This window comes from Coffea arabica, chromosome 10c, assembly GCF_036785885.1.
Source record: "Coffea arabica cultivar ET-39 chromosome 10c, Coffea Arabica ET-39 HiFi, whole genome shotgun sequence".
NCBI lineage: Eukaryota > Viridiplantae > Streptophyta > Magnoliopsida > Gentianales > Rubiaceae > Coffea > Coffea arabica.
This window is the reverse complement of record NC_092329.1, coordinates 7,119,214-7,187,607: the sequence shown is the minus strand read 5'-3', so window position 1 is coordinate 7,187,607 and position 68,394 is coordinate 7,119,214. Positions and strand designations below refer to the sequence as shown.

The window sequence follows — 68,394 nt, the reverse complement described above, 5'->3', positions numbered from 1 at the left end:
TTTTCCTAGTACCAAAATCCAAAATCCTTTTTATTTGGTTGGGTGCGGATGCACTTCCCTATCAAGCAAGCTTGTGGTGGAAATTGGAATTGCACATCTATCCTCTCGACTTCTTGGCAGGTCTTCTTTTTTTTTTTCTCCTCCTTGACAGGTCTATTTGAAACTGTATTCATTCAAGAAATCCATGTCTTTTTTTTTTTTTTTTGAAAAGTGTGGACAGAGTACTTAAATCCAACGAATTTACATTAAACTTGGGTTGTTAAATCTACTTGCCCAAGTGCAACTCGGGGTCGACTATCTTGGCGGCATAACATCCTGCCTCCTGGCAAGAAAGGGGAAGGAAATTGAGGCTGGGACCATTCATGTGGCTTGCCAAAAAAATCTCATCAAAAGGGTCGCGTTTTTAATTTTGGAATGTCTCAAAATATTTAGGAAAGTTAGAACTTCTTTTAATCTCTTTTTTCAATATAATCCTTTCATTTAATCACACATATATTTTTATTCAAATCAAAATTTGAATTTGTGAAGGTAAGTATGAAAAGATAAACACAAATATTACAATCAAATCACTATTTTAAAAAAGTTGAATTTCCGAAATACGACAAATAAATTGGGACGGAGGGAGTGCAAAGCAAAGGAAGAAGCAGCTTCCATCAAGCTCTAGAATGATAATAGAACGTGGTCATTTTTATTTTTTTTTTGGTTTTTTAGGCTAACATGATGGTCAAATTTGTTCTTCCAAAGAATTGAAATTGGTCTGCCTTGTTCCCACGTTGTTTTTCGTTTAATTTGTCCTTAGCTAAAACAACTCCTATCATAAAATCACCCATAGTCAACAACCAAGTCTAAAACACGGACAATCTTTGGAAATCATATGGAGTAAATGTTTATAAAGTAAGAACCTTGTTGCAACTCAAATTATCTATGCCTACAGTCAAATCATATAATGCTTTTTTTTTTTTAATCCCAGATTCAATCATTGAATTGTTGGTTGCACCATAATCCAAAAATTGAGGGATATTTTACTATCCTAATCATCATCAATGAAATATGACAAGTGAGCTGTGAGGTGCACGTAGCAATTTAAGAAAAAGAAAGGCTTTTTTTTTTTCGTCTAATTTGTACTACTATTTATCCGGATTGATTCGAATGCCGGTCTTCTTTTTCTTTTTTTTTTTTTTATCAATTGTCATCCTTACTTCTATTCCTACTCCTACTCTAACTAGGGGAAGCTCAACTGAACCTACGGGGACCGATGAGAACAGAACCATCACCGGACTGGACGGGTATACTACGCGCCCGCCTGGATTCGAATGCCAGTCGAGATGCAGGTTTTATAAATATCTTCCCAAGTAATGAGACTGACGCGGGTCTTCTGAAATGATTGCTCCTCAAATGCTATTTAAAACTGACTTGTCTCAATCTTGTCGTCCAAATTGTTTAAATAAATGGTTGTTGGGCATTTTCTAATTTGTGAACTTTTCACACATCTATTTTTTGGTACCATTTAAAAAAAAGAAGAAGAAGAAACCTTTATTTTTTAAATTAAGAAATTGGCAGATCTATCTGAACTTTTTTTTTTTTAATTGCACGTTGTACTCCGATCATCTAAATCATATAGAGAGATCTTCGCCTTTTATATGCATTATTAGCCTCTTACGAGTTTTTTTGGTTAATTTATGGGCTGATATTTGAAATAAAATGAACTCAAGCTTCTGAACTTCAAGAATTAATAAGTAACAATTGCAGTGGATAAATATAAAGTACTCGTAATTATCCATTATAATTTTGGAGAATCGAAGCCCAATCAACTCTTTTATTTCATATACTTCACATTGTCATAGTTCATTTTCTATAAAAGTTTCAAAAAAAAAAAAAAGTGCATTTCAAATGGTATCTTATCAGTTTACTTGAGAAGTGTGTTTGGATAGAGTATTATTTGAAATAATTACTGTAGCACTTTTTGTGATGTGATATGTATGAGATAAAAAATAGTTAAAAATATAAAAAGATGGATTGAAAAATGTGTTTTTGATACAAGCGAAATATTATTTGAGATAAATTTGCAATCCAAACACACTTAGATCTCATTTAAAAAAACGATGAACATGTGCAGTTTAGTGTGTGGTGTGCAGTTGTTTGACTCCATTACATTCCAAATTTAGTCCACGCGGTACATACGTAATTAATACAAGTACAACGTTCAATTTAGGAAGTATCCTTGAAGATAAAATAAAATCGCTTTTTGTTCCCAATCACAGATTACAACTTGACACTAAGGTACGAGATTAATTTAGCAGAGTTTAAAACCCAGATCTATTTAATAAGAATTAACCTTTTATGCACTGACAGGAAAAGTGTAGTATTTTTATTTACACTAACAGCTATAGATGTATGCCAAATATGTATGATTTAAATTTCAAATTTAAATTTATATTATGCGATATAATCTAAATCTGTTAATATAAAAAAAAATTATACACTAATAATGTATAAAAAAAACTTACTCGTTTAATAAATAAGTGTCAAACATATGGTTAAGTCACTATATAATATGGGTGCGTTTGGATATCTCATTTTTTTAAATAATATTTTGCTTGTATCATAAATACATTTTCGAACCCATATTTTTATCTCACATACATCGCATCATAAAAAATACTACAGTAATTATTTCAAATAATACTCCAGGATAGTTAAAACGTTTAACACAGACCAGAAAACAAATTTAAAATATTTGTTTTGTGGTGAAACTGAGATTCAAATCTCACTATATGTCAGTTTCTTCTTGCTCATCAATTTGTAGTGCGATTGAGTTGCTGTTTCCATCATCTGTAAGTTAGTTTGCTCAGTGCAAGGTATTTATGTATTATTTTCCCTACCCTATGGTTGGTTTCTTGCAATCTTATCAGAAAATAGCGTATTTATTTTGAGAAGAGGAACTACCCGGAAAGAGGCTAAAAAGAATGTGCTATTTATGAGCGACTCATGTTTAACGTTTTCGGATACGAGTGTCGTGCCATGCAATCGAGTCAAACGACAACGTCATGCTGCTGCCGCATCAAATGTGCGCGCCTTTCATTTCGAAAGCAGCCAGCATACTATAAATAGAGACCAAATGCAGCGGCTTTGAGTCAGATTGCAGACCACGAGATCAGTCATACAAGCCAGCCTAGTAGGACTTCCATTATTCAATATTCAACAATTCTTTTGCTTAGGTGCTTCGAGCATCAATCTGCAATATTATTTGCCAGTTCCTTCTTTGTATAAAGTTAGCCTAAACTCCCAAATCTTGCTTTATCCTCTTCTTTTTCTTTTTTTTTTTTTTGTGACATTTTGATAATATCGTGCTACAAAGAAACCAACAAACAGAGAACTCTTGCATTTAATTTGTAGATACTGCTAGTTTGCTACTTGCTCACTACTGGGCTGTGGCCAGACAAATTTATCAGAAGCATGGACATGGAGGCTGCAATTCAAGGTGGAAAGCACAACATGCTTAATAAGTTCAAGATTTGCATATCCATGAAGACTCTGATGGTTCTCTTCAACTGCATCTTATTGACCATTGGCCAAGTTGGTGGTCCATTGCTTGTGAGAATTTACTTCTTGCATGGAGGGAAAAGAAAATGGCTCACTGCTTGGTTACTCACTGCTGGTTTTCCCTTACTTATCCTCCCAATTAGCATCTCATATTTTAAAAATCGATCCAACGCTTCGTCTCCAAAGTTTTTGGTCCCTCCTAGACTTGTCGCCGCTAGTGCCTTCTTGGGATTTCTTCTGGGCATAGATAGCTACTTGTACACCTTTGGCATGTCTTACCTCCCCGTTTCGGTTTCTTCCCTTCTGGGCTCGAGCCAACTTGCCTTCACGGCAATTTTCGCCTACTTTGTAGTTAAGCACAAATTCACTCACTATTCAATCAATGCTGTGGTTCTAATGACCTTTGGATCGGCTATTTTGGGACTGCACATGAACGGGGATCGTCCCAGTGGCGAATCACATGCCAATTACACGCTGGGATTTTTCATGACCCTTGGTGCTGCTGCTCTTCATGGATTTATAATGCCAGCATTCGAATACGCACAGAAGAAGGCTGAAGTTACCGTCACGTTCGACCTCTTCTTGCAAGTTCAGTTCCTTGTGTCGATGTTTGCCACCCTGTTCTGTACCATCCCCATGATAATCAACAAGGATTTTCAGGTACTACTCAGACAGAAAAATTAATACGTTTCTTTTTTGAGTGATTTGACTGGCTATAATTAACTCTTTCAGCATCTTAAACTGATCTCATTCTACTGATGATGCAGGCAATTCCACAAGAGGCTGCAGAATTTGAACTTGGACCAATGAAGTACTACATGATACTGGTAATGGCTGGGATTGCATTGCAGTGTATGATGATAGGGAGCACTGGGGTTATTTTCAGCTCTTCATCCCTCTTTGGGGGAATTGTGACTTCTCTTTTAGTACCAGTCCAACAGATATTTGCTGTTTTTTGCTTAACGGAAAGCTTCAGTGGTGAAAAAGGGATGGCCTTGGCGATGTGCCTTTGGGGTTTTGCCTCCTACTTTTATGGAGAATACAAAGTAAACCAGAAGCAGCCGGACAGTAAACCTGAGCCAGAGCATGAGGAAGTTTGAATTCTTCATGAAACTTTTTTGGCTCAAAAGATAATTAAAAAACAGAAGAAACTCAAGTTTCTCACACTAGAATCGGCAGCCAATGTGGATAGATGCAAAGGTTCTGCCACTTGAATTTTGTACCTATCTTTAGAATTTAGAAGTGTTAGTGCCACCATTACGACAAACTGAAGTGGAAATTTTTTTTATTTGATTGTGGTACAACCAAATGGCTTGGTTTAGCCAATAGGCACCATCTTCTATTCTCAAGAATCTCCAACGAATGCTCTCTTAAGATATGCAAGTACCATTTCGTGTCTTGTCTGCAACTCTGCATAAGCATCTCATCCGGCTTCCCTGCCCCTCGAAGAAGGATTCTTGACATGTTGTCTTCACGAAAGACTATATCAAATTTTAGGTCAATGCAAAAGCTAACAATATGTCAACTCAATTTGGGAGTATTACTTTCTTTTGCCGCAGATTCGTAAGAATACAGTACACCAGAGAAATTCTTAAAAACTATATATTGAAGATGTTGGTTTTTTGGGGCATAAACTAAGAAACAACACCTTAGTGTTGCAAAAAAAGCTTATAAGAGACTTGTATTGAAAGTGAAAAATGAGCTTATATTCTACATTCATCAACTCACTATTTATAGTGATTACATGAAACAAACTAGCAAAATATCCAACTAACAATTATCCTAGAAATCTCAACAAAATATAATCTCCTTCTACTAGCAAATCTTATCTAAAATATCTGTTAACAAACCAACATGATCTTTTGTTAACAAATATCCTTATTTTTCTAATAACTAAATTATTTTGATATCAAACATAATCTAGCAAAATATGTAGGAAAAGTTGCATATCTCAACACTCCTCCTTGCCACTTTTGCTGCAGATTTTGAATTGTCTTCTCAAATCTTTGAATCTTGTTTTGGACGAGACTTTTGTAAGAAATTCTGCAATTGATGATTAGCCTTGCAATGAACTTCTTCTTTTGTCTTCTCATGCCAAACTCCACATAAAAGATGATTTTTTTTTAATGTTTCCAAATAACCTTCTCATAGGTTTAAAATGGAACATCTTTTGACGATGTTTGAACCTATATAGAAAATATGAAATTTTGCATGATTCTTCATTTTGCCATCACCATCAAAATCTGTAGACCCAAAAACAGAAATGTTATAATCTTGATAAATATCAGGAATCAATCTGATATCTCCTGACTTATCAATGATCTCCTCCTGAATTTTTTCAGGATCTGGATTCTTGATTTCATCATCATGTTCCACTTTAGAATTGTCAAAATCTGACCAATTCATAGTGAAACTTCTCCTTTCTATTTTAATTGAGAATAATTTATTCTCAATCAAATCATCAGCCATTTTCTTTGTGAAAACGGCATCAAAAACTGATATGTGAATGCTGGCCTTGGATCTCTGTCTAACTGCAACTCTGTGGTCTCTAATTTGTGTATCCATCAGCTCTTCAAATGCTGATGAAACAAAATTCGTCTCCACCATATCCCGTAGATCATTGACTACCAAATAAGTCCAAAATTTTATGGCCCAAATTTGGTAAGTTTCACCACTAAAAGTTGAAATATTTGACAAAAAGTTCTTTCCTGTCATGGCTTTGAACTTATAAAGGATCCTCACCAATGCACTCACTCTAAAAAAAAGACTCAGGCCCTTAAGATAGAGGCTCTGATACCACTTTGTTGGTTTTTTGGGGCATAAACTAAGAAACAACACCTTAGTGTTGCAAAAAAAGCTTATAAGAGACTTGTATTGAAAGTGAAAAATGAGCTTATATTCTACATTCATCAACTCACTATTTATAGTGATTACATGAAACAAACTAGCAAAATATCCAACTAACAATTATCCTAGAAATCTCAACAAAATATAATCTCCTTCTACTAGCAAATCTTATCTAAAATATCTGTTAACAAACCAACATGATCTCTTGTTAACAAATATCCTTATTTTTCTAATAACTAAATTATTTTGATATCAAACATAATCTAGCAAAATATGTAGGAAAAGTTGCATATCTCAACAGAAGACCTGCACTTTCAGAGTGCACCACATGCAAATTAGGCGTGATTAGCAAATTACATGTGAAAACTTTATTTGTCATATGCATCACCTTCGTATCGTTTGCTCAAATTAGGCGTGATTAGCAAATTACATGTGAAAACTTTATTTGTCATATGCATCACCTTCGTATCGTTTGCTCAGAAACCACTCAACTCTAAAGTCAAATAGAATTGAATCATGTAATGAATGTAAAGAGATGGAATTATTCTGCATGTGTGATCCATTGTTTCTATCTTTAGAACTCAGAAGTAGTGCGACCCAAATATCCAATAGCTTAGTTCATCAACAGGCTAAGGATTATATCATTGGTTTGTCAAGAATCTCACGGTAAAAGCTCTTATAACAAAATGGGCGCACACAACATAGTGCTATCTGAATGGTCTTTGGTGCATGATTTTCTCACATATATGTTCTTGGTGGAACATGATGATTTTCTCACATACATGTTATTGGTTTCCACCAAGTTTAACTATCAGTTTTTGGGATACTGGAGCAGACTATCACATCAAATCTTCAGCAAGCCTTATCTGCTATGGAATATACTTAGGTTTTACACAAAAATAGCTTTTGGGTTAATGGAGCAGACCATCACATGATTGGCAAACCAGGTTTAGGACGAAAAAGTGATGTTGAAATTAATAAAAATCCAAAAACCAGTTAGTCTTGAAACTATTCCTATGAAATTTCCTTCCACATTGCATAATTTGACAATGATGATTTCAGGAAGCAGAGAACTCAAAAATTATCAAGGACTAGAATATTAAGTTCAAGAAAACTGAAGGCGTGGTTCTTCAGTGGGTCACGCCTTTATCCTTTTTTCTTCCCTCCCAGTCCCAGCATTAAGTTCAGTTTTAGTCATCAGTCCTCCCTCATCACCCATCTTCAAATCACAGAAAGCTCGAGGCTTCAAGCCTTTAGCTGCAAAAATTGCATGTCAGAATTCAAGGAAATTTTTGTTGGAACAAATAACCTTTATCCTGAGCTTCAAAATTTGGTAACTTGTTAGGTCTTTCAGTTTGTAGTTTAATCTTCTTGAAGTACTTGTATAGAAAGCCATATATATATGAGAATCTTCTAGTATCAGTGTAAACTTAAGGCTGAATTGCCTATCAGTCCAAGTTTACAACTTTTGTGATTTTCTTTTGGGCAGACGTAGAGCTTCAGCTGTTGTTTATTGAACTAGAAATTTGGTCTGACACTTGAATCAAGGAGCAGCCTTGATTTGATTGGCCGCATTAACTATACGATTTTAATTGAATTTCATCAGCTGCCAATTCTACTAAGACTGCCATAATGCAAATAATACAAGTTTGCTTCTCTTCGTATTTAAAGAGAAGAGGGGCACAAACGGTTGCCCAACACAGCCATTCATTCAGAGCATAATATTTTTTTAAACAACTTATAATTCTTCACAAACTATTTTTATAACTTTGTAACAATCATGTTACTTTAAAATAGTGTATCTGTGCACGTTAATTACTTTAATGGCGTGTTTTATATTATACAGTTTGAAAATTTACACTGTTGGCTAAATACTGACCATAAATCATTTGAATGATTGTATTTGACAACCATCCGACTCTTTCCGGCAAGAGTAGTAGTGTTATTTAACCCCTCCCTCCCAATATATACATATATATATGTATGTATGTATGTATATGTGTGTGTATCATCCACGCTTTCATGTTCTCCCAGTCTTAAAGGAGCAATCTGGACTTATTGACTGTGTGTGTGTGTGTCTATATATATATATATATATATATATATATATAATAGCATCCTTTCTGAGTGAGAAGTTAATGCGTGGTTTCCGGAGTTACCAACGCCTTCAGCAGTGCATTTGGATGTTGATGTTTCCCACGGATTCATTACAGGTCGAAAAGGTTATATGAATTGGTATGTCGTACAATATACTTTCATTAGTGAGAGCTACGCCAGAAAATCACTCAAGGCAGGTATGTCAGAGATGAAACAAGACATGCAACAATAGGTAAAGCGGATCCCCGCCAAACAGGTACAACGACAGGTTCTGCATGTAAACTCATCATTTCATGGCAACTGAAAACCAAGCAAAATGCTAATCGGGTTCCACAGTTTATGTAACAAAGTGTTGCAATATTTTCCAAAAGTTCTCTCAAGCCCTGCTTGATTTTGCTTGTATGGTTTCACACCATCTCTGCTATTGTCCACAAAAAGCTTCTATTCATCCAGCACTACATTTTTAAGGGCTAAGCAGCTCCAGCTGCCAAACCCTACTCCATCCCAATAGAAAATTTTGAGATTAATGCACTTTACTTTTGGAGCTTATCTTAGTCCTCCGATTTCGGGAAAAACTAATACTACTATAGGAGGAATACTGTATGTGTGACAAATATTCAAGCGAGCGAGTCCCGTTTACTGGATGATATTTTTCAGAAAAGAATTGAGGGAAATGAAAGCATTATTACTCATGCTCTTGTCTGACTAAGATGGTTATGAGAAAAGAAAAAAAAAATTCAATCTAAGATGGTTGATACTTGTAATGGATAACAAGAGAAGGATATTGGGGCCTGTAACTTAGTCAACTGCAACAACTTGATTTCGTGACCAGTTAATAATAATGACCCTTATATATGTTCCAACCGAAAGCTTATAACACTTTGTTCAATCGGGTTCCAGCCTTTAAAGCACAGATAAAACGATCACAGCTTCAGTAAAGCATAGCGGAGCAGTCTCGTTGCATTTCTTTGGATACAATGCCCAACAAACACAGAGTAACAACAGGAGGATTTTACATCTAATTACAGTACATGCTTTTTCACACCGCCTCAGATTGAGCAGACAAAGTCACCGCTTGCTTCTGTGTCTTCTTCAAGGTCAGCATCATCCAAGTCATCAAGGTCCATGCTGCCAAGAGATAGCAGGCCAGCCTTGGCTACCTCAAGTTTTCTTGCCTCTTGTGTTATTGCCAACACTTCTTCAATGCTTTGCGCTGGGGTATTTATATCATTGCTTTGCAAGCTTCCAGCTTCCATTACTTCTACAGGCAAGTTTTGCAAGAACCAAGGGTGTCTCTTTATTTCTGCAATGTTTATTCTCTGCAACAGATGCATGAATTTACATTTAAGAGTTTTGTTATAGACTATCCAGAATCATACTGAACCAAGACAATGAAAAGGAAAATAAATCCAAGAATATCCTCTAGAAGAAACATTAATTGCATGATCCATCTATAGTTGTCACTTATTCCTGACATAACTTTTCAAAGGAAACTATTATCAGATAGAAATATCTATGTCCAATCATGGACCCTGTCTCGTCACTCAATTTTGCACCACAGGACAATACTTAGTGGACAGGAGACCCAATACTTAACGTTGTCAGCATCCTTAGATGCCTTGTTCTTCAGTTGGTTATCAAAATTTTAAAGCATTTATCATCAATGAGTCGTTATTTTGATAAAAGGAAGGTATGTTACCTTTTCAGGGTTTGCCACAAAAATCCGAGATAAAAGATGTCGACACTCAACAGAAATACGGACATAGTCAGGAATTGAGTAATGGACAGTGAGTATCCTCTGCTCGCAAATCACGAATCCATCAGAATACTGAAACTAATGTGCAATTGTATACATAACTGGATTAATTTTCTCTCAGGGAAGGGCTGATTTAATGCAGTTACTCACCATTATAGTCTTCCTAAAATTTTTTGGATCAGTGGGATCTTCAAAAGGATAAGCTCCAACAAGCATCACATATAACGTGACTCCACATGACCAAACATCTGCGAGCTACAGTGCCCCTTAATTAGCTGAAGGAGGAGAGCATAAAGCAAAACAACAAAATAATGCAATGGTAATGGAGACAAAAAGTGATTTAGCATAGCACCTTCCCATCATATTCTTTTTTAGAGAGCACCTCAGGTGCAATGTAAGCTGGTGTTCCTACAGTTGACTTTGGCTGAGAATGAAACACTGCTGACTGCAAACAAGCCAATGAAATAGAAACAAAAATACATCAATACTTTCCATTGGAAAAAACTTATCAATTCCATAGATTCTTACTTACCTTGGAGTACCCAAAGTCACATATCTTCACCCGTGGGGCTAAACTTCCATCAAGTAGTGTATTTTCCAGCTTAAGATCTCTATGACATATTTGCTTCAAGACAAGCACAAGATTTTCTCATATTAGAGAGTCACACAGTTCTGGTTGCAGTACAACAAACAAGAAACGACAGTAGTTGATACCATTGAATGACAGTAGCTAACACCTGATATCAGTTGTTGAAAGAAAAACCTTGCCTGGAATAAATGAAAGAAACAACCAAAGAATCAGTGATTCAGTTAGAGGATGTGCAACAATGAAACTGGGCACTCGGTACCATTAGACATTAAGATGCATCAGAAAAGGATATTCACAATGTAGAAGTTAAAACTTTTCCAGTAAAATTTATAACTTCCACTCCACTAGTTGTCTCAGATGGAAGCTAAAAATTCTGATAGTCGTAGCCAGAGTGTTTGGGCATAATTGCTTTGTCATAGTAATGCTATGATAGATAGGCTTCAGACCGCAAACAATTTTGATAAACTTTTTGGCTTTACTGTTGGATAAGGAACACTACTAGACCAAATACTGGTGGTGACTACTTTTTATTATTTGTTTATTTATTTTTTTTTTAAGGCAAGTGATGGCTACTCTATCACATACAGATTTGCTTTAGAGTTTCACTTCTCACAAAGAGCATTTTTTGCAATTTTCATGAAATGACCACAAAAATAACAGAAATTGATCGTATGGAAACACAGAGACACTTTCAGAAAAGAATCTTGGAGACTGATGCAAACTTTAGATTCACCACATTTGTAAAGCTGTGTCAAACAGATTGACAAATTATGCTTCAGCCCATGCCAAAATAAGATCAACTTTGATCCACTATTTTAGTCCATGTGATAAAGATCCTATGAACCAAGTATCACTAAATTAGGGCTCTGAAGAGCAAGTTCCCTGTCTACCATGAATAAGGGCATTTACAAAAGCAATAGGAGACACCAAGAAAACAATAAGTAGATTTGCCAAACTAGGAAAGGTAGTTTAAATTAAAAGGAGTGGTTACCAAGTGGGAACCTAACTGTGCCTATAAGACCATGACAGACACTCTGTTACATGCAACTTATTGGCAATAAACCTTGACTGTGGCAAGAAAAACAACAAAATGTTCTAGATACGCATCTCATCTCCTAAAAGACATAATGCAGGAAGTTGTGGTGAAACTCAAATTCCCTAAAACCAGGCAGGCTATCTTTAACAATCAAGCATGGAACATCACAAGAATGCCTGGAGGTCAAGCAGGCTTCAGCAACAAAGCTGCAGATTATATGATTTCCATCCCTCTTCTATCCTCCAAGGTCAAATTCATAAAGGTTACACCCAGAACTGAGAAATCATGCAACATATTTCTATATCACATGTAATTGGAGAACCCTCTGTAGTAGAGCTTCAACTGCTCTAACGCACAAGTTGTCAGGAAAACAATCTTGAAAGAAAGTCTGAGAGAGACTGGTACTCACTACTCACTGTATATTAATTTGTTGTTTAAGGACAACCTACAGGAAAGGGCCACAAAACACAAGATTTATGATAATCGGTAACATCTTTTAATTTTCCAGCAAATTCGCAAGGATGGAAACAGTGAGAAATTCAGTGAGCTAGTTTTATTCACAAGATCTATGCATAAGAACAAATTAAAGATTCCAGTACCACATTACCACTCCAACCAGTCTGTGCACTAACACCACTACATAATCCAACATAGCACATCTAAAATTTGTGAGGACCCCTCATGAAGGGATGCTAATACTGAACCAACTTCAGCAGATATGCCTACTCCGGTTGCCATGCTAAAGTTCAAGGCGACATTTTGTCTCCCATTTTCACTACTTCATACAAACGAAAACACCCAAATGCACAACCATTAGTAATTACTAATTAGAAGGCCAACACAAACTCCTCTGATAGTTGTGCACAAAATATATATAGATATTTCCACCAATATGTGTGGTTACCTCATCTTCATTGAACCTTCCAGCATTGCATATCCTCGCAAAGAGTTCTCCTCCTGCCGCATACTCCATTACTATAGCTAGATGGGTAGGAGTCAGCAAGACCTGCAAGATTGTAGGACCAATTTCACAATCAAATCGAAGGACATAAATCAGGGAAATGAATTGGAAATGAAAGCTACTAGTGACATCGAAACAAACAAAAAACTGATATAATTTCAATATAATAGTTGGCAATCCCATTGATCAGACTGCTTAATGAACTTCAGGACTCATTTAACAGCTTTCATTTATGATCTTTTAACTTATCAAATATTGTTGATCTGTTGCAAATTGTATATCATGAGGGACTACCATAAAGGCTGACTATTCAAATCTCAGATGATTTACCGGAGAACTGCTTATTCACTAGGTAATGAGCTCAAGTTCACAACTGAATGGCCAGATTTTGCCATTCATTGCACGCTAAAGAGTCCAGGAGTAAAGAACAAAAGCTCCACTTAAATTAGATTGCCATCCTTCAAGTCATCAAAAAATCACTCTGAATTCATTCTACCACTACCTCTAACTACAAACACGGTACAACCAATGAAGTGACCATTTAAAGAAACTTGATTAAAGATTCCTTTGCAAACTAACAGAACTAGAAAATATTGCCTACAAACAAAAGAGAAAAAAAAAGAACCTCTTTGAAGCGGATTATATTGGGATGCTTCAATGATCTATGGTTCATAATCTCCCGCTGCACATGTTCATCAATCTGCCACCAAAGTCAGAAGATCGAAGACTCATTTTTTTTTTGTCGAACCGAACCAAGAAAAATCCCAAGTGAAAAAAGAACCAGCAGAATTCACCCAAAGCACAAACCTTTTGGCCTCTTTCAATAAACTTAACAGCAAAGAGCTCTTTAGTCCACCTCTCTCTCACAAGCTTAGCTACACCAAAGTTACCCGATCCAATGTCCTTAACAATCTCATACTTTTCCATAATTCCACAAAATCCCAAGAACCCACTTTTACTTTTCTCTCAATGCAATAGTACCCCTATCAACCTCCTGACTTCACTAACAAAAAGCGGGCAGGTTTCAGGATCTGAGGTGATGAAATTTTTGAGAATATCTTTTCATTAGTCGGACAAGACTCTTGAGTTGCTTTGTACTCCAGTTAAACTGAAGTACACAAGAAACGACAAGCAAGCGTGTTGGCGAGGTTCTTGACTGCGGTTAAAAAATAAAAACGAGGGTACGTGGAAGATGATGAGTAGCATTAGAGGAAGACTGTCAAAATCGAGTGGTCAAAAAAAAGTGTCAGGGAAAGACTAAAGAGCGGTAAGGAACTAAGGATAAATGGGCAGAGGGGCCAAGGAAGGATAGATATGCTAAAGTATTCGACAGCTTACTACTCAAGGACAGGGAATGATTGTTCACATGAAGGTTTCCATGTGAATTCTCCTCAATCTTTCTTTTTCAACGGTAGAATTCTCCTCAATCGTTGACGTACCAATTTGCAGACTCTCTCCATTGGGCCGTCATTTTTCTGTGGTCCTTGATTTTCTTTGCTTTTCCTTTTTTGGACATGGACACATGTATTTTCAAGTTCCAATTTATTAGGCTTCATGGATGACGACATGACTCTTCATGAATATATACCTCGAGTTGCATTCTTACCTTAAAATGCCCAAGCACATTTGGGAACAAAATTCTTCTTGTACACTTGTACAGTAGTGACAAGGAAAATTCTTGATTGTTTAAATTTTACTTGTCCTGATTTCTTGGAATATGTTCAAAAATTAAAAAAGTTCAAAAAATATAGTTGAAAAAAAAATGTGTTTCTTTATCTATGCCATCTTATTAGTTGATTTTTGCCAAAAAAAAAAAAGGAATGCGTTGTATTTGCAAAAGAAAAAAAAAATGTGTCTCGGATATTTTTTTATTAAAAAAGAGCATTTTCTAATAGAAGTATGGGGGACAAGTAAACTTTTTTGGCCACTAAGGAAAGTGATTGTAGTGATTTTGGGTGGGGATTGGGCTCTTGGCTTATTTCAAAGGGGACCAGTTGGCAGTGCCTTACGTCATTTAACTCCAATTGCTAGAAGAGAACATCATTAACGTAAAACTCCATATCTTGATAATTAAATGATTTAAAAAAATAAAAAGGAAATAATTTGGAAGATTGGGAGGAATTAATTGTAGGGTTAATCACATTTTATCCTCTTAAAGAATACCCCATTTCTCAGTTTACCTCATAACCTTTAATTTTGCTCACTTAACCCCCTTTAGGACACAATTATCCTTGCATTGTTTTGACTTTTCATTTACCTTGTTTTCCTTTCTTTTATTTCTTTTTCTCTTTCTTCTTTATTTAATTCTTCTTCTTTCCCACAAAAATCATCACCTTAATGATTGAAATTAAAAAAGAGGAATTGCAGAGATCTATCTTCTCCTTAAATGATTAAAAAAAATATTCAAATCACTTTCCTAAAATACAATTTTTTTAGCCTATCAATTCTTTTAATTTTAAGTTTTCCTCTTTCCTTTCTAGTTTCTCATTTTATTCCCAATAAAATATCTTAAGATGAAATTGTGACCTGATTCATCAATTGAAATTTGTGACACGTGGCATCATAAAAAAAATCAAAATTAAATTTTTATACCTTTTAAACCTTCACCCAAAAATATGCAATTACAAACTCAAAACAAAAATTTTCGTTGAAATGGAATTTCTATTGGGAAGGATGAAAGAGAGAAGAAAGAGAAAAAGAAATAAAAGAAAGGAAAACAATTTCATCTTATGATATTTTCTTGAGAATAAAATGAGAAATTAGAAAGGAAAGAGGAAAACCCAAAATTAAAAGAATTGAAAGGCTAAAAAATTGTATTTTAGGAAAGTGATTTAAATATTTTTTTAATCATTTAAGGAGAAGATAGATCTCTACAATTCCTCTTTTTTAATTTCAATCATTAAGGTGAAAATTTTTGTGGGAAAGAGGAAGAATTAAAAGAAGAAAGAGAAAAAGAAATAAAAGAAAGGAAAACAAGGTAAATGAAAAGTTAAACTAATGCAAGGGCAATTTTGTCCTAACGGGGATTAAGTGAGCAAAATTAAATGTTAGGGGGTAAACTGAGAAATAGAATCTTCTTTAAGGGGATAAAATGTGATTAACCCTTAATTGTATACCCCTAAAAAAAATGAAGTCGAGGCTGAGTTGCTTGGGCATGGGAATTAAGAACACATGTTCGGCCCTGTAGAACCTTGTTCTCAAAGTGGCCCAGTTATCATTGGGCAAAATGGATATACAGATAGATCCATTAACATTGACGGAGCAGGACACTTCCAGATTGTGGGCCTTTGCACATAAAATCTACGGTACATGTTCCTCATCCAGTTAATACCAAATTTGGCCTGCTAGTGTTGTGGCCACCCACGGACCCACAAGACAGCCTTTTAGTCCACTGTCCAGCTAGATTCCCAACTGTCAAAGAAAAACTAGAATGATGAATCGAGCGGGCCACCTCCACGACTGATCACCTTTGACCGCCTCTCAGTCCAATCCTGCCCCACAAATCTGACCGAGGCCTCACGCTTTTACAGTTATCGTTTTCATTGCAATTTTCACCGTAGAATATTTTCTCAATCCGACGAATCTGAGGCTTAATGCTTTTAACACAAACAGGCATAAAAGTTCAAAACAGCACAAATAGACCTAAATAAAAAATATATATAGTTGAAAAAATAACCATTTGGATTAGCTATTTTTAGGGGTATTTTTAAAAAATTTTACGATAGCAGAGTTTTTAGAGTATATTTTGAGATATTTTTAAAATATATTTTGAAATATTTAAGAATAGTAAAATTTATAAAATATATTTTCGAATATTTTTTAAATATTAAAAAAATTTAGACTACTTTTTAGAATACTTTTTAAAATTTTTTATAGTATTTAAAAAACTAATTTTTGACAAACTAATAGATTCAAACAAAGGGTTTGAAGTGACTGAAAAAAAGTATTTGCGTGATGTAACTAAATTTTTTTTAACAAATAAAGCTTTATCCAAACAAACTCTATTATATTATCAAAAAACAAAAGTAAACTCTTTCTATCACTTATTAATTTGATTCGTCTAAGGTCAAATTAGGCAAATACGAGCAATGAATTGCACCCTGCAAATCTTGGTATGACAATTGCGTAGTATCTTAATCCCTACCAATAATTGAACCAATTGCATGTCAAGTTGGACTCTGGGACAACATTTTCCAAGGTTAAATTCAGTTCAATCCTACCATCAAAATTTGAAAAAATAAAACAAAATAATTTCCTTAAAGAGTAGTGTAATTTTTTTTCAGATCTGTAAAACAATGGGACATCAAAAGGCCCACCTACCATACCTACACTCTTGTGCCCTTTGACCAAACCAAACCTTACCCACGCTTCCATACCTGTACCTGCTGCATCCTGAGTTGTACATGAGGAAAAACAGTGAGGAAAAACCGAAAAAGAGGAATAAAAGAACTTCCTTGAACCACTCCCCTCCTCTCGTTCCTCCATTCAAATACACAGAAACCAGACCCCCAGTCCTCAATCCTCCATCCCATCTGAAACTGAAGAAAGGAACCCAAATCTCAAATCTCCCCGTTTCCACAAACCCACAAAAGGGAGAAGGAGGAAAAAAAAAAAAGGTACCATGGCAGCAATAACGGCGCGTGAGGAGAACGTATACATGGCAAAACTGGCCGAGCAAGCCGAGCGGTACGAGGAAATGGTGGAATTCATGGAAAAGGTCTCCAAATCCTTGGGAGAAAACGAGGAGTTAACGGTGGAGGAAAGGAACCTGCTCTCAGTTGCCTACAAGAACGTTATTGGGGCCCGTAGGGCTTCATGGAGGATAATTTCATCAATTGAGCAGAAGGAAGAATCAAGAGGGAATGAGGATCATGTGAACACTATCAAGGAGTACAGATCCAAGATTGAGGCCGAGTTGTCATCAATCTGTGATGGGATCTTGAAGCTTCTTGATTCTAAGCTGATCCCATCAGCATCTGCTGGAGATTCTAAGGTTTTCTATTTGAAGATGAAGGGGGATTATCATAGGTATCTTGCTGAGTTCAAGACTGGTGCTGAAAGGAAAGAGGCTGCTGAAAGCACCCTTACTGCCTATAAGGCTGCTCAGGTTTGCTTTGACATTTATGGGTTTTTGGTTGTTGTTCAAAAGTTTTTATTTGTTGCATTCTTCGTGATTTAGATGCGAACTGGATTGGTTCAATTTGGATGCAATTGTTACCTTTTTTTTTTTGGTTCATAGATTTCCAAATCTGGGTAAGGAAATGTGGTTTTGGGTTAAAAAAGAGTTTTTTTTTTTTTGCATTTCCAATGTTAAAATAGGAGAAAATGGTTGTTTGAGCTTTCTGGCATCATTCAATGCGGTTTGATGTGATGGAACGAAGTTCCATCTTTTTATCCATGTATAAGGTTGTACGCATTACGCTATTTTTCCCTCCATCAAAGAAAAGAAAAGAGAGTCTGCATTGGTTTTGTTAAGAAGCAGAGCTTATTCCACTGCTATAAAATAGTTTCCTGCGTCTTGTATAACCATATGCTATAGAAAGGTTTATAGGAAATTGGCAAGAATTGGAAGCTAACATCTAATATCCCTTCTTGTCATAACATGAATGGTTACATGTTTGATTCCCTTTTGTTTTTTTGGGTTGGGTTGGCTGTGTTCTTTCATTGATGCTCAACAGAAGCTTACACGAGGGAAGGGGCATACCCCTTAAAACATTACAAAAGATAGACTAGTAAAACAGCAGAACAAACTCGACATACAGACCTATACATCAAATTGATAAGGAAATGCCAGCTCTAAGCATGCATTGAAGCATTGATTCAACTGTTGTTTCACTGAAAAAATGTAATGGGGCATAGATTTGATTGTTCTAACCATTTTGATAGTTCATCAGTATTTTACGTATGACTGAGAGAATTGTAGTCCTTGAATAATGATGATTGAGCATACAACTTCTTCGAGAGATTTGGCTCAAAAATGGCGTAGGTTACTGAATTTGTATCTTTTTGTCACACTTTCATTCTAATTGTTGTTCTGAACCGCAGGATATTGCAAACACAGAACTTGCCCCGACTCATCCTATCCGGCTTGGACTGGCTCTAAACTTCTCCGTCTTCTACTATGAGATTTTGAACTCTCCAGATCGTGCTTGTAATCTAGCAAAGCAGGTGAAAAATCTGGATGCAAAAATTTCCCTTATTGGCTTTGGCTAGGCAAGAATCTGGCTCATATTTTCTTTTTATATTTCCCTCTATAGGCCTTTGATGAAGCAATGGCTGAGTTGGATACCCTAGGGGAGGAGTCATACAAGGACAGCACCCTGATTATGCAACTCTTGCGGGATAACCTTACCCTGTGGACATCTGACATGCAGGTACTGCATTTTCTTTGCACACAAATTCTCCTCTTTTTGTAATATGGACCTCCTTGCTCGTCTTGCCATGGCACTTGTATGGATTTTGAATTTTTAACAATCGCCTTTTTTTGTGCAGGATGATGGAGCTGATGAGATCAAGGAAGCTCCCAAGGCTGATAATGAACAACAGTGAGGATGTTTGCTCTCTGATTGGGGTTTCACTTCTCGTCTGGTGGTTTTTATTCGGAGAAGTTACCTATTCTGATCGTCGTGCCTTTCTTTTTCCCCACCCCTTTTACCAGTCTGGCTTTATTTTAGGTGTTCGCAATTGTGTTATTGAACCTCCTTTAATGTATCCATTTCGTCTTCAGTTTAGCGTTCTCCGGATCTTATTGGCTTTTAGCTATGTCATGGAAAGGTGGAAAGGAAAAGGCTTTTTTATATGTTTTACATCTCTTTGTACTTAATTAAGTTGTGAATGACCAAGATTGAATAAGGGCCTAAAATCCTGGAATTATCGGAAGGGGCCAATAACCAAAACTGTTTTCATCCCCTGTTTGGAACCCAAAATTCAAGGGATATGTCTTGATTGATGCTGAAATGATTAGAATATGTATCCACTGTTAGCTAGAAAAATTGGCGTCATGAGTTGGTTCTTTGAAAGTCCACAATTAGTCTTTGATTCGTCCGACAGTGGGAGGGAGCACGAGGAGATATTCATTACACTACAATGAAAGTGATTGAGTGCTTTCTCAATCGATGGAAGGAAACGAAAGTGATGTAAAAAGAAGAATTCTCCATACCTCAACCATTGGCAATAATGGATCTTTCGTTTCTCTTGCAGAGGGTGAAATGAAAATGTTCTTAGGTTCCCATATCGAAGAGGAGAGGAAGTGATGAATTCTCCAAAAACCACTGAGTTTTGGCTCAGTCACTACTATAAAAAAGGGATTAAGTTCTTCTTGGGATGGTAAGTTTTGGATTTGAACTGCACCTGCAGTGAAAAAAGTTCAAATGAAATATTAGAACGTTCCTTTAGTGGATTCATAAACCTATTAACCTGTATGTGAAAAAAGTTCAAATGAAATATTAGAACGTTCCTTTAGTGGATTCATAAACCTATTAACCTGTCATACAGTCTCTTTAACCTCTTCCTTTTCGTAGAATAGAATAAATTGAAAACCTTCCTAAGCTCTCATTTCTTATAAAATAGGATAGATTAAAGCCCTTTCCTGGCCGTAAAATAAAATAGATTATATTATATAAATATTATCGTTGCCAAAAAAAAGAAGAAGAATTCTCCAAAATTTCCGCTCATTAAATATCTAGAAAAAGATGCTCCGTAGTAAAAAATTCAAGATTACCTCTCCACAATGGCACAATGGAAAACGTAAAGGAAGGGGAAATGACTCTCCTTCGTCGCCCGATGCCTCTATCTTGTTCGGCGGTGAGGAGACAAGTCCAAGTAAAGAAGAAAATGGGAAGAAACTAACGACAACCCTGTTTATACAACATAACGAAGTTTGGAAGGGGTAACAGAGAAACGAAAACTGCTTTAGGAATTGTACCGTTCAAAGATGCGAAGGCCAATCCACAATGGAGAAAAGACAAGTTCAAGATCAGTGGTGGCGGAACTTTTGATTTATTATTAGCAGTAGCATAAAATAGTCTAATGGTGCAAAATTACATACTAATTTAACATTATGTGAAAGACTGCAAGATGTAATTCTAGCATGCACAGTTGGTGGATGGTGTGTATACAATCAAATTATTAAAATGAATATTTGATTCGCTTGTAATCCGTGTAGTGGACACCTAAAAAGAGTATAATTTTAAACAAATAATATACTTCTTAGAAAGAAAATCAAATAATATCGTCTGATACATTTTATTTTAAGGTTTCATTGTAGAAATAGTGAGAGCAATTCTTAAAAATTTCAACACCTTTGGGGCGATTGTGGGTCTAAACGAAATATTATTAAAATTCAGGGCGCATAAGAGTGGGGCAATACAACAAAATATAAATTCTTTGTAGGTTATTCTATATTTTCGAGAAAAAAATTTTCTGTTGAAGGGTTGCAATTGAGACGTACATGGCTCCGGCCCTGTTCAAGATGCAGTAGCAGACAAGATAACAGGCGAAGATACGTTATAAAGAATTAAAATCGCATTAAAATGGCATTAGTACTCTTCCTTTCTTCCATTTTACTCTTCTCCAACCAATCCCTCTACTTATTATGAAGCTGAAAAAGACTAATGTTAACCTACTTTGACGGATAAACAAATCACATGAACCACAGGAATAACAAGAAAAAGAATGACCAGGACAAGGCCTGACCAAAAGAGTCTCAGGTTCTGAAACTTCTCGTTTTAATCATTGGGGAAAGAAGCATATTCCTTCTTCCTTGAAATGTCTCAAGATTCCAGCCATAGGATGCTGCCAATGTTCGTTGCAAAGGCACTCAAAATGGAGAAATTCTCACATCCGAAACCTGCAGTTGTGTCCACTATGATGAGGAAAAAGAAAGTTATGTCTGATTCTTACAAGACGCTCTTGAGGACGACTCCTTTGACTGGTAGCAATACTAACCATCACCTAAGCAAGAAAATTTCATACTCCTACAGAAGTATGAATATCATCACCACCACCAAATGTCAAGCTGGGCAACAGAAGACAGAATTTCTACTTCAATAGAACGAAATTTTGCAAATGCACTTTTCTAAGTAATTAGCCAGGTAGAGAACTTCATATATTGTGAAACCAAAGACAGAATGACGGCTGAAAGCAAGTGGAAATTGCAAATTTATAACAATGAAAAGCAGGATCAGAACTGAAGCTGCAACTTCTCCATAAGGCTGGTCAATGACACAACCACCACCTTAGGCCAGGAAGCCATAATCTTGATCATAAAGGGTTCACGGGAAGTTCAACTTGTAATAAAATACAAAGTAACGATGCAACTTTTCCAAAAGAACTCTTACCTTTTCCAGGTGCAAACCAAGGTCGCAGCCTGTGTGTGTTCAAAGCAAAAAAATAAGCTGGATTCATACAAAATCCATTTGTTTATACCACATTCTCCATTAGGAGAGATGCCGCAGATGGTAACTTCTCCGGGAGTAGCACATGGGTTTTGAACTAAGCCCCAAATGTCAACATTAAAATGCATCAGGATCTACACTGATAGCTAACTATCATCAGAACTTCACAAGATTGTATCCACGGAGACAGCACTACATGCTCATCTAATCGCTGTATATACCAGCAGATAATAAAAACACTCGGTCAGCTCAGCTAAGACATAACTGAGGTGGTACGAACAATGGAGTGGGAAGCATTCAGAGAAGAGTTTGCAGCCACTTCAACTGCTTGTTTTTGCCCTCTCCAAAGCATGAAGAGTAACAAAAGGCTGAGGAACATTTCTCTTCCTGTACTGGGATTATAATTTGTTGTCAAGAAGCACATACCTGGTAGCCTGATCAAACAAAAATCATCTTATCTTGGTCTGCCATCCACAGATGAAGCAAAAGCAAAAAAATTAACCTCCAAAGGGGGTATTCCCGTTTTGGCCAAGTAGGCAGGGAAGTGTGTGAAAGAGGATATTTCAGGAAGTCATCACAGTCTCTCTAACAATAACCTCTCATCCACTAACAATACATGCAGCTAACTAAAGAAGCGTCAATATTGTTATCCAAAAAGAAAAAAAGAAAGAAAAAAGAACTTATAACCGAAATGACACAAGCTGATTGTTCCAAATTGTGAAACCATCATCTGCAACAGTAAGTTTACCCGGTAACATTAAGGAATAGAGCTCCTCACAATTATACAAAGGCTAAAAGCCTAAAAGGTCATACCATTTTGCAATTGCTATTACTAAATGATGCAAAATTTTGATGCGAAAGGGCAGGCAATTGTGCCCCATAAATGATTTTGAACTTACATATAAGTACTAATATCATATCATCCCACATAAGAAAGATCCACCCTTTCCTCCAAAATTTGTATCATCTTTTTCTAATATTTATGCCTCTGATCAATGTAAAATCATCTGATATCATCAACCAAGCATCAAACTGAAGAAATTCCAGCTCAACTGGTGCAAAGACTTCCATATGTTACCAGGGAAATGCAATACTCTCATTAATCCCCTCAAGAGAACACATATATTATACTCTCTATAGAGCTGATCAAAAATTAAAACTACATTCAACGTATGAAAAACAAACAAAAAAGCCTGCAAATTTCACAGATGTTAACATATGAACAAATGATCTTCAAAGATGTAAAGAACAATCCCTATAAAATACAAATGAAAGACAAATTTTTTGAAGTAATCTTTGACTACCTTCACCATTCATGTACAAAACAAAATCTAAATGAACCAGTCACCACTGCCAGCTACTACCGCATCTTTGCACTCCTGCTTTTGATACAGACCATACGCCGCCCCCCCCCATCCCCCACCACCATGTACATGCCAATATTACATTTTTGACCCTATAACCTTTATAACAAAATAGTTGTAACTCCCAAAAAGAACAAAATTCTCCAAAATGATACCTTTTGACTCCCCTTTTTGTCAATTTTCCTCAAATACCCTTCCATCTCGGGCTCGGCACCGGCAGCGAAGGAGACAACGGCAGCTGCGGAAAACCTAGACCCGTCGGCGAAAATAGCAAGCTCGGGGACAGTAAAGCGTAGGGCGACCTCGGCGACGGGATACATCCAAAAGCCAGCGGCGAAGTCGGTGGAAGCACCGGGAACTGAGGAAAACCCTGCGGCGGCGGAGGAATGTTCTGCTGCTGCTGATGCAGCGCCGGTGGCGGCGGCGGCATCTGCGGCGGCGGAAGGTTGTTCCACTTGGGAGAAGCAGCCGAGGAGACCGAGCTCTGGAGAAACCGCATGTAAGCGGAGATCGGAGACTCCGCCGCCGCATGCACAGCCGGGAACGGTGGAAGAGGAGACAAAGGCTGCCGTTGACCGACGAGGAACCCCGCCGCTGACGCTGACCCTCCTCCTCCGGTGGGATTACCACAGGTCATCGGGTTATTAATCTGAGGCAAGGGAGGAGGGCGGTTGCTAATCTGGGCGAGGGGAGGAGGGCGGATCCGCTGCAGCCGTGAGCTGGGGGGCTTCGGTGGCTGTATAGGAGGAGGAGTCGAAAACCGCTCGTGAGCTGGAGAGCCCGTGAGACGCTGAACGACGTCACGGAAGTCATTCTTGTTAATATTATACACGGGCGGCTGATGCTGCTGCTGCTGCTGCTGTTGCTGGGATTGTTGTGATTGAGCAGCAGGCGGCGGCAGCACTTGTGGTGGTGGTGGTGGCGGTGCTGAAATTTCCTGATTATTCTGATCAAACACGGGAGGCCGACGAATGGGTTTGGAGATTTTATGTGAGATTTTGTTGAGATGTTTCAGATAAACATCTCTGTTATTTGTATTGTTGCTGTTGTTGTTGTTGCTGCTGCTACTAATGGTGGTGGTGATACTACTGGAAGTTGTAGTAGTAGCAGCACTACTGGCGGTGGTAATCGAAGAGTCACCACCACCAGCCGCGCCACTAGAGGAGGAATGACAACTTTTTTCCATAAAAAAACACACAGTCACACACTAGAACAGAGATGGAGAGACTTGGGCAGCAGCAACTCTCTAGTCTCCGTAACTGTAGACTCATAGACCAGTGGGAGAGGAGAGGGGCCGTCTTTCTCTCTCTCTCTAGAAATGTGGTTGTGGGCTATGAGAGGGCCATATTATTTATATTATATATATGTATGTATGTAGTAATGTTGATGGAAATGTATGATTGTATGTGAATCCTCTCTTCCTTATCTTACAGCGTTGTGGGGTCCTTGACAATATCTCGTAGTAGGGACTTGAGACAAGAAAAACGTTAAATAATTTAATTACCAATTATAAGAAGGAAAAAACCACCAGCTTTTTTGGGCTGGGCTGGTGGCCACCACCACGCCCTTGAGGCTTTGGTGGGGTGGGAGACAAGGTTCAAACCTTACCTCCCACCAAAATGCCACTCTTGTGGTTCTGCTTCAAATTCAGACGGGTCCGTCTGGTCCGATGGTGGTTCTATCCCCATCGGTTTCCATAGGCTCAATTGAGCCTCCCGTAGATAGAGTAGGAGTAGGATGACAATTGACCGAAAAAAAAAAATTATAAGAAGGAAAATGCTGCCAAATACTACAAAAGTACTCAACCATTTTCGTTTTGTTCTATCTGATATATATATATATATATATATATATGAGCAAATAATCCTGATAATCACAAAATTTTTTGAATAATAGAGAGTTTTGGCCACTCCACTTTTAAAAGAATTTACTCACTAAACTATAAAAAATGTAAATTTTGAACCATTCAATCGATTTTCTTCATTATATTTGCCAAATTTGGTTATGTCTGATGACTTATGCGACTTTTAGATTTGTTAGACTTAATAGTAAAAACAGATGAAATGGCCAAAATTTACATTTATAATAGTTTAGTAGGTAAATACATACTTTTGAAAATTGAGTAGTCAAAACTCTTCTATCATCCAAAAAGTTTAGTGACTTTCCAAATAATTTGCTCTTATAAAAAAAGGTAAACAGACAAAGTGTCGCGCACATTTTAACATAATCACATTAACTTTAGTGTGTTTGGATACACACTAGCATATTGAGAAAAAAAAAAAAATTCAGGGCACTCTCTTTTTCACCATTTTTTTTTATATTTCAATCATCTTCCTATTTCACATATATTATAATCACAAAAAAATAGTTAAAATACAAATAAAAAAGTATTATTTACAATCTATGTTTTGTTATTTGTAATTCAATTATTTATTTTATCATATAGTTTAATAAATAAAAATATTATGATTAAAATGATAGTGAGAGTATGAATAACAAAGAGTGGAGCGCAAATAACAGGTACCTACAAATATTCTTCAACCAAAACGCACTTATGACACACCTTTCTAGGAGTTTGGAGCCTCTATAATTTCATACTATATCAATTAGCAACTCAAATCAGGTTGTAATTGATATAGCTTAAATAAATACATTACATTTAAATTTATTTTCGGAAAAAAAATTTGAAATTTAGTATTTAACGACACAAATTAGGCAACCTTAGACCCAACACCACGGTTTGGGCCATTAATGGCTTATGCACCTGCATCTAAATCCCGCTTATGTAAGGATTGAAGTTTAGAATTCCCAAATAAGCACGTTTTATGCGTAAAAACGGACATATGCCCATATAAGTTGTAAAGGTTCTTTGTGAGACAGGCAAATAGAACTCTTACGAGACGCCGGCTTTGGTTGGTATGCATCATTTTCTAATGAGTTTAGCTTTCAACCTTGTCTTATTTTCTCTTTTCACGCACCTTCACTTTCAACTAGTACATAATTTGTTGTTGGAAACTTATTGGTCTTGTCAAGCAAATTAGCTATATATCATATCAGGAAAAGGTTGGATTTGATGATAAGACGAGATATCATATTATTAATCGGTGATAATTTACTAATTCATTCAAATGGCGCTAAGTTCATATTCAATATTTGCAGGCAAGAAACCGACAAGCAATCCAAGATTTGAGAATACTAGTAAAAAAAAGCCAATTCTATACCAGCACATTATTGATAACCAAAAGCAGCCTGATAATTGGAATGGTATGAGCATCCATTGAACATCTCAAACGATCGAGAGGGATACATGGCAAGAATAACGAAAGATGAAAAGGTCCAAATTGCAGTAGTGTTGGGTGCTTAAGCTTTATCTTTTGGTGGCTTAAAAGAAGAGAACGGACAATAATTTGTGATGTCTGACCCCTTAGAAGAAGGAAGGAAAAGGAAAAGAGGCACTTGGCATCTCTCTTTCTCAGAGTTTTCTTTGTAGTATCCTTTTTTTGTTGTTGTGGGCTGGAGAAATGAGATGCATTGCACCAGGTTTGCTGATGATGATGATGTCTATGCCTTGCGAAAGCCGTCCTGAAACGGTATTTTTCCATATTTTGCAAATCGTAGCTGACATTTTTCATTTGTTTTTAGTACATGCAAGGTCGGGGACTGTGAAGAAGGGAAAAGACAAGAGGAGGAGAAAAAGGAAGGTTGGGGGGGGAGGATACAGAGAGATGAGTTATGAGAATGAATCTTCTTGTCGGTCTGATTAAACCTTTTCCTAATAGCATGATTAGAACTATGATTTATCATTATATGGCTAAGTGATAAAACGAATTGCGCACCTCACTCGCATGTTTTCCTTCGCATTTCACGAAAAATGCGCAACGGATCTTCTGTCTCACACTCTGTGCCACTTTTTACTATATATGTTTGTTTGGATAGGGTATTATTTGAAATATTAGTTGGAATAATTACTGTAGCACTTTTTGTGATGTGATGTATGTGAGATAAAAAGGTGGTTGGGAATATAAAAAGGTGAGTTGAAAAATGTGTTTATGCTGCAAGCGAAATATTATTTGGGATAAGTTTTGTATCCAAACAATTGTTATTTCTCCTATATAAACATCATGTTTTAGTTCTTTTTTGTTTTCTTAAAATCCAATAACTATTAATTCAGTAATACACAAAATTTATCAAACTCAAAAAATCAAAATGCATAAAAAATGAGATTTTTTTTAAATTTTTTACTGTATTTTTTAATTTTCTATTATATATTACTTTTTTGAAGCTGTTGTATTTATTTTTTACTGAATTAATAGTTATTAGATCTTAAGGAAACAAAAAAGAACTAAAATATGATGTTTATGTAGGAGAAATAACAATATAATAAAAAGTGGGACAGAGAGTGACACAGAGTGTGGGACAGAAGATCCGTTGCGCGAAAAATGTGTTTAATGCATCTTCTCATGAGCTATTAACGTGGTGATCCTCAACTCCTTTGAACTCAAATTTACTGAGATCCTTACTTAATAATTTTATTGAGATCCTTACTAAACGTTGAGATACCGCATATTTTTGTTACATGGTATGTATCTAATACATTCTCATGAGTGTTGTAGCAAAACTTCCTCTTTTTGGATTTTAAATAATAATAATATTTTTTTGAATTAATTTCATATATAATGACAGCTAACTATGTACATATGTCACTTATTTTAACTTTACTTATATAAATGTATGGCGTGTACTAAAGGTGTTAATTAATCCTCATTTTTTTAAAAATATGTTTTACAACCACTTTTTTTTTTCTTATCTAACATACTTATACCTCAATTTTTTATTAAAAAAAAAGTGTTTCAACTAAATTTCTCTATAAAAAAATTTCCAAAAAAAAACTTTAATTGAACTGGTCTTTTCTCTTGAGTCAAGCATTTCAAGAGCTGAGTTGAGACAGGATGACTTGGTCATGTATTTATTTAATGATTAACTTTTGAATTGATTTTTTTTTCACACTAACAATCATGCATATACGTCATATGTACGTGATTTGAATTTATGTTACGTAACAATGATCTAAACTTATTATTATTAAAAAAAGAAAAATTATACGCTCACAATGTATAAAAAAACATACTCTTACTTGATCTGAATTTCATCTAATCTAATATATGTTCAATTGGGGGTTCATGAGCTTGGTGCCGTTGTAAGTAGGGTCCAAATCAATATTGTAAAGCAAGTGATCGTGCGGAATACGTTTGATGATTAGGTTCTCAACATGATTTGCACTGTACTGATGTCGTATTAGGAGGAAGACCAGCACATTACTCCTAAAGCAAGTGATCGTGTTTATTCCGCAGTTGGGCTATAGTTTCACAGGTGAGCAACGAGGGAGGAAAAAGATGCTTGCTTGTTTAAAGGGCAAAGAATATAATCATGCCGATTCCAAATTTGCCAAGAAATTATTGGTGGGCTCGACTTTTTCATTCTTCTTTCGTTACTTTACCTATGAAGTAGCCGTTTTATCATGTTCTGGTGGTAAATTTACGTTGTTTGCTTTGCCCTTTTCCAACGACCTGCTGGTCATCAAGTGAGTTTCTTGATACTTGATACTACTACTGCTACGGACTACCTGTGACCGTGCCATTTTTTCTTTGTTCCATTCCAATATTATGACGGTCGTTGCTATATGCGAAGACTGGTCAAACAATAGCTTGACCTGATAACCAACAAATTTAGATAAAGATTTAACTAATGTAATCATTATCTCTTAGTCCATTAACACAGTTTCGATGCTTCAACTTTCATACGTAAGAAGCTTTTTCGTGTATATTACATTGAGAAATCTACAAATTTAATCCATGGTCTCACAAGGTTCAAGTTTTATTGCCTTTTTGTATTCCCCCTTCAATAACTTTGGGGGAAGAGGGGGGGGGAGGGGGGTTCATTGTCTTCTTTCAGCTCGATTGGTGCTTATCCCTTGAAAGATGGGAGAACGAAAGGGAAATTGCAGCAAACAATGAAGGTATGGTTCCTGAGTAAAACTGCACAGAGCCCTATAATAACCATCAACACGAAAATAACATGCAGCTCTTTTGAGAAGTGTAAGCAACCTTTCAAAAGCAAAAGAAAGAAAGAAAGAAAAAGAGAATTGCTTTGTGCATCGCTATCTCCTTCCAAAAGAAACTGAATTTTAAAATGAGAACCGAATAAAGTACTTGTTCAAGATATAACACTTGGCTACTTTATGAATATTTGAAATTCAAGCCAATATAAGTTGGTTCAATTTATAACGACGGATTACATTCTCATAAAAGATTTTGTGTTTGAATTTTGCTGTCGATGTGAGAGTTGTGTTGACGAACGATCTGTAAGAACTCCTATAAGTTATCTATGGCTTCGACTGCATGCTTTAACTCGCAGTAATGATCGGAGTTGAACCCATCAAAATTTTTTTCTTAAAAAAGGAATTCCATTGTCCTTGAGATAGATGCTGATTATACAATAGAACATAATTGTTTTTGTAAGGTACTTTGCTTTGCTTAGGATCTGGAAGGCTAGAAATTGCCACGACAAACAAGAACAGACGGAGGAAACAGGTTCTATCATGAAATATTAATTTCAATGACGTTGTAGAATTAGTATGATTTAATTGCACGCACTCTAATCATCCATGTGATTTGCTGCTAATTTGACCATTGACTTTTTGCTTATCAGTTGTCGATTTGATGAATGTAAAAAAAAAATATATGTGAATGTGCCAGACCGCCGATGCAGACATTGAAAAATTATTTAGCCAGTCATGGGTAAGATGAACTTCCAAAGCGTATACTTTCATATTACTACTTTTTTTCCTATAAGTTGCTATTCATGTCTAAGGGGCATCCCATGAGACATGATATTATGACTTATTCAACCGATGTTTGGATTGCGATTTTTTGCAAAAAAAAAATTAAAAAATTTTACGTTTCTCGTTAACATATTTTTCAATCACCTTTTTGTTACATCACATATTTCAAATCGTTATAATATATTTTTCTATAGAAACTCTTAAAAATAAAATTACAGTTTTATGGGCTAAATTGAAATATGACTTTTTGGAAGTTGGGTTGACAAATGACAAACTTGAATATCTTAGAGAGCTTCGTTGGATCTGACGACATAAAATTGTGCTCAATTCTCTAACAATACGCCCTTTTACCCGAGTATAATAATCTGATTGAGACATGCTAGCTTTAGCAAATGGTAACTCGAGACAGAAACCATGAATGAAACTCAAACGATGAGGTGAGATGGTTTGAAAATCTCAATCATTGAATTAACTTTTCCTATTGTCTGCTTAAAGGCTTGAGAATTTTCACACTCATATTATACAAGTCTTGGATGGTTCAACATCTTCGGCTTGGGCCGACATAGGTTTTGATTGCCCAAATTGACGACCTTTGTATAGAATCTCTTGCAAAGTTACAAGCGTCTAATACAAGAGGATTTAGGCAAATTTTGCTGGAGGTCCACGAGCTATACAAGCAGCTAATGCTAGGCTCTTAGCCCTTCTGTTTATTCATTTTATGTCATGCAATGGTATTGGTATGCCACCTGATTTTCATATTACTTTGGTTTCTTCAATTACATAAAAATTGGGGTGGTTTAATAATAATCATGAAATAAATCGCACTTTTTTTTTCTAAAATTTTGACATGGTTTTGTGTTAAATGTTCAAGACATAAATGCAACTATGAGAATTGGAAATCCTTCCAACTTTCAATTCCAAACACAATAAACACATTTTTCGCTTGCATCATAAACACATTTGTGGATAGTGAATTTATCTCAAATAATATTTCGCTTGCATCATAAACACATTTTTCAACCCACCTTTTTATATTCCCAACCACCTTTTTATCTCACATACATCACATCACAAAAAATGCTACAGTAATTATTCCAAATAATATTTCAAATAATACCCTATCCAAACAAAGTGATGTAGCCAAGTGATGTAGTACTTTAAATTTTTTAACTATCAGTAACTTCCCCATTGGATGCTGCATAATTAACATTCTTTTCTAGGCACCTCTATCCTCTTGCTCCCATTTTTCCCTTCCACTTAAAAAAGAAAGAAAAAAAAAAGGGTGAAGAGGGAGAAGTTCTCCTTGTTTTTAATCATAAATCAGGCTTAGATGCATATAGAGTTCCGATGCTTAGTGGATTTTTTTTTATAACAAAATATATTTCATTGACGAATTGCTGGAAATCGTCCAGAACGATTGATATAAAACGTTGCCTTGATGGCAGATAAAACATGTACTAAAATTGTAGATTTGCAATTTAACAGATACGAAAAACTTGAGAAATTAAGAACAAATCTAAAAAATACAATCAAGTTTAAAATCATCTCCTTATAGAATAAATCACTGCAGCCCACTCTGTACATGTTGCAATCGTCAAATCTGTTAATCAACAGTTATAAATTCCAATAAAGATGATGAGATCTGCCAAATAGACCCAAATCTGAAACAAATTCAGATCTGAAATAAATTCAAATTTAAACAACAAAATAAGGAAAAATAACACAAAATCTCACTAAAAACTCCTAGGAGAACAAAAATTCTCACTACGAACCCTAGGAGAAACAAATATTTCTTACTAAGAAAAATTAGGAGAGACTTTATTAGAAAATTACAAAAACGAAACCTATGGAAGGGAGATCATGCCTCCCTGTCGAAGAGGAAGGGATTCAAAGAAAATGAACAATAGAGAAAAGTTGGAGAAGAGGAGTAGTAGAGAGAAGTTGGAGATTTGATGATGCTTAGATGCTTTACTACTTACAATTTTTTTTTGTATCATAAATTATAACTTTTTTAATTAATTAAAACATAAAGCATTATTAACGATAGAGGATTGATTCCCAAAAGGCACCGTGAAATTTCTCCAACTCATTGGGTGAAATTCAAATGGCATGAATATTATTTTTGGCAGGGGAGTCGGGACCAAAGGCAATATTGGCAGCATTAAATTAGTTAAGCCTAGGATATTGATCTAATATACCGAATATTAATAAGGAGAATGAATGATAACAAATAAATTTATCAAAACCATATGAAAGTTAATTTTTAAAAATTAAAGCTAGTTTCATTTTTTTTTATTTTAGGGTGGGGAATCTGGGATTAATGAATTTGGCAAAAACAAAGATGGAGCTGCAAACGAATCAAGTTCAGACCCGCTAGTAGCATTACCAACAAATGCCCGGATGGAGAAAGCCCATCCATCTTGTATTGTATGATTTGAATCCTCTAAAGGGCAAGGGTGAAGGGCCAATTCGTTAAGTCCAAGTCTAGAAAAGATCAATGTAATAATTGAATCAAATTTCAGTTTAGGCTGACTAAGTAGAAAATGTAGAATCAGTAGTGGATCTTGATCTTCAACAAATGTTCTCAATAATCCCCAACAATGACAAGAAGGTCCCTCCCTCAGAGGTCAACCAACAAAACAAAAGTCTTCTTGACTAAATCAACATAACAAATGTTGTCACTGCTTGGAAATATGTGTTTGGATTGTAAAAAATTATACTTTATTTACACCTTATTTACACACACTGATTTGCTTGTATCATCAACATATTTTCCAATCACCTTTTTATTTCACCTACATCGTATCAAAAAAGTGCTGCAGTACTTTTTTCACAAAATTATCTCAAATAATTTATAATCTAAACACACTTTTCCATCTTTGGTAACAAGCTACTTCTTTGCACCTATTAAGAGTATCATACTTTTTATTTTATGATGTTGAAAATGTTTGTCATATTATTAAAGTAAAATTTATTTTTGATTTTTTTAAAAAATATTATCCCTATCTTTACCTTTGCTTCACATTGGATTCAAATTTGAATTTCAAAGTTGAGAGGACAAAATTGAAATTAAAAGTACTAACATCACATCAATTTGGTCCTCCACATTTAAAAAAAAATTTTAATTTCTCGCATTTAAAATCAGTCAAAATGGTCCCTCATTTTTTTAAAAAAAAAGTCGACTTATTTTGCTGACTTCCCCGGTCAAAAACCGGATGCCTGCATTACCTGCCCATCTCTGTGAGCATATGGAACATTTGATTTGAAATTATGAACAAGCATGCGTTTTTGACTTGTTCGTTGGTGGTGCACATATCCAACTCTTGACCTTTTCTAACCGAAGTTAAAGTTACGGCTTTTACAAACCTAAACCCTAGAAGAACCTCCAAAAGCCGGCAACTTTTGGAGGCCTCCCAGGAGACTTATATCTACCCAACCCAACCCCCCCAGAACCGGCACATATCCAACTCAAAATTGCTTTTCTCTAATTCTCCCTCTCTCTCTCTCTCTCTCTCTCTCATTTTCTTTACCTTTTTCTTAGATCACGTACATCATAAATTAAAGGGTTAATTCCACTTTGTCCTCCCAAATTTTGGACGATTACCCACTTTAGTCCCTAAATTTCAAAATGGGACACTTAAATCCCTAAACTTATAAATACTTCCCACTTAAGTCCCTAAACTTATAAAATGAGACACTTAAATCCCTAAATCCTTATAAAATGGGACACTTCGACCACCAACGGCATTCAGGATTTGTTAACAATTTTCCTTAAGTGGGAGATATTTATAAGTTTAGGGATTTAAATGTCCCATTTTGAAGTTTAGGGACTGAAGTGAGTAATCGTCCAAAATTTGGGGGGACAAAGTGGTATTAACCCTAAATTAAATAGAACACCTTTCTTCATATTTTTTAGGAGATTGTCCTGCTAGCTAATAATTGGTCAGCTACAGTAAAGATCACCATTAGAGAGCCGGTATTCAATCCAAGAGACTTTTCAGCGTTCATGCCAGTGCAAAAATTTGACGTGCAGATTTTTTTGGCGTTTCAAATTAGTAGGGAAGAAGATGTATGAAAAAACAAACGAGTAAAGATTCAAGTATTTCGTGATCCGATATACTGTCACAAAAAAAAAAAAATTTTAATTAATGTTGGTCTCAATCAGACGATTTTTTCTTTCAGTCAATTGATGATGTTATTTTTTTTGCACCTTGTAGAATCACAAGCCACATGCATGATTTTTTTTTAATCAATTGATGATGCTATTCTATAGTACTTGCATAATTTTTTCCGAATAATTAGTCATTATAAAAAGATTCCCCATACAACCATTATAGCGAATTGCCGCTGCACTGCCCAAACAACCATAGATTGCCTCCTAATCACTTTTTTACACAATCAACGAGGAGATAGATGAACAAAACTATTAAAATGGGTGAAAGTAAGAGGAATCAACGAGAGTTACTTCTGCTACATTAGTGTCCACGAGCAGTCAGACACCACATAGGCGAAAGAGGAGCAGCGCTACTCCGAGAATCCCGGTACCCAAATTACCCATATATATAACCAAGTACCGTGGGAGTCAAACGTTGTAAATCGAGCGCGAATTCGACGAGCTTCAAATTTGAGATTGAACTTCAGTTCGAATTTTATATTAAAAATTCACTAAATTTGAAATCGAAGTTGAGTTTAATAAAATTAAATTAAAATTTGATTCGATTAAGTCAAAACTCGGCTGACTGGTTTACTGCTCTAGCCTGAGCTTCTTGTCAAGGGCTATGGGGACTGCATTTAGGGTAGAAACAGTAACAGAGAAATAAGAAACAAGTAGCACGTGTCCAAAAGGAGAAAGGATCGAAAGGTCAACTGCAATATGCGCTTCAGTCAAGCAGACTGTAAAACTCACTCACGCCTCACGGGAGTAGTAGGTTGGACCATGAAACTTTCAATTGCCTGTGGCTCCCTTTTGTCTATATGTTAATAAAAATATTTTACTACACCCTATCAAACAGAAGAAAAAACGCACGGAAGCAAGGAAAAGGAAAAGAAAAGAAAAATACACCCAGTCGTCATGGAAGCCAAATTCCGGTCAGATACCGCAGGAAAGCCCATAAGATGCAGAGGTTCATCTAAAACTATCCGCTGAACAGTTCTGATTTCATTATTTTATCATGGTTCTTATATGTTAATTATGGCTAATTAGATCAGTTGTTGCACGATACATGATCCCACAGCTGCGGTATGCAGAGGAGCTGGAGAGCCCCTAGTGATGGAAGAGATTCAAGTAGCTCCTCCCAAGATTGGGGAGGTTCGAGTCAAGATTATTTGCACGTCCCTTTGTCACGGTGATATTAGCTTCTGGCGATCAGAGTCCGTTAGTCCCACCAAAACATGCTTATCTGAATACCATTTTTTAGTCTGAATGAATTTCTTTCTGAGGCATTATTTTCATATGATTTCTTAGGGGCCATTCTCATTTTTCCCAGGAATTTTTGGTCACGAAGCAGCCGGGTAATTATGCACTTCTTTCGTATCTCTGGAACTTGTTGCTTGCTACTAGCGTATCTTCTTGACTGTGAAATCGAATTTCTTGTGCTCTTGGTCATAGGATTGTTGAGAGTGTGGGGGAAAATGTGGTGGAAGTAAAAGCAGGGGATTTAGTACTACCAGTAGTGCAGAGGAACTGTGGAGAATGCAGGGATTGCAAATTTAAGGGCAATGCTTGCACCAAATTCCCAGCTGCATCACTCAATGCGATGCCAAGGGATGGAAGTAGCAGGTTTTTGGACAAGGATGGACAGCCTTTGCATCACTTCCTTTTTGCTTCTAGCTTTTCTGAATATACTGTGGTGGATATGACGCATCTTGTGAAAATCAGCCCTGAGGTTCCAGTAGACAAAGCCTGCTTGCTCAGCTGTGGCGTGACCACGGGTTAGTCACATGATCATGGACTATTAGAATCAAACTTATCTCAATTCTGCTCCTATTATTAGGCAATGTTTTGGTTGGCAGATTTTTCGATTTCTTTTGGCTTCCTCGTACAATCCGAGCTTTTCGCGATGGAGAAGTCACAAGAATTCCAAGAAATCAACATGTTTTAAGTTATATATGAACCTATATATAGGTCACCATTAATTCTTGCACAATCTCTGGGGAATTTGTTCCCAAAGGGAGAAGTTGAATGTAAGGTTTGAGCAATTTATCGATGGTCGACCTACTGCAGGAGTTGGTGCTACAATGAAGGCTGCACAGATTGAGGAGGGCTCTACGGTAGCAATTTTTGGACTTGGAACAGTGGGACTTGCGGTAGCATTAGTCTTGGCCTTCAACTCTTTAATCTTTTGTTCATGTATTTCTAATCTAAGATCTCACTTAATTAGTCTGAAGTTGATAAGAACTGTTCGGTCCCTTTGTTTTCTAGATTATTTATAGTCTGAAGTTGATAAGAGTTGTTTGGTCCAAAGTTTTCTTGGCCCCCCCAACCATCCCTCCCCCCCTCCTCTTCTTTCATTGCATTTTATTACTACCTTTTTCATTCCCCACTTGGTATCCATCTCAGTAATCTGAAGATGACAACAACATTAAATTGTAACAGGTTGCAGAGGGAGCAAGGATACGTGGAGCTTCAAAAATTATTGGAATTGATAAGAATCTTGAAAAATTTGAAATTGGTTGGTTTGGTTTCTGATCCTGACATTCAATTTTCCTATACCATACAGCACGAATTTTAATTCCTCTTTTTTGGTGTTCAATTCATTTGGCTCTGTAATGGTGTGAATTTGACAGCTAAGAAGTTTGGAGTTACAGATTTTGTTAATCCTACTTCTTGTGGGAAAGATTCAGTGAGCCAGGTATAAAGCATCCATTTTTAGCAGTACATGTGAAGGGTTATCATCGGTAAGCAATATGATGATGATTTCTTGAAAACAATGGAGCAGGTAATACGGGAGATGACAGATGGTGGTGCTGATTATTGCTTCGAGTGCGTTGGATCAACTTCCCTCATCAGGGAGGCTTTCGATGGTTCTCGGCAGGTCTCCTTCTCTCTCTCTTTCCCTCCTTTTTCTTTCATGTTTTTATCCATCTCCAATTCTCCATATATCTCATTTGATAACGCCAGCAGCCTCTTGCGCTGTTGGTAGCACCAAAACTTGCCACTTAATTGTGACTGTCACTTTCGGGTGTCTTCCTTCGACGGAGTTTCCCGTCGACTCTCCTTCCCCTCAGATAACATTTTCGTTGTCGTTGCGACAAAAAAAAAAAAAAATCTCATTTGATAACATTTTCTATGTCATGAAATTTTCAGAACTTTTATACATTTCATGACTCCTACACCATTCGTTCCCCCTAAAACATTAGGGGGAATTCTAAGTTGGCAAAACGGATACCTTATAAGTTACTAGTTACAATCAACTCAATCAAAGACGATAGCCCATTCATCCTTTTTCTTTTTTAAAGGAAAATCTAACAAATTTATTAATGGGATTCTTGGAAATTGTCCAGCACTATTTGCTTAACAAAAGTCGGAAGGAAATTCTAAAGAAATGTGTAAGACGGATTAGATAGTGTTGATTTTTTTTTTATACTAATTAAGACTACTGATTATGCATGATATATCGTAATTGTTTTACCATCATCTACCATTTTAATTTGCTAAACAAAAATTCCTGAAAGTTGTAATGCATTGTGATTCAAGTGAGGAATGTAGTGTAATGTTGATTTTGTGCATGTTCAATGGTTCAGGGATGTGGAAAGACTGTTATATTGGGTGCGGACCTTCATGGCAGCCCACTAAGCATCCACCCTCTTGAGATCCTTACGGGGAAAAGTATAATGGGAGCTACTCTTGGAGGAATCAAACCCAAACAAGATATTCCACACCTGGCTCAAAAGTATCTAAAAAAAGTAAGTTAATTTTAATTACGTAAATATCCCAAAAAGAAAATGTTGAAAAGTAATGTGGAGACAACAACCCAAAAAAAAAAAAAAAAACAGTTTTTTGGGATCCCATCAGCCAAAAGAAAAAAAGCTTTATTTTATCAACCATTTAATACTCTGATACCAGCACCGACGGAGGTACAAAATTTTACATTCTCATTTGTTTCGACCATTTCTAAAGTTATTTGAATGAGTTAGCGTTGATAAAAGAAATGGAAAATTTTTCCCACGTATGGTGAATGAAAAGCATTGAAGCAAAGAAAACAGGGCAAGAGTTAAATATGTTCAAAGCAATATGACAGGATGCAATTCTCTGTCTTCTTCTTCTTTTTTATTTTTTGTTTGATGATTTGGCAGGAGCTACGTTTGGATGGTTTCATAACACACGAAGTCAACTTTGAGGACATAAATAAGGCATTTGATTTGCTTCTCCAAGGGAAGAGCCTTCGTTGCATTATATGGATGGATAGATAGAACCCATCCTACTGCAGTGCCAGCAAAAAGACACTTGCGAATTTGCCAATAAACTTGTATTTACGGTTGATATCTAAAAAAAAATTATGTGATCATAAACTGTACGTTCTCAATTTTGGCTTTCCGGGTTTCACTTTTATTTGATAATGCAACCCAAAAGGGGGGAGAAAATTTTATGGGTTCTGTTCATAGTTTATTTCGAAATTGAGGTGAATGGTGGCATTAAAAGAAATTGTCAGAACTATCGTAACCTGCTGAAAATCATCAATGCTTAACTAGAAGTGAAGCTGATTATGTCTCACCTCTTGCTGCCTGCAAAGTTCATTTGTTTTTTTTTGGTGGGGGGGGGGGGGGGTGAATAGAGGTTTCTAAAATCCTAGTTGCATATTTGAGAACGTAATCTCAAGAGGCTGGTTTGGTTGAAGGCCGGATCTCAATGCTTTGGACTGTGATAGATTTCAACCATTTAGCTCCAAATATACACTAACGTGATGTATTTGCAATCTCACCACCTCAATGGCCACTAACAATCTAAAAGAATCATCATTTCCCTCCACCCCCCAAAATTAGCATTGATTCGGTTAGCACAAACCCAACTTCCTAGATATAAATCCGATACCCTAACAAGATCTAATCCGATCTCCTTGACAACCCTAACAAGATCTAAGTTAGTCTATTTCTGATATTAGATCTCAGTGTTTTGTTTTTCAAAATTGGTTGTCGAATCTGATATTCTTTAGATCTAACTCGTCAGATTTCACCTTAGATCTACGTTGTCAGATTTCACCTTAATGCTTGGTTTTGAATTAGTTGATTACTAGATCTGGAAGGAATTGTGTAGTATAGTTGGAAGGATGTACAAATAATCTTGGAGTTACAAGTATTTATCTTTTGATTTTTTGGAGTTACAAGTATTTATCTTTTGATTTTTTGGAGTTTTCGTATAATATTATATTAATTTTCTAGATTCGTAGTATTAAGTATTTATTCTTCAGATTTGTTTGCATTTATGTATGATTGATATAATTTCTACCATTAGTGTAGATTTTAATGAAATTATTTTTTCTATAAAAAACCAAATTTAAAAAATGCAAAATCTGATACTCATAATTGCTATTCATGATTAGTAGTGAATATCTTCCTGGTCAATACCGAAGTATAAACAAAAAAGGCAAAAGGTCGACCAAGGCTGCAATCGAACAGCTCGAGTTAGAGCTTGAGTCAACGTCGAGTTCAAACTCAGCGTTAATACGTACGAGTCGAACTCGAGCAATCATTTGTTAGATTGGATTGCTCGACAAGCCGTTCGAAAAGTTCGAATTGATGTGAAATTATAAAAATACCCATACATCAATTAAAATTGAGCTAACTTCGAGCTCCTCGCGAGTTAGAATGTCAAGCGAAATTCGCGTTGACGTCTCGAGCTGCTCGCGAGCCAAAAATAAGTCGAGTTCGAACTTTTCTTTTCCTAAGCCGAGTTGAGCTCGAATTTCATTTTTTTGGCTCGACAAACTCGAGTTCGCACATTAACAACTCCACCTCAACTTGATAAGTTCAAAACTCGACTAGACTCGACTTACAACGAGGCCCATGTCAACAGGCATTAACCTAGGTAATAGTCCTGACTAGACCTTATTGCTCAATATTGGATTCAAGTGAAAACCCAAACAAGTCCAACTCCAACCGGCCCAGGATTTAGTGAAACGTGGCTTGCAGTTAGTGGCCTCACCGGCTAACAACTGCTAGGCTCGACCAGTCTAAGCTTCACTGCTGATTCCAGTAGAACCTTGTGGACTGGTAGTAAAAACCTAAGGCAGCTCGATCGTCTCCATTCATCCAAACCAAACCGGCCCTTTTGTTAGCTGACTCAGAATTCAATGGCCGACGTTGGAACTGCCAAGCCCCCGTCCTTATCCGAGGTCTGCGCTTTTTTTGATTGTTGTATGCTGCTTTTCTTTCGGGGTTCTTGAAATTTCAAATGTTGTGATGTTATTGTTGAATTCTTGATAGTTGTTGAAATGGGTATTTCTGGGAAATTGAGGATCTAAATTTTGTTTAGGTTTTTTATACATCTTGTTTTTATTGGGATAGAGAGTTGTTCTTGTGAAATTGCTAGTGTTTGCTGGAATTTGGGATTAGGATGGTGAGAATCCTCCTGATTGAAGTGTGTCCATTGCTTTAACTAAAAATCCGCTCTTGAATATGTGGAGATTGTAGGGAGAGGAGTGTTGAAAGGAGGAATGGTATTTGTATGAGGACAATTGTAGGTTTGTATTTGGATTAAAGAATTTGGATCTGAGAAAATGTGATGGAGGCCTAGTTTTGGAGTATAAGAACAGAAGATAAAAAGGGGAAAGAAATTGTGTTATGGGAGAACACAAAAAAGACAAAAGAGGGGAACAATTTGTTAGTATGTCTTGATGTTTGTTTGGTGGAAGACGTCAAATTTTAAGAATTTTAACGAAAAAGTCTTGCTTTCTCTGAGGATGGAAGAAACAAAATGAACTGCTGGAAAGTTTTTTTTTGAAGGTGTTTCCAATTATTTTTCTTTTCTCCCCATCTGAAAATTCTAGAGTGAAAGTTTCACTTTTCTCTGCAAGTCTTTCATTTCTCTCAGTTTCCTTCTGTCCAAATGAAGCGTGATTGTGTTGAAATCACATTCTTTCTGAGACCACATGATTGTATTGAGGACAAGGGATCCAGTGTTTTCAAAGTAACAATCTTGTTGTCGCTGGTTTAAAATTGATGCATGCTTAAGGTCATTGTTTGTATCCTTTAGATGCAATCCAAGATTGCTCGAGCAAACCCATAGTATCATAAATCATCCAAACAAGTGATGATTGAATGATACATTTGACATATCACCTGTACGATTGAATCTTTAAAATTCAAGTTGGAACATGTTTTTCCCTGCGATATTGCGGGCTAACTGCATATGAGAAGTTCTGTAAGCAGTTTATCTGATAAGTAGGATAACAAGTTATATTTTGCACGATAACATAGTTTTTATGAAGTGTGCATTCAATCGCTCGTAGCCGTGAATCATCCGTGTTTACTACTTGTACTATCTAGTACAAAGGAGCTTGTAATGCAATGTAACAAGCTTAGGGCATATTCCCTGAGCTTAAGATGTACTGTTTAATGGACAGTTTGCTTTCAGAATTGCTTTACAAAGATTTGGTCTTTTCGTGCTTTTCAGTTGGCAGAGCTGATGGTTATCCTTGTACAACTCAAAACAGAGAGAAGGTCCATATTCAAAATATATCTAGAGAAAATATTGAGCTTATTCAGTAAGCAGTTATAGATGAAAAGTATGCTTTAATAGTTGTTACTGAAAGCAAGGGTGCTAGCTGATATGTGATTTTAGCTGGAGCGCCCAAGTATCCTGAACTTACTTGACCTGAGTTTAGATAAATCTTTGGTTCAGTAAAATTGAGTGAATCGAAGTATGGTAACAGTAAATGCTTTTTTACTAATATCTTAGGAAGGAAAGATTCATGTTTGAGTAAAAGCAGGCAGACTAAGAAAAGAACCTGGTCCACTTTTACAATAAACCTCCAAATTAGTGGTTCAGGAACAGTTGAGAAGCTGGAAAGACAAGCTTTAGTTTTGGCTTGCCTTCTTAAATGCTTGTGTCCTTAAACTTTTCCTCTCTGTGTGACATTTTCATGGCATAATGACGTCAGAATTTTGTGATGTCTTGAGCTTTCATCTTCCACGATGCATTTGTAATTTTCTTTTTGCAAACTTAATATGCAGCTTTATATTACAGATTAAACCTTGTCATGCCTCCTTGACTCCATTCTAGTTGGTTAGTTTTCTACAGATTCTGCACAATTGATGCCAATTCATTTCTTGTTGTTGCCGTACTTTTGTTTTGATGACTTGTGCATGTGGATTTGGATAGGCAACACTTGCTTTCTTTTGTTTCTCCGTGATACCTGATTGTCTGATAATTCTTTTGCCTAGCAGCAATATCTATTGAAGGGAAAAGAAGAAACATCTGAAGTCATAACAAAACCTGTGGAAGAAGCTGAAGTTAAAACTTCAGAAAATATTACTGTTGCAGAAGAAGTTGTCGAGAAAGCTGAGGATACTCCTGTCGTTGAAAATAGTGAAGTCCCTCCTACTGGTGCTGATGGAAGCAGTGAAGCTTCTGATACTGCTGCTGGAGAAAGCACTGAAGCCACTCCTGCTGCTGAGGCTGGCTCTGGAGATGATACACCTGCTAGTGAAAGTGCTGAAAGTGAGGTGGCAGGTGATCAAGAATCCATTGAAGATGCTCCACATTTTACGGTTGGTTTACTTGCTAATTGATTTTGACCTTTATCCATTGCTTGTACTCCTGATGTTTGGTTTATTCATCTCTTCATTGTCTTCGCTACCAGCTTGAGACCGCACCTGCAGACTTCCGTTTCCCAACTACAAATCAAACCAGGCATTGCTTTACCCGATATATTGAATACCATAGGTGAGTTATTCTTGTTGGCATCTGCTCTATCTTTTACTTTTTATTTCGTTAGCCTGTGCAGACTGTGCTTGAGTTAGGCTAGTGAATTAGTCCAGGCATTCCAGCATCATAACCCAGTTTATTTTCTCAGGTGCATAGCAGCAAAGGGCGAAGGTGCCTCTGAGTGTCAGAAGTTTGCCAAATATTATCGTTCACTTTGCCCAGGGGAATGGGTATGTTGCTTTGCTTTCGCAACTTTCTACTCATGGACAGACGGGATACTCTAGGATGTTGGTGCTAGAATCATAAATCCATGACACTGGTGACATCGTGCTTTGTCCTGGGCCTCCTGGCCTCCTTGCAAAGAAGTAATAAAGTAAACCCAGGATAAAATACACGGAGATTTCTGATAAAAATGATTTTGTTGTCTACTGGTTGGACACAATATCTTGCTACTTTGCACTGCTAGATCACGACTGCAATCTAGATGTCAAGAAAGCAATTCAAGTCTGCATGAACATTGAAAGTGCATTTCCTGGTTTCTTTCTAGTATTTGGTTTTTATGTTTCTGCATTATGTTTTAACCCTGCAGATTGATAGATGGAACGAGCAAAGGGAGAATGGCACCTTTCCGGGTCCTTTGTAGATGATGCCAGCCAATCGAAGATGGTTCCTGGAGTTGACTTGCGAGATGCCTGCTGTCTTTCCATACGCATAGAGAGAATCCTTTTCAATCAACCGAGATAATAAAAATTTTGGCTTCTGTATTCTGTATTGGAGCTTGTTCAAGCACGAAACTTGTTGCCCCTCAACCAATGAATTTGTCGCTGATGAATCATCATACCTTTGAGTAGACCTCTCTTTGTTCCCTTTGTCAAGCTTGACATTTGTAACAGTGATGAATCATTGGGCGGATGCCCGGTTAGAACTTCTTGCTGGGCAAACGATTTTTCTACGTGTCACAGAATAAAGCTTATTAGAACTTGTGGAACTATTTGGTAGTTACCATGCTAGATTTTCTAGACCAGTGACATGAGAAAGCAGACTGATGCATGAATCTCAGTAGATGTATACAGATTGCTTATGGAGTTATCGTCAAGTACCCTCCCATTCCAAAACGAATTTGGTTTGCTTCATTGCTTGTTTTCGTCACGCAATGATGGAACCAAAATGCAAAAATTAACATAAGTTTAGAAAGCATGGTTCTAATATCGAAACAGCTTTTTATGGGGTTAATTACACTTATCCACCTGAACTTGGGGAGTGAGTAACACTTTGCCCCCCAATACCCAGGTAATGTACACTTTACTCCCATGTTAACATCTTGAGGGTTCTGAACGACATAATCAATTTTCACTCCAAAACTTACCCCAACTGAAATTCTTATACATGGAGCACAATTTGTAATACTATCCTAATGGTCACTTAGTTAATTGTTGCTCAATATTCTCTACAAATTTGGCTATAGAAACCAAAGAAACAACTGTTGAATCACTATACCATTTGATAAACATCCAGAAACCCAAACGAAATGCACAAACTACAAAAGCAACTAGAGAGCAGAAGATGCATAAAGCCTCATGCAACATTTAAGACATGCAGCTTTGAAAGCTTTAACCATTCAAACAATGAATCACATTTTCATATACCTTGTTGAAAAAATTGAGTAGCAAAAAATTTAAGTGGTCTTGAAAAGATTTACGAGTTGAATCTAATTCATTTAGTTGTTAAAACGTTTTGTGATAGTTTTTTTGTTTTTGCATAATTATAGAAACTCTTACACAAAAGAATGTCAAAGCACTTTGTTTTCCCCTAAACATGCAATTGTATGCATTTATTTCAATGGGAAGCAAAATTATGTGAAGCTTATCGACGTTTTCAAGTTACCAATTTTTGTACTTTTACAAGAACAAAATGAAAATCAAACTCCATTTTTCCTTTGGACTGAACAGATATCAGATAACAGTTCACATCTGTCTCCTTTTTTACTCTTTTACTACTAGTCGACTACTTACTATCACATCTTCTCTGGTCCTTTTTTTTCCCCTCATAAAATTCCCAAAGGAGGCCTTGGATAAAAGCCACCCCTTTCTTGCTACTGCCGGTTCAAACTTAGCTCCATCCTGCAGAAAAAAATGGGACTCCATTGTTGTTTAACTAAAACCAATTTTCAAACGTTAAAATTGGCTACAATCCCCTGCTCTTCCTCCTTCTCCTCGTCAGTCTCCCTCTCTCCACTCCCCAAAATCAGAACCATCACCACCATCTCTTTTCCAACTCCCCGCCATTTCTTGTTCGCCAGAGCTTTCTCTTCTACCGCCACCCAAACCACCATCCCTCCTGCGGTCTCAGCCCCCGCCAAGGATAGCAACAAAGGTTAGCAGTACTTCAACTCACCTATATGGTTTTGTGCATCAAATTTTGTGCTTTGTTTTGGGAAAAAAATTGAGTCTTTGTCGTGGGTTTTTTTTAATCTTTAGCGGTGAAGCCTCAATGGAAAGCAGCAATTGATTTCAAGTGGATAAGAGAGAATAAAGAGGCCGTGGCAACCAATATAAGGATTAGGAACTCCAATGCTAATCTGGAACTTGTTCTTGAGCTTTATGACAAGTTGTTGAATGTTCAAAAGGTAAGGCTTTCTATCTTTTCATCTATATAGGGAACCTTTTTTACATAATATATATTTTTGTCATGCGTTTTCTTGTTGCAAATTTTCGCTTCATTGCAATGCTAATTTTTGGATTGGGCCAATTAACAGCATTAACTTCTTTTTCCCCTCAGTTGGATTGGTGCTGCTGTTGTTTAATATATAATTTTGATCTTTCTGTTTGGGATGTGAAAAATCACCTTTTCAATTGTTAATCTTCCTATTGACATTGATGTCATTGAATGCTATTAGTTTCTCTTCTGATTCTTCGATTAAACAAAGTTACTACATGCTGGTTTCTTCTCAATTTTAGCTAATTTGATCACAGATAACAGGAAGTTGAAAGGCTTCGAGCAGAGAGAAATGTGGTTGCAAGCAAGATGAAAGGAAAATTAGAGCCTTCTGAGCGTCAGAAACTCATAGAAGAAGGTTTGCATCATATTCCCTCCTGGAATCTTTCAGCTGGTAATACTATGATTCAATCTGCCTTGAAATTTTTCTATAGGAAAGAACTTAAAGGAAGGGCTTGTTACTTTGGAAGAAGATTTGTTAAAGCTTACTGATGAACTTCAGAAGGAAGCACAATCTATACCAAATATGACGCATCCAGATGTTCCGGTGGGAGGTGAAGATGCCTCTACTTTGAGGAAAATGGTTATACACTTCTTCGCTGAGTCCTAGAATCACTTTGTTGCTGCTTTCTCTTTTTGGCTCATTCTTTGACTTCTCAATATCTTCTGGTAGGTTGGTGAGCCTCGTAAGTTCAGTTTCCCAATAAAGGACCATGCACAACTTGGAAAAGACCTAGATCTGTTTGATTTTGATGCTGCCGCTGAGGTATTCACTCTAATCTAAGGTGTTTAATTACTCTATCATCAGTTATTTGCATATTGCACCCTGCTTCCTATCTTCCATGAAGACAAGACTTTAGGACCTCCAGAGTGTGATTTACAGGTTTCTGACCCTGAGTTGCGCGTGGTTGCAATTCAAGTAACATATAATCTTTGTTTCTTGTCAACGTGCTGAAGCTCCTTTTCCTTGCAAAGATGGCCATAGAAAAATAGTTGCTATTTATGCTTTATTCTGTCTGTTGTCTGTTTATAATCTTTGTGCACTATACTCTCCCTTTTTTTTCCAGTTGTTGCTGTAATAATGTGCTTCCCCTCTCAAATAGTCTCATATTCAAGGTTTTTAGGGTGTAGAAAGAGTTGGTTGTGCACTATTTTGCATGCTTCTTCCAGTTTATGTGATATTTCTGCCTTTGTGGAAGAGTGGGGGGTGAGCCTAGTGGGAAAAATGCTTATTATTGGGTTCAACACAGTCAAAGAATGCAGATTTTGTTTTTGTCATCTCAGATAATCCAATTCCCCTATGCACTGTAAATTTGGAACTTACAAATTAAGCATATCCTGTAGAATTATACATGGCACAGAACATGCTGGATAATCATATCTTTGCACATACTTATAGTTTGCACGATACACCTGATTTTGGCTGGTCTTTTTTTAACCGTCAAAATTTGGTGCCTGTGCTATTATGTCTTCAATCATTCCATAGTTGCATGGCACAAATGATGTTTGAACTTGATTACTGGTGCACTACTTTTGCATTCATGTATATATTATGTGTTTCTCGCAGGTCAGTGGATCAAAATTCTATTACCTAAAGAATGAAGCTGTTCTGTTAGAAATGGGCCTTGTAAACTGGACAGTCTCAGAAGTAATGAAAAGAGGCTTTACACCTCTCACAACACCAGAGATTGTCCGGTCCTCTGTTGTGGAAAAATGTGGTTTTCAACCACGTGGAACAAATACTCAGGTGATTAGAGATGGTGCCAATACAAATGACCTCCATTGTTGAATTGTCCAAATCTGGGAAAAGGATCTGGTTATTTCCTTCAAAGTTTTCTTTTTTCTTAGTTGCAACATCCATGTGTTTATGTTGATAGTGTTTCATAGACAGGACATGAAGTTCAGTGGATTTATTTATCATTTTTAATTTTAACAAATACTGATAGGTTTACTCAATTGAGGGAGGTGATCAATGCCTTATTGGCACCGCAGAGATTCCGCTAGGAGGAATTCACATGGATTCAATTCTTTTAGAGTCATCTTTACCTCTGAAGTATGTAGCTTTCTCCCATTGCTTTCGCACTGAAGCTGGTGCTGCAGGCATTGCAACTAGGTAATAAACAAATCTTTCCATTGAAGATGATATTGTTCTTGCCTCTGATTTGCAGTAAAATTTCCATTGTTGTGCTCTTGAAATAAAGTGTTGTGCCTTGTGTTGATCTCTTGTTCTTGGTAATTAATATTGTTTCATTCATTGTTTAATTTTGCTTTAATGATTTGTTCAACGTTTTCTCCTTAACTTTACAAGTGAACTTTAACCGAGGAGAATGGTATTGCGGACATGACGAGCACAAAATGAGAGGATGAATGGGCAATTATCTAAAAATCCTTTAATCAGCTCGTTTCGTGCTTTATCTTTTTAAAAAACTTTTTTGAGGACTTCTTCTTTTGGTTGAATTTCAGTGTGTAATTTCAGTTGCAAAGCACTAATTTTTTTAATTTTAAAATGGGGGTCTAATCAGACTTCTTGCTAAACTGGGATATTTTACAACTGAAGTTATAGATTATAATGCCAAAAACTTCATGTCATGTAATTTATTTTGTTCTCACATCAAATTAATCATTGGGCTATATTATTGGAGCAGGGGTCTCTATCGGGTTCACCAATTCAGCAAGGTGGAGATGTTTGTACTATGCCGACCAGAAGAAAGTGATTCTTTCCATCAGGAACTGATTGAAATTGAAGAAAGCCTTTATTCATCACTAGGACTTCATTTTAAGTGCGATTCTAATTCTACTTGCAGTTCTGTTGTGCCTATAAACATCTTTATGTTCCCAAGAGTTCAGCGAATTCACCATTCATCAATCTTTACATGTCAATGCATTTCTCAGGACATTGGATATGGCATCAGAGGATTTAGGTGCCCCAGCTTACAGGAAATTTGATGTGGAGGCATGGATGCCTGGTTTGGAACGTTATGGCGAGGTCTGGGCATTATTCTTGCTTTCTTTAGCCGCCAAGAATCTAGTATTTCAACTATAGTCTAATTAGCTGCTTAGACATCTAAGCTGCAGTTTTACAATGCATAACATTCCATCCGGCATCCACTGATTCTCTTAGCCTTTCGTCCATATTTTTTGCTGTTGCGTTTTAGGATCTTCTGAGCTAGTTTGTTGCATTGATGAACAGATTTCAAGTGCATCAAATTGTACAGATTATCAAAGTAGACGACTGGGAATTCGATTTCGACCAGAGTCATCATCGTCGAGTCCCAGAAAGGGCAAAGGCAATTCCGCTCCCACACAATTTGTGCATACGCTAAACGCCACAGCTTGTGCAGTTCCACGGATGATTATATGCTTGCTTGAAAACTATCAGCAAGAAGATGGCTCCGTTATTATACCTGAGATATTAAGGCCTTTCATGGGTGGGCTTCACGTAATCTCCTACAAATATAAATAGGATAACTTTGCAATATATACATACTTTTTCCATTCTTGACATTGTAAAAGTTGACTAATTTCGACATTTTACCAGTTTTCTAGTACGATGAGTGAAATTTATACTACCTGGGAAATTGAAAAAAGATGTAGTTATCGGACTTTTATCTTAAACTACTCAAAAAAAAAAAAAATGGTTGTTCCAAAGTAGGATAAATTTGCTGTCTCCGCCTGCAGTTCTTTCTCAAGATTGTCTCTTCATTTACCTTTTCCTTCTTATCAGCTTTTGTTTACGCATCCCCTATATGCTGAAGGCAGGAGTTGAAGAGAGGATTTGAGAGTATTACCGCATCAAAATACATTATTCAAGTGTGAGTAGCAAATGATAACAAGACGAAAATAATAACCATCTTATACATGCCACAAAGCAACAAATTAATCAATGCCAGGAGACTAGATTACGTAAAGTTTGCTAATTTGGCAAAAAGCAGTAATTTGTTCAGCCATGTCCTGCGGCAAATCAAACTCTGCTATCTGAAAAATGTGGAAGCAAGTCTGCAAAACCTATTTGGTTTAAAACAAGTGGTATTCCTGCCAATATTTTGAACCCGATACGCTGAAATTGGCGGTCACGTTTACAGTTTGAGTTTGCTCAACTCAATTTTCTGGACAGGATAGGTATATGCTTCATAGTTGATCTGTTGGCCCAAAGAACTCAGTTTTGTGAGAGTTGTTATCAAGTCAACCTGAAAAAACAACCGATACCACTGTCAGCATACATCATGGACATGCAGCTTAAGCAAGAATCAATAACTTGCAAGCATTTCTTGTCACAACATACAGCTTCACGATCAATGTGTATCATCAAAACCTATTTGTGATGGATTAGTTCCAGAGGATAAATTAACTACCAACAAGTTTGCCTGAAGAAAGACAACCGATTTGGTGCGTGATCTTGAGCCTGTCAAATTGTAAATTATCAACTTGCTAAACATTTCTTTGATATGGTACTTAACACAGATGCTCAGCCAAATACTTCTCTAGCTACACTTGTCAATCAATTTTCTTGTATAAGAAGAAGAAAAAGGGACATGGTCCTTGCCTCGTAGTCGGTTTGAGACACGGTCTCTCGGCTGCGTTGATATTTCTGAACCCATGGAGAAACATCTGGATCTGTTGCTAGCAAAGCTTCGGTTGCAGCCTGATCAGGCCCCAGGAATGCAGACATAACAGCCAGCTGGGCAACATGACATGAATATGACTGTGTGATCAGAAATAAACCTCTTTTTTCCCCTAAAATACTTTTGCAATAGAGGAGAGTGGTATTCAAATGCAGAGGATACAACTATACGGGTAAACCAACTGGGCAAATTTGGGATTTCTGAATTTCTAAGATCAATATGACAATAACTAGATAGAAATGTAATAGGCATCTTGCAAAATGTGTATGTTAATGGAGAGGAGGAAAGGGAAGATTCATTGAGTAGTTTCTTCAACAAGAAGCCTAAAGCTTACATGACTACAGTTCAAAAAACAAATAGGGGAATGTGCATGATATATTTGAAGATAACAGACTGCCAGTTTCCTTTTGTCTTTGTTTTAACTGAAACTCAATGTACCTGACGTGGACCAAAGCCGAGAGCAGTGAATTTATCTTTCATCTCCTGAACACTTGATTTATCCCACTGAGGTACCCTGCCCTCTGGATCAGGTTCTTGGGCATCTGACCGCCCAAATTCCCGATTAAACAGGCCCCACTTTATGGAGAAAGTGCACGATCATCAGGTAGAGCTATTTTCATTGTTTTCAACATTTAAATGCAGGAAAACAAACATGGCGCATTTTAAAAGTTGCGCAGGCAATGATTGATAAGTAGTTCATCATTCTTCCTATGGTAATGACAACTAGGAAAAGAGCTGCCCAGCAAAGTTTCTGGGCCATGTACATTATTGCACTGAATTGGTAGTAATGAAACAAATGCTAACTTTTCCAAGAGTGTGTGAAAGTTTCTATTCTGCGACTTTTATCATGCTTGGAGCAGTTTTTTTCAGAGGAGTTCCAACTTCAAGAACGAATTCACCACAGAGATAAAGCTATATGTATCATTCAATTTAATCTTTGCAGGTGCTTCACCTATACAGATGAAATTTCAGGGTGCTTGAGATATGCATTGAGAAAAGAAAAGATTGAAGCAACTAATTTTTAATACTCTAGAATATTTATTTGGACTCCAGTTTACCAAAAAGGTAAAATAAAGATAAATGCTTTTGTGATATGCAATCTGGGGTTACACAAAAATAACCTGTCCATTTGACCCGTATGCAGTGTATAACAAATTGCCTTTTTCTTCATTGCCACCACATTTTTTAATGGCTGCAGCTAGAAAGGTAGATTTTACTGCACTTTGCGCTGCACCAAGCAAGCAAATCAAATTAAGAAAGGAACATTGAGGCAATAACATGAAAAGATTTGAATATTTGTGTTTAGCAAATGATAGCAGTGAAGAAAAGTGATCAACTAATATCCATTTTTGTTAGAGGCATCTGAATAAATTCCTAGACTAACTTGACACTTTCATTTTGCTTTTCATCTTTAATGGCAGTTTGCAATATTGTACTCTGAATCTGGACTCTGTACTTAGGATGTGCACTTGCTAACTGTACATAGCTTTTTCTAGTTATGTAAAAAGCTCCATGCTTTCAGAAAGCTAATAATTTTCTTCTTTTTTATGCTCTATCATAGTTCAATATTTTTGAATAACAGCTTTTTTTAAGTATTATTCTGGTAATGGAGCAAATTGTCAGTTGGAGTTTGTTTAACATTGAATGCTGTTCAAATATAATGGTGCGGTGCAATAAAATGCTGAAGTTCAACCATGTTCAACCTATATGCCTCACCTGCATATTGTATCAGATCTGCATATGAGATTGGTCCCCCTTTGGAATATGAATCAATCTCCTTTTTGGCTTCCTCTAACAGGTTCAATGCAGCCGCAAGGCCCTTATTTTCTGGTCTGCTGATCTCTGAGCTTCAATCAAGGGAATAAAAAATAAGATGAATACGGCTATCTGGCTTATCTAAGCAAGAAGTTAAAGTGCTTAAGACTATGGAGTTGAGAAAATCAGAAAACAAGTTTAGAAACTTAGCTATCCATATTTTTCTATTTTCCTATCCAATTTTGAGTTAATGGATACTAGAGATTTCAGAGTTTATCTGCCTTTATGGAGAAAATCAAAGTAGCAAGCATCTGTAGCACATGGAATATTAACATTGGATACACTGACTGAACAACTCAAAAGTCATAAGATACTTCACTATTCAAGTAGGAATTCCAGGTAAGATAAACCCATACGACTAGATTGAGGCCAAAAATAGCACCCTGCAATATGGAAATTACAACTACCTGAAACGAATTGATCCATTTGGACCGCCAGATTTTGTACTCTGTAAAGCAATTATGAATAAGCAAGTCATTTGTGCTTCCATTGAATAAATGTATGCAATTTACAAAACTCAACGCTGACCTTATCATAAGTCACAGAATCATTAAGTGCTAAAGTCAATATGGGTGGAATGAGATCTGGATTCCCCTGGAGAAAGACACAGACCATAGAAGTGATAAATTGCTCATTGACATAAGCTTAATCCATTCACGTGACATAATAAACATCATGAATTCAATTCTTTTTACCTTTATAGCTGTAGCGAGGGTAGCCTTGACGCTTGCTAAGAAGGAAAAGGAAAAGGCCACAAGAAGTTCATCCAATGAAGGAGAGAAAACAAAGTGGATTACAAAATTACACGAGTATGGATAGCTCACACTGAAACTCTGAACGCTGTCTCCGTTGTATCAAGTCAGCCGCATTGGCCACTTCAACATATAAGCAGGATCTGGCCATTACGTCCTACGGGAAAATTATAACTGATGGAAACTCATCATCAAATCACGCTTAAAGAAACAAAAGCCATTCCTTTACTAGAAAAGAACTTAAATTTTTCCAGCTTGTTTGATAGAGTTTTACAATGCACTTTTTTCCAATTGCGCACACATTTTGACTATCATCAGCATACCTTGCTCTAGTACAATATCTCACTGGTATGTATGTGAAAAATATGATCCCTGCAGCTAGTTTCTTTTAGGAATGTTAGCAAGAATATATAAGCTTCTAAAGTAAACTATACAATCAAAACTTAGAAGCCAACAACTCAAACATGGAAACTCTGAACAAATGTAAGACGAAAGAATCTCACCATGCCAATAGTAGCACCAATGCCGTGCAGCATATCTCGCCTACGAAAGCCATGTCGTTGCACATTATCCACTTCAATCTTGCAGCAAACTATGCCCTGAATACAACAAAGTCTTGAAACTAAGATATGGAGTACTACATTGTAGCCATTTCTGGACAGAATAAAAACAGCATTATTATATTGACAGGGTCCAACATATAGTCATAGCGGTAAAGAAAAAGAATGTGAGAAAGAGAAACAACAAATAAAAGTGCTCCTGATTGCAACCAAGCATGCATGGACAGTTTCGCTTTAAATGCAACAGATATCAAAGTAATTAAGCTGAGTACACCATGGGTTGGGTGGTTCGGGGGAAGGAGTGTAAGTGAGAGGTTTCAGATTCGAGTCTTTCCATTTACACTAAGAAAAAAAGAAAGAAAGCTGAGTGTAGTGGTGGAAAAAACAAAAAACAAAAACAGAAAAAAATCGAAACTTATTCAGCGCAACAAATTAATGCAGACTGCTATGTACTTACAACATTAACGGGGTGTCTGGAGGTGGTGCTGGATGGTGCAGGAACTACTGCAAGGAAAGAAGGGACGGTTGAGACGAAGGAGACCATCCCCACTTGATCTTTCTCGCAGTTTCTTCCAGAGGGAGGGATGGATAGTAGTGTCTCTGTCTATGTATGTGAAGTGTGTGAAGTAGCGAAGAGGAAGGTGCAAAGGATATTGTATTATTACGGGGCCAATTGGGGGGCGACGTGTGACTATGTACAATGTCCTCATCATCATATCTAAATGCGCTGTGGTATCTAGTTATCCTCCTATCCTATAAAACTTTCATTTCCTCAACTTTAGATATGCACCAAACTGGAAAAGAATGAAAAAAAAACAGAAAACTCAAAAAATGATGAAGATAAAGTATAATAACCAATGTCTAACACATGGGGAGGAAAAAAAGAAAATCTAACAAAGAAGAGGGTAAATTTTTTTTTTTTTTTTTAATTTTAGCTGGTAATTGTCAAATTCAATTGATAAGCTGTGATATCAGATAACTGCAAGACTTTTGTCAATTACGCGAATTTCCAAGATTTAGGACTCTTTTGTCTTCGCAATTCACCAAAGCAACGGTGCCATTGGATCCATGGAGTAATTTCTTTTTCTCTTTTCTAAGTTAGGTAGATCTATTAGTAATTCATGTTCGAAGGCTGGAAAAACCTAGAATTAAGCGTGTGATTCAATTTATTTGGCGAAAAAAAAAATAAAAAGTTATAAACAGAAAAGGATACCTAGCTCAAAACCATGCATGAAGGACATTAGCCCATTTGCCAACTTTGCAAGAGGAAAATAATACAGTGAAAGAGGAGCAAAATGTTAGCCACAAGATCAGAAGAAAAACCCTTTACTCCCCTGGGAATCTGAACAGAAAACGAAAAGGCAGTTTAAGAATCAATCAAGTTATTTGAAGTGAAAAATGATCTCCCATTTTTTATTGCATTGGATGAATATCCAAGAATGGCTAATACACCAAAAGCGTAGCTTTATTGTAAACGAACAGAATGCTTACATTGACTTTGCCTATTGATCACTTTTTACAAATGCCTCCTCTCCTATACTCCGCTGAACAAACAAATCCTATGCTGAACAAAATAAGTGCCGACCTAAAATGATCTCTCTTCTGCAATCGTTGCAAATGGTTTATGCGTATATCTATCAGTCAAGAGTCTCCCTGGATCTGTGTAAAAAGCCTATGCACATCCGATGATCTATAAATGGTGGCACCAATGGCCCGATCTTCAATAAATAATTACATGCACATTGTGGCGTTGATGCACACCCAAAGCCATAAAAGAACCAGAAGAATGTGTTCTGCACTTCATTGGCTACCTTCTGATTCTTGAACTGTTTGTATATCGAGATTCCTTCTGACATAAACAATCTGGCAACGGGTTCACATAAAATGCCTCTTCTGACCGAAATCTATCAGTCCCCTTCGTTCCAGAAATTGGGCCTTTTCTCTTCCGCGGAGATCCTTGCCTGGCAATCAGTATTAGACAAGTAACGTAAATATCGAAAACCAATTTGTTATTCATATGGAAGTAAGTTTCTAATAGCATCAATGTGACGCAGAGCAACTGAATGCTCATAATTCACATCACTGCTAGTTGCTATGATCATCACTGTTACATTAGTAATTTAATGCACACTAAATTTGATATGAATTGCACAGTAATTTTTACACATCTACGTTCATGCACTTATTGTATAAGCACTCTAAAAGATGAAATGGATCTTCATGTAGAACGTAATCCTGATGCTTAATGCTAATAAAACTACCAGTTAAACAAGACAAGCATAAAACTACCAGTTAAAAATATGCACCAAATAAGGGATATTTGCTTCAACATACCGCCTTTTGTGAATCTCAATGACTCGACTTGCCACGTTTTTTCCTTCTTTCATCGTCCCCAGCTCAATTTTGTCAAAAAGACGAACAAGTGCTTTGCTGATAAATCAACGGATATATACGAAAGCAGTTTTAGTCCTGCTGGAACTGGAAGTGAGATGCAAATTTTCAAAACCTAGACAAAATCCTTACCTATCCGGTAAAATAGTTTTTCTATGCCCAAGAAAACGTCGATGTCCCTCCACTGCCCTTGCCATGTTTCCAGAGTATGAAGGAATGAATATGTCACTCTCAACTGATACAATGTAGTCCAATGCAGCCATTTGAGAAGCATGATTAGTAAATGGTTCAAGCTCCTCAAAAGTGGCCAACGTTTCCTGCATAGGAACAGTAAATCTAAACCAATCTGCATTTCATCAGAAGGTAGGGGGAAAATCATGCAAATGAAAGGCATCTCTCAACTTATCACAAGGAATCTGCTAGCCCCAATTTTTTTGTACTTGAAGTCCAAATTTAGTTTGGTGAATATCAAAAGGTAAGAATCTTCTTTCGTTTTCTTGGCAGGAGGACTTGAACTGAATAATGCACTTTTACAATGATCATTGTAAACTCTGCTATTCCACATGTATGGCTATTTTTAACTGGATAGCATACTTTTACAATTAAAGACATTTTTCTATAATTTTACCTTGTTCATCAATAAGGGAAAGCGTGACCTTAGATCAGCCATCCGGGAATCACCTCCATATATCTCTCCAGCAGCAATATATATAGGGGTGTTTGATGAAAATCCAAGAAGACTAAGGAACATCCCAACCTCCTTTGGAGTCAATGGACAGTAACCTTTAGCTCTCTGCTCTATAGGATCAATCTCTTTTACTTTCCACCAGGTAGTGTTTTCTCTATAAATTTAATAGGATACGCATCAGGGAAGGCCATTAGTAAAGAGGCACAAGGACCACTTCATAATCGTACATGATAAGACGTACCTAATTGCCGTTAGTTCTTCAGCTTCTTCTTGGGATAAATCATGCGTGCATCCACTAAAAGCAAGCATATCCTTCTCGTATCTTAAATGCAAAGCAATGTATGGACCAAAGGCCCTCATTCGCTCCACCAACAACTATATGAGAAACAGAAGCTGATTCAGTATCATAGACGAGAAAAATAAAGCAACTAAAACTAAAGCAGCATTCAGCCTGGAAACAACCTTTCCCATTGCCTCAATTGTGGGAGCAAAACGGAGTGCCTGATAACAAGCACGACAACGCAACTTTTGAATATCTGGCGGCAAGTTATTATTTGCCAAACGAGAATCAGACTTTGCTGCTCTAATGACCTGCAACTATTAAACATTTAGTAGCAAAACAACAATCTATAAACCAGCATCCACCAAATTATATTTCCACAATATGCACCTGATATTCTTCCCACATGCTAGCTATCTCTTCCTCATAGTACTCCACACCAGACCAACTTCTGAAGTGCTTAACCGCTCTAGTAGCTGCCACAAGTTCTTTGGGAAGCTTTTTGATAACTCTTATGTCATTTGTCAGGGAATTAATGAAATGATCTTCATCAAAGACATCAGAAAAATTGCTGCAGTTCAAGATAAAAGAATCAAATGTCAATATACCATGAACATTTTAGTTATGTGAGATGTGTATCCACTAACATTAACATAATAAAGTGCCAGGAACAGTTTACCAATTCTGGTCCTAATGAAACAAAAGAAAGGGGGGAAAAAGGTACCTAGAGTCCTGCCAAAAAGAGCGTTTGTCAAGTTCTGGAATCACAAGAGTTGCATTTATAATACGAGCAACAGCAACCATGTCACATATCTGCAATTAGCATTAATCAGGTTCTTCAACTTCCAATTTGGTTCCGGAATAAACATTCACTCATTAAAAGTATATACTTATATATGTGTAGGAGTTCTGTACTCCACATTCATTGCGCAACTGGACAGAAAAGAAAAAAATTATTCTCACTTTCCCATGCTAAGTCCCACTGTGTATGTTAACAAACTTCAGTTCAGAAAGCACTTTTGTCTTAACTTGCTTGCTATTGAAAAGAGATCCTGGAAGAAGTTCAATATCATATGCATGGCACAACTTTGTCCCGGTTTTGTAGCTTAAGCTACATAAATTAGAATTAGTCAGACAAGTGCAAGTTGAGCAGGGGCGAAAAAGTTACATGACATTGAATATGGGATAGCACAAAAAGCAGAACAGTAACCAAAACAAAGATTCTTAGCAAACTGTTTCAATGGTTGATCACAGAGAGCTATTAGATTCAGAGGGTGAGCACAGAGCAGTTAAACTTTTCCTTTCCTAGTGCTGAAACAATTAAAGCCTTTTCAAAATCCTGAGCACAATTTGCTTATGTTCTTGGCAAAACAAATAAACTTTATCTAGCAGTCTAGGGAACTGACTTGTTAAAGATTCACAAGTATTTAAGCAACATCAACAAATAAATGCAAATTTGAATATTTGAAAACGTGATCAGGCAAAGTACGGTTCAATGTTAACCTGTCCCAGCCCCAGGAAAAAAAGGAGCACAAAGAGAAAAAGAATACAGAAAGAGGATATTTGAAAAGAAAAAAAAAAGGTCCCTGTGGCAAAAAGAAAGAAAGAAATGTGCAGACTGCAATTGCTTTTGAACAGACTTAGGAGGAGAAACAAACCCCAGCTCTCATCTGATTCAGTCCACCATTTGCATGAACCAGCAGGTAACCACGAGGTTCCGGAGGAGCTGAAAAAAAATTAGTGCATTATTAAGAGTTGGCGCCACATCAAAGTCTAATATGAGCACTCAGATAACCACAACTATCTCCCCTTGTCTGGAATGAAGAATAAAACAAAGGTTACTCACATGCGTAATATGGACTTGGGGCAACACAGGGTTCATAGTCCCGATTTGGTGGCGGCTTCCATAACTTGTCCAAATCCGAAGTACCACTTGCACTGTCCAACTGTCAAATCTAAAAGAGTGAAAACATGAAAGATGCATGACTACTTTTTATGGAACATATGCACACATACAACAACAACACTCAAAATCAAGCCACATTTTATATGAATCACCACAAGCACATCAGTTTCTTTGACGAGCAATAGGAAAGAATGCAACTTCTTTGCAATAAGTCAATTAAAATAGAAGGACACTACTACATAAACCAAGAAAATACAGCGTTTCAAGGAAAAGCACAGCACCGAGCGAAAGCGAGGAGATTTTGGTAAATGAGGCGGAGAAAAATCTTGATTCCATCTTTCCTCTCTTTGCAGGTTCTGAGACATAATTTCATGTTGCTACAAGATTAAAATTACCCATATCAGTAAAATTCTTCAAAAACAAGACAAGCAACAATGAGAACTAAATTTCCACCATGATCCTACCTAATCTCAAATATAAAAATACCTATGCCGAAATATGAACTTTCACTTAATCAAATACCAGTATCAACGACCGGATTGCAACCGACATCCCAAATTCCTTTCTCCCCCCCCCCCCCCCCCCCCCCCCCCCCCCCCCCCCCCCCCCCCCCCCCCCCAAAAAAAAAAAGAAAGAAAGATGCTTTCTACTGAATTGGGTTGGAAAAAAAGGCAACTAGCAAACAAATACTAATAGATTGAAAAAATTACAAAATTACCTCAGAAACCGGAAAAATGCAATATAGACATCATAAATGCTCTAATAACTTCAAAACCCCAAAATTTCATTTGACATAATCAATAAGTAATATCAAAAGAAAGCAGAAATAAATGAAGAAAGAGAGTAAAACAGAAATACCGTTGTAAGCGACCTGGTAACAGCAGAGGGAGAAAGTCCCAGATGAACATGTACTGACATCAAAGCCACCAAAGCTATTGCACCTATGGCCAAAGTCAGCAACTTTCTGACCAGCACCACCGTTTTCCACTTCCTCTTCTGCATCACTACCACGTCCTTCGAAATCCCTCTAAAACCCACCAAGAAATATCAAATCTTTACACATTTTAGCATCCCATATGGGCAGAAAAATATGATGAAATATAGAAAAAGGGTCGGCTAATTTTGACACTTTCTTGAGTTTAGAGTCCAAATCTAAAAAGTTTTTGGTGTGTTTTGTGTAATGGTTCTATTATTGTTTTCAGGCCTTTTTGGTGTTTGGGTCGGTTATAGAAGTGGAGTTAGCATTTATATACAATTACTGAGATGAAACAGTGGCATGGTATGGTATGAAGTAGAGCGGAACAGGCCGAAGAATCCTACGGGGATGGACCAAGCCAATTGAAAAAGTAGTTTTGGGGAGAAAATAAAGATGTCAAAATCAAGATTATGTGGGAAGGGAGAGGTTAATTATTGATTTCCAGAATTAGAGTGGATCTTTTTTTGTGCTTTTTCTTTTATTTTTGCAAGCTTTACTTCCAATAGTTGTGACTATGTCCACTTTATATATACCATTGATGAGTTTCAATATTGCTGGAAAAAGAATACAAATGGTAGGGAATTTAACTTGGTGAAAATTGGTCCCCCAGTCAACATACAATAATGCATTGCAATTTTTGATGCCCTTTCTCTATTTAGGCAGAGTGATATTGCTTAGCAGAATTGCGTAATGTTTTCTTTCAAAAAAAATTGCATAATGTTTTACTTCACATTATGTTGTATTGTGCTAATGAAACATTTAAAGCGCTGTTTAATACTTCAATTCAATAATTAAATTTAATATATTCAGATTTTATCATATTTACTTGTGTTTGACGAAACTTATGCCAAAATAAAGTGACATTTTTAATTTTTAATTTTTTTTTTTGGTAAGTGGGAGGTTTTTTTTAGTTACAATCACTCTTCTTTTATGACCTAACCCAACTCTTCCAAAAGAAAAAAAAGGTGGTAAACTATTTACTAGGGGTTTGTTCTCGATTGATTTTTTTAATTTGCTTTTAGCTTCTAAATTTAGAAAAAAAGTTATTTGATTTTCTTAATTGCTTTTTGCTTCAAAATTTACCTTTTTTAAAAATTAAAATAAACTAAAGTTACAAAGTACTGGTTTTTTTATTTCTAAATTTGGCCTCTTAAAAATCGGAATCAATTGAAAACAAATTTCTTAATATTTGTAGAATTTTGAATATCAACTTGAATTGGAATATTGGCATTCCTAGTTGTGCTCACTAATTTAGGCTGTACTAAAAATTCGAAAAGCTTTCTTTTTTCTTTTTTCTTTTTCAGGAGAAGTACAGGACTTTCGACACCAATATATTCCATAGTGAATCATGATTAGAAATATGTGAGCTGTGCATCGAGATTGAACCAAAATTGTCACATAAAATTTTCCACATGGTCTTGGCAGTTGGCACCCCCCCAAAAAAAAAAAATCACTAAAAAAAGTTTATTAATTAGCACAAGCATTTAGACGGGTGGCTTTCACTATCCAAATTCGGTGGCACCGAGTAAGCCATTGAAAATGCAGCGGCACCAAAAATGTTTGAAGTTTATGGAGATGTCACCTTTGAACGAGTGAATTAATTACTTTGGCAAATTGGCATACTTATCAGTATTTATTAATAAAATGCCACATATATGTACTTTAAAAAAGTTTTTAATGCCTCAATAGAAGAAGAGAAAAATTGGCATGACAAGGTATCAAAACTATGGGGGTTTTTTTTTGGCTCAATGCAAGAAGTTTACTATATGATAATTTATAAAGTTTCACGGAAAATTAGTAAATTCTCATTAATACATGCGTTTCATAAAACTAAAGTCTAAAATTGAAATCTAAGATCTGAGGCATATGAAGTTATTAAATTATTAACTATTAAAATCCTAACATTTAAGTATATTTTGCATTAAGTCATAATTAAGTGAATATATTATCAATTATTTTTTGAAGTAAGTTCTGCCTAAAAAAAATTAAGTGTCGCTTAATTAATTAAAATATTTTTTTTATTATTAAATGTGTCTAAATATTTTAAGATGTGAACTTATTAAATGAAATGTAATATAGTAATTAAGCTGAACGATAATGTCTGGTGTCCCAAACAAAGTAGTGTCTTTAACGAGTAATCTCTGATTAGAAGGGGTCCATGAAATGAGAAAACTATTATCTGTGTTTGGATTGTAAATTATTTGAGATAATTTTGTGAAAAAGTATGATAGCACTTTTTTGATGTGATATATGTGAGATAAAAAGGTGATTGGAAAATGTGTTGATGATGCAAGCAAATCAGTGTGTGTAAATAAGATGTAAATAAAGTGAAATAATCGACAATCCAAACACACAAAGTCGGATTAAAATACAAGAACACAATGACATAATGCTGCAATTTTGACTTTGGTTGCCATCTGCCAATTCTATGAACGTGAAATGTTACTGCCATGTCAAGTCCCAATGGTTAACAGGTCCTCCTTTCTCACCCGTTAACATAATAATAATAATAATAATATATATATATATATATATATATATATATATATATAGGTGAAGACTTGAAAGAGAAGAGCATAGATATCAAGGTATAAGGTTAAGAAAGCAGCATCGATTGATTGAGCATGGCGCCCAATGCATGCGGAATAGAAATCCTTTGTTATTTGGCCTGCAATCGGCCTGACTGAGTAGGTTTTTACTCAGTCCAATTCGTCGTCATTGATTGATATCGAGAGTTAATGACGGTGCAGTTTGGTTATCTAGAAGAAATGAGGCTGACAAATAAATTGTAGTAGGTAATTGGTAATTAATTACCCTGCGGCCCGCTGGAAAAAAACAAAGAAAAATTTGATGCTATAGAAAGATTATAAAGGATATAAAAAAATAAATAAAGAAAAAGGAAATCCCTCCTCTTTCACATTCAGACCCAAGACTCCAAGAATAGGCAGCTATAAGTAACCCAAAATCCCAATCCAGAAAATTATAAGTTGAAGAGAAGGGGAAAGAAAAGTAGTAGATGCTTCTTCGGCTTTTGAAATCTCTCTCTCAAAAACTTTCATCCATAGAGAATGAATGAACGAATGAACATGCTGCAAAAACCGAAACATTCACAAATTGTCATCTCATCGGTTTGCATGGTATACAGTTTGCAGATTAAAGACAGTTATTATTTCCACTAAATTAAACGTAACCCAAAAGATTTTCATTCATGAGACTCTGTTTTTTATATTTTCTCCCTCCGTCTCACAAAGATATTCTTATTTTTATTTTCACACAGACTAAAACGTGAAAATTTGAAATATGTAGTTCAAGCAATTAAAATGTTTAACTAATGAAGTAGCATATTGTTAATAAGATGCACGTTAAATATGAGTATAAAGATTTGGGAAATCGATGAAGTGCTGAAACTTTTCGATATTGTTTTGGATTTTGGAGCTTCATTAAGTTCGAAATCTCGATAATTAACATGTACGAGGTTGTAGCCTGTGTAGTTCATTGAATTCTGGAGCAGTAAAATTAGACCCACTTAACTTAAACTAATTGTTTGCCTTGCCTGTGAAGCTGTGGCTTGGTAATGCTGCTTATGATCTTTCCTTTGACAGTTCTTTCATTCAATAATGTAGAATGCGTTTCAGCTTTTTGAAGCTGGATGGCAAAGCTGAAAAGACGCATCTGATCTGACCACTTGCGGGATGTATTTTTAAGATTCGGACAAAAAATAGAGCAAGCAACAAGATCGAAATCAATATCGAGTAGATTCCTATGTGAGCGTTACATCAAAAATCTCTATCAGACCAAACACTTCTGCGAAGATAATAACAGCCATGAAAGATTTTGTCAAGTTAGATTTATGAACTCACTTCAGCATCATTCTGCTCTCCTCCAAAACAAAGGAGAAGAAGGGCACAAAAATGTGAGGAACCCCAAAAAAAAAAAAAAAAAAAAAAAGCAGCTCAAAGAAAGCATGCATTTTTACTTTCTTGATTGTCGAGCACTTTAATTCATTTACAGCGAGAAGAGCCATAAATAAGATTATAAGACTAAACTGACAGATTAAGGGGAAAAGAGATACTGCTGTAGTCACCACATGTGATACATGATGGACAGAAACTGCTGGTAATTATATGATATCGACAAACAGAATAACTTTTTACGCAATCACACACATATAAAGCTTCAGGTAAATTCTCACTTCTTTCACTTTGGATTCATAGATCTTGATTTCCATCCGTTACTATTAAAGCAACTTTGCTACTCAAATTCATAGTTTTACTTCGATAGCAACACTTTATTTTCTTTCTCCGGTTAGCTTAAGCAACTTTTTGTTTCATGATACTTCGCACAAAACCAGGTTAGAATGAAATTAATTACAGGAGCTTGTTTACTTCCTTTTTTTTTCAAAAAAAAAAAAAAAAAACCACCCAATCCAATCCTCTTCGAGCTTGTTTATTATGAATGTGTCTAAATTAATTAGTGGCATTTGTGTATGTTTGTGCGTAAACGAGAACTGATGTAGAAATCATCTTAAATATTGTGGACTTTGTGGCAACTCATGAGCATTGGAAGTAGAATGCTTCTATCCATGTAATGTTGTAATAAATTAACAAGAAAATTATCCATGACACATTTTATTAAAAAAAAGTTTTGGTAATGATTGTCTAGCATGACGAGTCCCCAATTTAAAATTTAAAAAGAGAAAAGTTTGTCCTGTTGACGTGTTTGCTAGGTAAGGCATCCTTTTGTTTTCGCAACAACAACAAAAAAATATTTCTGTTTGATGTTTTAGGGATTTTATAATTCCATAATAATGCTCAATCTCATTAAAACAAAAAAAAAAAACCCAATTTTTTGAACACATAGAACTACATGGGAATTTCACTACAGTCACAAAGTCGTAAGTAGCAGTAGTTAATAGAGAGTTTGTTAGCCGCTAATTTTGTAAATCAATATGTCTTAAAAATTAATGGGTTTGTCAAACGGTATTTAATGGGTACTCGTTAAGATTTACTTTAGATGTCATGTTTTTTAAAATGTAAGATTAATTAGATAAAGTAAATAAATGCAAGAAAAAAAAGGTAAGATTAAATTTGAAATATATATAAATGTAGGAAAGGGTAATAACTACAATATGCATATATACAAAAAAAAATTTAATATAGGGAGTATCCTAATTTTACTTGACTAATCTTCCTGCTCCGCCTGTACACCTCGCCCCCAAGGATACAAAAGCGATACAGAAATGATTCGAACACACAATCTCAAGACCTAATTAGGTTACCCAAAATCATCCGAACCAACTCCAAGAAGCCAATATGCACCTACAACCTACCAAGCAATTCATCAAAATGACTCTCTCCCTTTTTTTATAACTGACGTGTAAGAAATTTGATCTAGTGTACTTTTATCTGTCGTTTTATTATCCCCATACAGTATTAATTATTTTTTCACAATTTTACCCTTTTATCTCTCTTTTCCAATACAGGGTTCTTAATTACTACTCCTAGTAATTATTGCTTCTCTCTTTGTAACAACCCTAGTAATTATCTGCCCCTCCGTATTCTTTCTTCTTTTCTCGCAGTATGTTGAACTCCCTTTGTTCTTCTCCATCACCGCCTCCCTCCGCATCAACCACTTGCAATTCAACCATCTTTGGTGGGAAAGTTTTTCATTTTAGAAACATTTAGTTTCATTTTAGAAATATTTAGTTTGGTGGGAGTTAGTTTGCATTGCTTTTGACCTAGTAAAACAGCACCATTTAGTACTCTAGTGAGAGAAAACAGGGGTGAATTGGACAATTAATAAGGGTACAAAAGGAAAGTAGTGTACAGATTTAAGCAATAAAAAAATTTTCTTAATTGGTGTGCAAAACCTTAAACGTCAGTTATAAAAAAAGGGAGTACATGGTATGCGAATTTTAGATGCGTCAACGAGTGTTATTGAACAACGCGGGACAGAAAACCTAGAGTTAATTCGCCAGCTGAAAACATGGGTCCAAACAGGAAGCAATAAAGGTACAAACTTTAATGTTGTCCTACGCGTGTCAACTGATCCATGCAGGTTTCTTAGGACGAGTAACACTCCAGTGGGCCCATATCTTTTTCTGCACATTCTGTTGCTTGATCGGAGGGAGAGCAGTTCCCATCAAGAAAAGTACATTTACACATGCACATCTCTGGGCTTTGGCCAAGGGGATATTACGGGATCCGTAACATGGCAGTCTCTCTTATATATTTGTGTGAAAATACTCGGGAAAATTCATTTGTAAATCACGTGAAATGTTCAAAACTTGCATGGGTTTTTCTTTTTTGTATTTGCAAAATTTCTAACGTCATTTGTATTACATCACCATGACTATATAACTCCAGAATATACTAAATGACGTACGTATAAACGGCAAACCTGCTCCGTTTGAGTATTTTTACTATTGATGCAGCTATCTTTTCTGTAGTATAAAGCCATTTTTCGGTGGGGTTGTCGCTCTTGTAACATTATAGAGTTCTTAATTTATTCTTAATAAGTTAATTTAGACTGCTCACTATACCTAATAAGTAGGTATGCAAGTTCATCAAATAACTCGGCTTGAACTTATAAGTAACTCATGTTCGGTGTTGATTGAACTCGAGCTGCTCGTTTGCCTACACGAGTTTAGTTCGAACAATGAAATGTTAAGATAGTAGGCTCATCAAGTTTAATTGGACTTCTAATGTATATTTATTTTTCAAAACTTTTATATTTATTAGTGTAAAATGTCAATTATATCCCTTATTTAAAACTATATAAAATATTAATGTATATTATGTAAGTTCGATTGGGCTCACTTAAACTTGATTACTCTAGATTACACTTGAGCTCCAGCTTGAGCTGAAGTTCGGATTTAGCTTTTATAAACTTGATGAGCTGAAATTTAGATATTTTATCTCGAGTTGAGCTAAAATAGTACACTATTCAAACTCGATTTGAATCGAATGCACTCTTATACTAATAAGCACCAACTAAGTATGTTTACCCATTCAGCACCCACTTAATCTTGTTTAATCTCTACGTTATACATTCGCCTGTCCATTTACAAATGGCTCATAAAATTGTAGCACGTAATCAAAAGGTTTACAAGTTTATAAAAACAAGGAAAAAAATACTTTTGCAAAACTGTAAAACCAATTTCTATAAATTATCTATAATTTTTATTTGTTATAAAAACAAACTAATAAATCCCAATACAAGTATGTTCATGGAGCCAAGTATTCAAAGTAAGTTTTCACAATAATGTCTTTTTTGCGAAGCTCTCCGCGTCATCCGACTAACATCTAAGTGATCACATCCTTCACTTCTCCATATGATCATATCTAAACTGCCATCTTGCTTCTCTGGACGACTGCATGGGAACAAGCAACACATTTGCAACATTCAACACTGGAACTGGACACCATTTTCCCCCACGTTTTGATTTGTCAGAAGCATCAAGAAAGCAATTTCTGGAGCGTTAAGAAAGCTAATTGAGAGATGATCCAGAACAATCGACCAGTGAACCTGTGAAGGCAACGAAATGTTGTTCAACAACGAAGAAAAATTGGATTTAACAGTACGTACAATTTTCCATTAGGCTGCTCAACAGAGAATCTACGAAATTATCTAAAACTTGCAATTGGGTCCTTGTATAGTGCCCCCGGAAGCTTCCGACAATGAGTTTCCATGAGGCCTCTCAAATTTGTATTTTTAGACTGATACCTAACATGAAGGTTATGCTAGGATCAACCTAATGTTGGGAAGAAATAAACATCAATTGACTAGATCAAAGTCCTTGGGTTTGGTTAGAAGTTGAAGTATTCATGTAAAATGGACATTAAGAGGTCATTCAATTTCCCTGTTTCTGGCCTGACTTCATGCTTTAAACCATTTTGATGCCATATTTTTTTGATTACTAGGACAAGTATGGTTAATATGCGTTTAGTCCACAGAATTAATTAGCCCTGTCATTCTCTTGGCGTTGCTTTACAACTTTGATCAACTCATCCCACAAGATCATCAAGAAAACAAGATTAACCAACTTGCAATTTTTGAACCTGTTTGGATTGCTATTTTTTGAAATTTTTGTAGAAAAAATTATTGTAACAATTTAATGTATTTGAGGTAAAAAGGATGACTGAAAACTGTGTTCTCGAAAAACATAAAAAATTTTTTGGAGAAAAATGACAATCCAAAATTGTGCATCAAGATTGTCTTCTGGAGAGGAAAATTAATGATTCCCCGGCGTCCTTTTGAATTGTGACGTATACGGTATAACTTCTGGTACAGAACTTTGTCAAAGGGTTTTAAATTATAAGAACAAGCTTTTCTTGAGTACAATTTTCTTACCGATGAAACTTCGACGACGCTTTCAAGTTGATGTCCATTTATC

The 68,394-nt window shown here is 36.2% G+C and overlaps 9 protein-coding genes across 18 annotated transcripts; 5 read left to right on the top strand and 4 right to left on the bottom strand.

Moving 5' to 3' along the window:
• The first annotated feature begins 3,141 nt into the window (after positions 1–3,141).
• LOC113713729 (purine permease 1-like) lies at positions 3,142–4,942 on the top strand. Its single transcript, XM_027237517.2, has 2 exons — positions 3,142–4,203; positions 4,311–4,942. The coding sequence occupies exons 1-2, from the start codon at positions 3,457–3,459 to the stop codon at positions 4,641–4,643; spliced, it is 1,080 nt and encodes a 359-aa protein (XP_027093318.1). The 5' UTR covers positions 3,142–3,456; the 3' UTR covers positions 4,644–4,942.
• A 4,343-nt stretch (positions 4,943–9,285) lies between these two features.
• Positions 9,286–14,242, bottom strand: LOC113714818 (serine/threonine-protein kinase SAPK2-like). Of its 3 annotated transcripts, none has more exons than XM_027238905.2 (9): positions 13,637–14,242; positions 13,455–13,529; positions 12,773–12,874; positions 10,958–11,011; positions 10,776–10,868; positions 10,596–10,688; positions 10,394–10,498; positions 10,187–10,285; positions 9,286–9,806 (listed from the first exon to the last, which is right to left on the bottom strand). In XM_027238905.2, the coding sequence occupies exons 1-9, from the start codon at positions 13,754–13,756 to the stop codon at positions 9,537–9,539; spliced, it is 1,011 nt and encodes a 336-aa protein (XP_027094706.1). In that variant the 5' UTR covers positions 13,757–14,242; the 3' UTR covers positions 9,286–9,536. The 3 variants fall into 3 exon arrangements, with proteins under 3 accessions (XP_027094706.1, XP_071925599.1, XP_071925600.1); XM_072069498.1 differs by having other exon boundaries at positions 10,187–10,321; positions 13,637–13,894; XM_072069499.1 differs by lacking the exon at positions 10,187–10,285 and having other exon boundaries at positions 13,637–13,904.
• Positions 14,243–17,287: 3,045 nt separating this feature from the next.
• Positions 17,288–19,635, top strand: LOC113714455 (14-3-3-like protein B). Its single transcript, XM_027238291.2, has 4 exons — positions 17,288–17,936; positions 18,875–18,997; positions 19,087–19,203; positions 19,322–19,635. The coding sequence occupies exons 1-4, from the start codon at positions 17,451–17,453 to the stop codon at positions 19,376–19,378; spliced, it is 783 nt and encodes a 260-aa protein (XP_027094092.2). The 5' UTR covers positions 17,288–17,450; the 3' UTR covers positions 19,379–19,635.
• Positions 19,636–23,414: 3,779 nt separating this feature from the next.
• LOC113714852 (VQ motif-containing protein 9) lies at positions 23,415–24,946 on the bottom strand. The gene has a single exon (XM_027238971.2). It carries the CDS (start codon positions 24,772–24,774, stop codon positions 23,773–23,775), a length of 1,002 nt encoding a protein of 333 aa, XP_027094772.1. The 5' UTR covers positions 24,775–24,946; the 3' UTR covers positions 23,415–23,772.
• A 10,448-nt stretch (positions 24,947–35,394) lies between these two features.
• On the top strand, positions 35,395–39,024 carry LOC113715151 (alcohol dehydrogenase-like 1). Of its 3 annotated transcripts, none has more exons than XM_027239368.2 (10): positions 35,395–35,552; positions 35,664–35,803; positions 35,894–35,940; positions 36,038–36,360; positions 36,653–36,735; positions 37,025–37,100; positions 37,216–37,280; positions 37,368–37,463; positions 38,173–38,334; positions 38,725–39,024. In XM_027239368.2, exons 1-10 carry the CDS (start codon positions 35,501–35,503, stop codon positions 38,839–38,841), a joined length of 1,161 nt encoding a protein of 386 aa, XP_027095169.1. In that variant the 5' UTR covers positions 35,395–35,500; the 3' UTR covers positions 38,842–39,024. The 3 variants fall into 3 exon arrangements, with proteins under 3 accessions (XP_027095169.1, XP_027095170.1, XP_027095168.2); XM_027239369.2 differs by having other exon boundaries at positions 35,406–35,552; positions 35,633–35,803; XM_027239367.2 differs by having other exon boundaries at positions 35,429–35,552; positions 35,638–35,803.
• A 1,557-nt stretch (positions 39,025–40,581) lies between these two features.
• On the top strand, positions 40,582–44,285 carry LOC113714997 (uncharacterized). The gene is made up of 5 exons (XM_027239144.2): positions 40,582–40,760; positions 42,814–43,137; positions 43,230–43,312; positions 43,443–43,524; positions 43,884–44,285. Exons 1-5 carry the CDS (start codon positions 40,719–40,721, stop codon positions 43,935–43,937), a joined length of 585 nt encoding a protein of 194 aa, XP_027094945.1. The 5' UTR covers positions 40,582–40,718; the 3' UTR covers positions 43,938–44,285.
• Positions 44,286–45,309: 1,024 nt separating this feature from the next.
• LOC113715209 (serine--tRNA ligase, chloroplastic/mitochondrial) lies at positions 45,310–49,611 on the top strand. Of its 2 annotated transcripts, XM_027239453.2 has the most exons (10): positions 45,310–45,667; positions 45,772–45,920; positions 46,274–46,367; positions 46,444–46,592; positions 46,683–46,775; positions 47,577–47,756; positions 47,956–48,122; positions 48,655–48,789; positions 48,902–48,995; positions 49,200–49,611. In XM_027239453.2, exons 1-10 carry the CDS (start codon positions 45,427–45,429, stop codon positions 49,470–49,472), a joined length of 1,575 nt encoding a protein of 524 aa, XP_027095254.1. In that variant the 5' UTR covers positions 45,310–45,426; the 3' UTR covers positions 49,473–49,611. The 2 variants fall into 2 exon arrangements, with proteins under 2 accessions (XP_027095254.1, XP_027095256.1); XM_027239455.2 differs by lacking the exon at positions 45,310–45,667 and having other exon boundaries at positions 45,780–45,920; positions 46,267–46,367.
• A 172-nt stretch (positions 49,612–49,783) lies between these two features.
• LOC113715210 (thylakoid lumenal 29 kDa protein, chloroplastic) lies at positions 49,784–54,426 on the bottom strand. Of its 2 annotated transcripts, none has more exons than XM_027239456.2 (11): positions 54,216–54,426; positions 53,702–53,797; positions 53,271–53,355; positions 53,142–53,176; positions 52,975–53,040; positions 52,854–52,894; positions 52,348–52,478; positions 51,753–51,859; positions 51,070–51,207; positions 50,553–50,687; positions 49,784–50,196 (listed from the first exon to the last, which is right to left on the bottom strand). In XM_027239456.2, the coding sequence occupies exons 1-11, from the start codon at positions 54,300–54,302 to the stop codon at positions 50,086–50,088; spliced, it is 1,032 nt and encodes a 343-aa protein (XP_027095257.1). In that variant the 5' UTR covers positions 54,303–54,426; the 3' UTR covers positions 49,784–50,085. The 2 variants fall into 2 exon arrangements, with proteins under 2 accessions (XP_027095257.1, XP_027095258.1); XM_027239457.2 differs by having other exon boundaries at positions 53,271–53,372; positions 54,216–54,374.
• A 714-nt stretch (positions 54,427–55,140) lies between these two features.
• Positions 55,141–60,478, bottom strand: LOC113715208 (O-fucosyltransferase 7). Of its 4 annotated transcripts, none has more exons than XM_027239450.2 (12): positions 59,882–60,477; positions 59,305–59,400; positions 58,964–59,063; positions 58,776–58,843; positions 57,842–57,930; positions 57,508–57,688; positions 57,300–57,428; positions 57,079–57,212; positions 56,778–56,991; positions 56,282–56,466; positions 56,093–56,188; positions 55,141–55,719 (listed from the first exon to the last, which is right to left on the bottom strand). In XM_027239450.2, exons 1-12 carry the CDS (start codon positions 60,023–60,025, stop codon positions 55,566–55,568), a joined length of 1,590 nt encoding a protein of 529 aa, XP_027095251.1. In that variant the 5' UTR covers positions 60,026–60,477; the 3' UTR covers positions 55,141–55,565. The 4 variants fall into 4 exon arrangements, with proteins under 4 accessions (XP_027095251.1, XP_071925902.1, XP_027095253.1 ...); XM_072069801.1 differs by lacking the exon at positions 59,882–60,477 and adding an exon at positions 59,510–59,529; XM_027239452.2 differs by lacking the exon at positions 59,882–60,477 and adding an exon at positions 59,488–59,508.
• Positions 60,479–68,394: the final 7,916 nt, after the last annotated feature.

Excerpts from the sequence above, each read along its gene's own strand:
- LOC113713729 (XM_027237517.2), top strand. The coding sequence starts at position 3,457 with ATGGACATGGAGGCTGCAATTCAAGGTGGAAAGCACAACATGCTTAAT. Across the intron at positions 4,204-4,310 it reads TAATCAACAAGGATTTTCAG|GCAATTCCACAAGAGGCTGC; the intron begins GTACTACTCAGA and ends CTGATGATGCAG.
- LOC113714818 (XM_072069498.1), bottom strand. The coding sequence starts at position 13,756 with ATGGAAAAGTATGAGATTGTTAAGGACATTGGATCGGGTAACTTTGGT. Across the intron at positions 12,875-13,454 it reads ATATAATCCGCTTCAAAGAG|GTCTTGCTGACTCCTACCCA; the intron begins GTTCTTTTTTTT and ends ACAATCTTGCAG. Across the intron at positions 10,689-10,775 it reads GTGACTTTGGGTACTCCAAG|TCAGCAGTGTTTCATTCTCA; the intron begins GTAAGTAAGAAT and ends GCTTGTTTGCAG.
- LOC113714455 (XM_027238291.2), top strand. The coding sequence starts at position 17,451 with ATGGCAGCAATAACGGCGCGTGAGGAGAACGTATACATGGCAAAACTG. Across the intron at positions 18,998-19,086 it reads CTTGTAATCTAGCAAAGCAG|GCCTTTGATGAAGCAATGGC; the intron begins GTGAAAAATCTG and ends TTCCCTCTATAG. Across the intron at positions 19,204-19,321 it reads TGTGGACATCTGACATGCAG|GATGATGGAGCTGATGAGAT; the intron begins GTACTGCATTTT and ends TTTTTTGTGCAG.
- LOC113714852 (XM_027238971.2), bottom strand. The coding sequence starts at position 24,774 with ATGGAAAAAAGTTGTCATTCCTCCTCTAGTGGCGCGGCTGGTGGTGGT.
- LOC113715151 (XM_027239368.2), top strand. The coding sequence starts at position 35,501 with ATGGAAGCCAAATTCCGGTCAGATACCGCAGGAAAGCCCATAAGATGC. Across the intron at positions 36,736-37,024 it reads TTGGAACAGTGGGACTTGCG|GTTGCAGAGGGAGCAAGGAT; the intron begins GTAGCATTAGTC and ends AAATTGTAACAG. Across the intron at positions 37,281-37,367 it reads GGAAAGATTCAGTGAGCCAG|GTAATACGGGAGATGACAGA; the intron begins GTATAAAGCATC and ends ACAATGGAGCAG.
- LOC113714997 (XM_027239144.2), top strand. The coding sequence starts at position 40,719 with ATGGCCGACGTTGGAACTGCCAAGCCCCCGTCCTTATCCGAG. Across the intron at positions 43,138-43,229 it reads AAGATGCTCCACATTTTACG|CTTGAGACCGCACCTGCAGA; the intron begins GTTGGTTTACTT and ends CTTCGCTACCAG. Across the intron at positions 43,525-43,883 it reads CACTTTGCCCAGGGGAATGG|ATTGATAGATGGAACGAGCA; the intron begins GTATGTTGCTTT and ends TTAACCCTGCAG.
- LOC113715209 (XM_027239453.2), top strand. The coding sequence starts at position 45,427 with ATGGGACTCCATTGTTGTTTAACTAAAACCAATTTTCAAACGTTAAAA. Across the intron at positions 45,921-46,273 it reads AGTTGTTGAATGTTCAAAAG|GAAGTTGAAAGGCTTCGAGC; the intron begins GTAAGGCTTTCT and ends CACAGATAACAG. Across the intron at positions 48,123-48,654 it reads GCTGCAGGCATTGCAACTAG|GGGTCTCTATCGGGTTCACC; the intron begins GTAATAAACAAA and ends TTATTGGAGCAG.
- LOC113715210 (XM_027239456.2), bottom strand. The coding sequence starts at position 54,302 with ATGGTCTCCTTCGTCTCAACCGTCCCTTCTTTCCTTGCAGTAGTTCCT. Across the intron at positions 52,895-52,974 it reads ATTCTGTGACTTATGATAAG|AGTACAAAATCTGGCGGTCC; the intron begins GTCAGCGTTGAG and ends ATTGCTTTACAG. Across the intron at positions 51,208-51,752 it reads CATACGGGTCAAATGGACAG|TGGGGCCTGTTTAATCGGGA; the intron begins GTTATTTTTGTG and ends TTCTCCATAAAG.
- LOC113715208 (XM_027239450.2), bottom strand. The coding sequence starts at position 60,025 with ATGCAGAAGAGGAAGTGGAAAACGGTGGTGCTGGTCAGAAAGTTGCTG. Across the intron at positions 57,931-58,775 it reads TGAATCAGATGAGAGCTGGG|ATATGTGACATGGTTGCTGT; the intron begins GTTTGTTTCTCC and ends TGCTAATTGCAG. Across the intron at positions 57,213-57,299 it reads CAATTGAGGCAATGGGAAAG|TTGTTGGTGGAGCGAATGAG; the intron begins GTTGTTTCCAGG and ends TTTCTCATATAG.